The 70,484-nt window shown below is 31.1% G+C and overlaps 9 protein-coding genes and 1 non-coding gene across 11 annotated transcripts in view; 5 read left to right on the top strand and 5 right to left on the bottom strand.

The window, feature by feature from the left end:
• The window catches only part of LOC8274900 (pyruvate kinase 1, cytosolic), a 6,080-nt gene extending 2,562 nt beyond the window's left edge, over positions 1 to 3,518 (top strand). Inside the window, exons 10-16 of the mRNA XM_048369690.1 lie at positions 559 to 703; positions 946 to 1,034; positions 1,751 to 1,846; positions 1,974 to 2,041; positions 2,207 to 2,306; positions 2,672 to 2,731; positions 3,142 to 3,518. Coding sequence (XP_048225647.1) covers positions 559 to 703; positions 946 to 1,034; positions 1,751 to 1,846; positions 1,974 to 2,041; positions 2,207 to 2,306; positions 2,672 to 2,731; positions 3,142 to 3,294 — 711 coding nt within the window. The 3' untranslated portion in view covers positions 3,295 to 3,518. The remainder of the gene's footprint in view (positions 1 to 558; positions 704 to 945; positions 1,035 to 1,750; positions 1,847 to 1,973; positions 2,042 to 2,206; positions 2,307 to 2,671; positions 2,732 to 3,141) is intronic.
• Positions 3,519 to 4,194: 676 nt separating this feature from the next.
• On the top strand, positions 4,195 to 4,267 carry TRNAR-UCU. The gene has a single exon. It is a non-coding gene; the product is annotated as a tRNA-Arg (tRNA).
• A 279-nt stretch (positions 4,268 to 4,546) lies between these two features.
• LOC8274882 lies at positions 4,547 to 6,828 on the bottom strand. The gene has a single exon (XM_002528592.4). It carries the CDS (start codon positions 6,226 to 6,228, stop codon positions 4,729 to 4,731), a length of 1,500 nt encoding a protein of 499 aa, XP_002528638.1. The 5' UTR covers positions 6,229 to 6,828; the 3' UTR covers positions 4,547 to 4,728.
• A 6,332-nt stretch (positions 6,829 to 13,160) lies between these two features.
• LOC8274881 (F-box protein PP2-A15) lies at positions 13,161 to 16,631 on the top strand. Its single transcript, XM_002528591.4, has 3 exons — positions 13,161 to 13,696; positions 13,785 to 13,903; positions 15,907 to 16,631. The coding sequence occupies exons 1-3, from the start codon at positions 13,385 to 13,387 to the stop codon at positions 16,370 to 16,372; spliced, it is 897 nt and encodes a 298-aa protein (XP_002528637.1). The 5' UTR covers positions 13,161 to 13,384; the 3' UTR covers positions 16,373 to 16,631.
• A 9,516-nt stretch (positions 16,632 to 26,147) lies between these two features.
• Positions 26,148 to 28,993, top strand: LOC8274879 (putative homeobox-leucine zipper protein ATHB-51). Of its 2 annotated transcripts, none has more exons than XM_002528589.3 (3): positions 26,148 to 26,650; positions 27,056 to 27,387; positions 27,537 to 28,989. In XM_002528589.3, exons 1-3 carry the CDS (start codon positions 26,557 to 26,559, stop codon positions 27,780 to 27,782), a joined length of 672 nt encoding a protein of 223 aa, XP_002528635.1. In that variant the 5' UTR covers positions 26,148 to 26,556; the 3' UTR covers positions 27,783 to 28,989. The 2 variants fall into 2 exon arrangements, with proteins under 2 accessions (XP_002528635.1, XP_025014801.1); XM_025159033.2 differs by having other exon boundaries at positions 26,648 to 26,744; positions 27,537 to 28,993.
• An 879-nt stretch (positions 28,994 to 29,872) lies between these two features.
• Positions 29,873 to 32,627, bottom strand: LOC8274878 (60S ribosomal protein L24). Its single transcript, XM_015725048.3, has 5 exons — positions 32,475 to 32,627; positions 31,777 to 31,852; positions 31,521 to 31,622; positions 30,534 to 30,682; positions 29,873 to 30,238 (listed from the first exon to the last, which is right to left on the bottom strand). Exons 1-5 carry the CDS (start codon positions 32,483 to 32,485, stop codon positions 30,082 to 30,084), a joined length of 495 nt encoding a protein of 164 aa, XP_015580534.1. The 5' UTR covers positions 32,486 to 32,627; the 3' UTR covers positions 29,873 to 30,081.
• Positions 32,628 to 34,344: 1,717 nt separating this feature from the next.
• On the top strand, positions 34,345 to 39,391 carry LOC8274877 (SRSF protein kinase 1). The gene is made up of 4 exons (XM_002528587.4): positions 34,345 to 34,897; positions 35,832 to 36,800; positions 38,419 to 38,466; positions 38,554 to 39,391. Exons 1-4 carry the CDS (start codon positions 34,676 to 34,678, stop codon positions 38,989 to 38,991), a joined length of 1,677 nt encoding a protein of 558 aa, XP_002528633.2. The 5' UTR covers positions 34,345 to 34,675; the 3' UTR covers positions 38,992 to 39,391.
• A 3,656-nt stretch (positions 39,392 to 43,047) lies between these two features.
• LOC8274876 (sulfite exporter TauE/SafE family protein 4) lies at positions 43,048 to 46,624 on the bottom strand. Its single transcript, XM_015725039.3, has 13 exons — positions 46,476 to 46,624; positions 46,145 to 46,327; positions 45,761 to 45,920; positions 45,341 to 45,541; positions 45,157 to 45,218; positions 45,022 to 45,070; positions 44,847 to 44,902; positions 44,677 to 44,763; positions 44,545 to 44,595; positions 44,163 to 44,402; positions 43,923 to 44,016; positions 43,677 to 43,817; positions 43,048 to 43,568 (listed from the first exon to the last, which is right to left on the bottom strand). The coding sequence occupies exons 2-13, from the start codon at positions 46,292 to 46,294 to the stop codon at positions 43,486 to 43,488; spliced, it is 1,374 nt and encodes a 457-aa protein (XP_015580525.2). The 5' UTR covers positions 46,295 to 46,327; positions 46,476 to 46,624; the 3' UTR covers positions 43,048 to 43,485.
• Positions 46,625 to 62,031: 15,407 nt separating this feature from the next.
• On the bottom strand, positions 62,032 to 63,982 carry LOC8274875 (late embryogenesis abundant protein ECP63). Its single transcript, XM_002528585.4, has 3 exons — positions 63,098 to 63,982; positions 62,808 to 62,908; positions 62,032 to 62,710 (listed from the first exon to the last, which is right to left on the bottom strand). Exons 1-3 carry the CDS (start codon positions 63,893 to 63,895, stop codon positions 62,389 to 62,391), a joined length of 1,221 nt encoding a protein of 406 aa, XP_002528631.2. The 5' UTR covers positions 63,896 to 63,982; the 3' UTR covers positions 62,032 to 62,388.
• A 1,404-nt stretch (positions 63,983 to 65,386) lies between these two features.
• On the bottom strand, positions 65,387 to 69,123 carry LOC8274874 (probable glycosyltransferase At5g03795). The gene is made up of 4 exons (XM_015725042.2): positions 68,559 to 69,123; positions 67,542 to 67,780; positions 66,530 to 66,878; positions 65,387 to 66,228 (listed from the first exon to the last, which is right to left on the bottom strand). The coding sequence occupies exons 1-4, from the start codon at positions 68,964 to 68,966 to the stop codon at positions 65,545 to 65,547; spliced, it is 1,680 nt and encodes a 559-aa protein (XP_015580528.2). The 5' UTR covers positions 68,967 to 69,123; the 3' UTR covers positions 65,387 to 65,544.
• Between the last annotated feature and the right edge of the window lie 1,361 nt (positions 69,124 to 70,484).

The following is a 70,484-nucleotide window of genomic DNA, read 5'->3' as shown; positions in this document are numbered from 1 at the left end:
AGTGCTCTAAACTATATTAGAGAACTAATTACAAGCTGGACAGCATGTGTTGTCTTACCTCAATTGTTGTCTAACCTCTCTTTGAATTATGCAAGCTTCTACCAGCTCCCATTTTCTCAACGGACTAACTAGGATCATTTACCACCATCCGTAGAACTTATGCTATTGGAAGCGATGGTAGGGTTGAAAACCCAGTGACTCTTTAAATTAATCTGACCCAGTAGCTCTTTAGACTACTATGTTTGATTTTATAATTTTTCACAGGATAATCCATTTTTTCTCTTGTAATAGAATAATCGCCAATTTGGGGAAAATATTAAAAAAAAATTCTGGAAGGCTAAAATGAAACTGATTATAATGCATTTTTCTTTAATATCTGCTGTGTATTCTATCATGTGCTATCTATTTTGGGAAATTAGTAGGACGATGAGCATGTTGCAAATGCTAACTTTTTGGGGTTTTGTTGTTGTATGATTACACATTTGTGCTTGGTTAATTGTAGTGCCAAGAAAGTTCGTTAGCTATTGTGTGCAGTTAACTTATTTCTTTGTATTGCAGGTGTTCTTGTTTCAGAAAGCTGCCCTTTACAAGTGTAACATGGCTGGAAAGCCAGCAGTGGTTACTCGTGTTGTCGACAGTATGACTGACAACCTAAGACCAACTCGCGCTGAAGCTACTGATGTTGCCAATGCTGTGTTGGATGGTATGTTATTAGTTATATATTTTTCAATTCTTGTTGAAGTCCATCCTTATATTTATGTATAGCTGATTGCGTCCACTAAGCAAGTGCCATAGGAAGAAATCATTTTTGTTGTGCATGTTGGATTGTGCCCTTGTGTTAATGAGTGCTTTGTGTTCCTTTTCTGTATGCACAGTTCTCATCTGCACTGTTAAAAAAAGTATAACATGTGAAACCTCATTGTTTCCCTTTTGTAACTGGGGCAGGAAGTGATGCAATTCTTCTTGGTGCTGAGACTCTTCGTGGACTGTATCCTGTTGAAACCATTTCTACTGTTGGTAAAATTTGTGCTGAGGTAACTCTTTTTGTTTTTCCTTTGTTCTTTTTGACACCATTGCATTATTACTCATTAATTGGTCTAGTCTCTGAATGAAAACTGAGCTTCTGGCATGCTGGAAATCCATTACTTTCTTTTTGTAAGTTTTATGGTTTAGCTGTTGGTAATTGAGTAATTGGTTTAGTGGAAAGAAAGGAAATTCTTTAAAACTGTTCTTCAATGGATGCTTTTGAGTTTCATAGTCTAGGGTGGTTAATGTACCCCTCTCTACAGAGTGAATTTATTTTCTTATGTATGGGAGTTGCTCCTGGCACTCAGCAGTACGTGAAACTTGGCTGATTTCTAGGCTTGAACAAGTTTTAGATGATTAAATTCATGTGATGGTTATTATTATGTGTTTAAAACTTTAAACTTAACTGGATTGGATTTGGATGTATGGTAGTGCATTCTCTGTTGTACTTAGTCCAGCAAAAGAAATAAAAGATTAAGAAAGGGATTAGCGGACACTTCCATTCTGATGGTGTTACTGGTGTTTCTATCAATACTCTAGGTTTTCAGACTGCCAATGAGCATAATGTTTCCCCTATATGTGTTATAATGGGAAACTTTAGTAAATAAAATCAAGGCAATTGTGAATCAAACAGAGGGACAGCAAATATTTTAGTTTTTAAAGCAGTTGTGCATCATGTTCCATGTCTTGCTCAATTTTTTCTAATCTCTCTTAACCCTTGTAGGCAGAAAAAGTTTTCAACCAAGACATGTATTTCAAGAAAACTGTCAAATATGTTGGAGAGCCAATGACCCACCTGGAATCAATTGCTTCTTCTGCGGTATTATTGCTTTCTCATTCTCATATTTGTCTTTAATCAGATTACTTTGCCTTGAACTCCAGTTTCTGTCGAATCAATTCAATATTCTTTAGTTTTTTTTTCTAAACTAGAGTTAATATTTGCCCAGGTTCGAGCAGCTATTAAGGTCAAGGCCTCTGTCATTATTTGCTTCACTTCATCAGGGAGGGCTGCAAGGTATACTTCTATTCATCCTATTTATCTTTTTGTATGCAAGCGAGTTTAGCCAGATTCAGTTGATTAAAGTTATCATCATCATAATAATAATCATTATGATAGTTTCTATTTCACACGTAACATCCATATTGACTACCCTCTGAAACTTCTAAAATATCTATGCAGATTGATTGCTAAGTACAGGCCAACAATGCCAGTTCTGTCTGTTGTCATTCCTCGGCTTAAGACAAATCAACTGAAATGGAGCTTCAGTGGGGCATTTGAAGTATGCTCTTTAACTCAAATGTCTTGTATTTGCTGAGTTAATTTCCTGTGTATTTGATTATTCATAAATGGTGCACGTCTGTTGAGCTTATTTTAACATCTTGTTCATGAGATTCATAGTGTGAGAAAAGAAGATGATAGTGTTCCATTTTGCTGCATGCTTTTCATGAAATAGCAAAATATCTTTTAAGATTTTACGATAAGAATAACAGCTTGACCATATTATGTTTTTGTAATTACATTTCTATTCTGTTTACCTGTTTCATACTAATATTTCTATTCTGTTTACCTGTTTTTATAAATATCTTCATATCGTGCTCCTGATATTTAAGCTAATGTTTGTATTCTTATCTACATAATGTTCAGGCTAGGCAATCACTTATTGTTAGAGGTCTCTTCCCCATGCTTGCCGATCCACGACATCCTGTAAGTTCATTTATTTATTCTTTTGCAATCGGGACTTGGTTTATGTTATGCCCCTTGTTTGAACATAGAATCATAGTCTTCAAGGTGGTTGTTAATTATTACTCAAATCTAAATGGCTGTTTGTTCTTGGTAAAAAAAAAAAACATATCATCGCCGGTCTGGTGAAAGTCTTGTGTTTTTCGTTGGTATTGCTTAAATGGCATGTGCTTCTAGTTTTTTGGTTATAACTAATTTGTTTTTATTTTTGAAGTACTAAGAGTGTGTAGTGTAGTGGGAATATTCTGCAATCACTTACTGGAGTGAACTGTAACCACAATTATGCATTTGTCATGCCATGAGAGCACGCAGTATTCAGTAACATTTTATCCTGATGAAATTATGAAATCTGGTGTGGTATGTTGGCTTCGCAGGCTGAATCTACAAGTGCAACAAATGAGTCGGTCCTGAAGGTTGCTCTTGATCATGGAAAGTCTTCTGGAGTGATCAAGTCGCACGACAGAGTAGTTGTTTGCCAGAAAGTTGGGGATGCATCCGTGGTTAAAATTATTGAGCTTGAAGATTAAAATTGAGTTCTTCTAAATGTTTTAGGGAATACCTTTTGTCAGATGGCGGTGGAGGATTCTGCCGCCGTAACCTTTTTGAGGTGTCTGGGACTAGCTCCTGATTTGGAATATGTATTAAGAATATAAACTGACAAGTAATTTTTTGTCCGCAACAATGATGAATGCCATGGAAATTATATCCATGATTCCCATTTTCAGTTGGAATTGAAAGTTTTTTTTGAGCTTTTCTGCTGTTCGGTTCAGAAGTTATAATTAATAATAATAATAATAATAAAAATAGTAATTTATTTTATCTTGTTTAACATGGTGAATGCCGTTCATTGAGTTGGAAGTTTTTTGTTAGTTTTAAGTTGACCCTAGACAGCAACATCCATGGGGCTGCTATGCCGTTAACATTTGGCAATCTACACTTTGCTGTTATTATTGCACGCCGATAAATTAAATAAGAAAAAAAAAGTGAGCATCTAATTTATCGTCCAAATTTAAAATCAAGTCCACTATTTTTAAATAAAGTTTTCACGTAATTTCTTTTTCTTTTTTTAACTTCTGAAATAAATACAAAAGAAGGAGCATTATGACTCGTTTGATATTACTATTTTATTATCAGGCTTTATAAATTTTTGAATATAATATTATTTTAGCTTCAACAAAGCTGTTTTCTTCTCTATTTTTGAATTCTGCATGCTTTAAGATCCTTTTTAACTCCCTTCGGAATTGCAATATTGGACGAGTTTCAGATAAAAAAAGAAACTCACTTTCACTTGCTCCCAATAGGCAACTAACTGGAAGGAGGCGTTTGGGTGGCGAGATGAGAGACTTGTGGTAATGAGAAACGACCGTCAAAAGGACATTCACTGTATGGTGTCGCGTGCCATTTTGTGGATACTGATTCAAGCAGTAGCGCCTGTGGCCTAATGGATAAGGCGTCTGACTTCTAATCAGACGATTGTGGGTTCGAGTTCCACCAGGCGTGAACTTCATGTAACCATTTTATTTATCTGGCCCTATTTGTTTCCTCTCTAAGCAGAGTTCGTTCTTTTATTTAGTTCGCAAGGTTTTTTCTTTTTCTTTTTCGGAAGACGACATATCCATTTCATTAATGAAGGAAAAGAATTATTGCATATTGCAAACTTGTCATCATTGAGAAGGATATTGTATCAGATACCTTGACCTAATCCTAATCGTAAATTGATTTAGAGAAATATTACAACATATGTCTTGATCTGATACTAAAATGAAACCCCTTTAGAAATGGTCGCCAAAATTCAAATCTGTTTATTAGTGAAGATATAGAAGTATTACCTACCTTCATTGAGACATTTTAACAGAGGAAAGAAAATAGGATAATTTTTACCTATTAAATTAAAGACAAATACAAAACAAACAGCTTGTTTCATCTACGAAACTACTCGATTTAACCTATTATGTTACAATTCATCCAGTGATGGAAGATGGGTCACCCCTCTTGTTCGAAGAAAGTTGTTGCTGTTGATGGTGATGATGATGTTGCTGTTGTTGCAGATCAAGCAATTCAAGCTCTTTTTGGCGTATCAGAAGTACCATTCTTTCACTCTCCAGCATTCTCCTATCATTATCTAGTTTTGCTTTCTCCATTTCCCTCTCTTTCTTGCTGCTGAACTTCACCCACTTCAGCCTTTGCTTTTCGAGCTCGAATGCTTGGCATTGGTAGCTCAATTGCTGCTCTTCTAACTGCATTGATCTCAGCTTCATCCAGTGCTTCTTCTCCCATGGACTCTTTGCTCCATCTTGGATCACCCCCATCAATTCACTGTTCAGTTGCTGCATCAAAGATGATGATAAAGAATGCACTCCTGTTCTTTGCCTTTTTTGAGCAGGTTTTTCCTCGTGATCCTCTTCGTCCTCATGTCCATGCCTGTTTTGACTCCTCGAAGTGCCTTCTATTGCCTCATCCTCGTCATCCTCGTCTTCGTCTTCATCCTCATCACTCTCATCATAATCCTCTTCATCATCTTCTTCGTTGCGTATTCTTTTGGCCATTTTCGATCCCTCTGCTTCAGTCCTGGAAATAGTAGCAAATTGGGCATTTTCAGTTGAATGAGAGCACCTTTGTTGCTGAAGGTGAGATGCTTGCTGATGTTGAGGATGAGATTGATCTGTGGCTATTTCTGGCGAATGATTTGTACCAGACGCAATCCCATTTGAGCCATGACCACAACTATTATGATAAGCACACATTTCTCTAAAAAACAAGTGCTTAGAATTCAACAATTTTTTCACCTCTTCCTTCATTTTTGGTGACAAATCCATTGTCTCAAGTAAACTTTGATTCTCAACCACCTTGCAAGCTGTTCCTTTGCCAAGTATATCATTAACCCTCTTATATCTCTTATTCAAGTCATTGAATTTGTCCTCACATTGTTGTGGAGATACATAAAACCCTTTCTCCATCATTGCCCTTGAAACTGATTTCCATTTCCCTTTCTTCTGTGATAATCCACCACCTGCCTTCTTCTTGCCAGTACTGGGATCGTTATTCCCTTCAGATCCAGCCTCATCACCGATATAAAACACTGCCATTATAAGAAGCCTAACCATACTGTCAGTCCACTTCATTCTTTGCCATGGAGAGACCTTCCTTTTCCCATCACCTGTGCTATCATCTCCAGTAAAACCAGGCTCATCTTCATCACTAAGTGGTGATTGTGGCTTTGGATTTAAGGAGGAATATGGGTTGTAGGCATGTTTAACAGATTGTTGTGATTGTGGGTTGTGATCAGACTCATGGTTGTGAGCATAAGCTACCATTTGTGGGTGGTGTATTTGATGAGTGTTCTGTGGGTTTTGAGGATTCTGCTGCTGCTGCTGCTGTTGTTGGTGTAGTGGCATTTCTAGTCCTAACAATCCTGATCCCATGCCAGAAAATATCCCACCAGGTAAACCGTTGTGTACCATCAAACCAAAATCTTTCCCTATTCTCCAAATACCAAATGAACCCAAAAAGAAAAAGAGATAGAGAGAGAACGAAAGAAAGGTCTTTGTCTACTTCTCTACAATATAGACTTCCCTATTGGATTCACAGACACTCAAAAAACAAAGAAAACCCAGTTCAGAAAATGCATGATTATATAAGGTTAGCACTTTCATGAGTAGAAGAATATCATTAAGAGGTGCTATCTTGGCGTAAACGAAGTAAAGAAAACATACCCAGTAGATAAACTGAAAGTTAGGACAAAACCCAGAAAATATAATGGTTGAAAACTCCAAGAACTGAAAGATTAAACTTGATGAAACGTACCATCAACGGGGTAAGCCCTGAAAAAGCAAACTCCTTTCTGAATACCAAGAAAAAAAAAAAAAAAAAATAGTATATAATTTGGTGCGTATATTCAGGCTTTACAATGTAGAAAGTTAAGAGAGAGAGAAAGAGGGAGAAAAAAGAAAAGAGTCAAGGGAGTGGTGGCGTTAAAATGGATGAACTGAGAGAGAGAGAGATATAGAAGGACATAAAAAGAGAGTGAGCAGTTGCAGTAGCAGCTGGTTTTTGCGTTAGAGGTTTTTTCTTGTTTTGTTTTGAAAACGTTGGACATAAAAACTGCCCGTGGTTTTGGTTTGTGTACCGCTGCTTTTTTCCTTTTTCAATTTAATGTAATAAAACCCACAGTATTTTTCAAAACAGGGGAGACTCAAACCCACATGCTCTTTTACAAATTTATATACATGTTGATGTATCCAAAATCTGAATTTTTTTTATGTACATATTTAAATTTTTATATATATATTTTTTATTATATATATATATTTTTTAATATATATAATTAAAGTTTATATAATTTTATTAATTTATTAATTAATAAATTATATTTATAATTAAATATTAATTTTAATTTTAAAAAATAATAATATTATTATATTTTAATATTATATTAACTAATAAATAATTTTCAAATCAAATAACACTAATTCTACTTTTAAAAATATATATTTTTATATTTTAATATCATATTAATTAATTAATTAATTAGATTTTCAATTAAATAATAATTTTAGTCTTAAAGATAATATTTTTAATATATTAAAATTAATAAAAATATTATTTATATTATATACTTTTTAAAAAAATATGTGGCCTTTTTATTTTTTTTAAATTTATAATATAGTTATTTTCAGTTTTTTTTACTTGTTAACTATTTTATATTGTTTTATCTAGAAATAATAAAAAAAATCAAAATCAACTAACACTGTAAATTTAAAAAATTTAAAGACTATAAATTTAAGAAAAAAATATAAAAAATATTTTTCGATAGATATAAGATTACTGAAATTTTGAACAAGTCTAAATTTGAGCATTTTTACAAGAAAAATGAGCAGAATTTTCTCTAGAAATATATAATTTAATTATGTCTTGATAACTGCCGGATCATAGGAGAAACTCACAGCATCATAACATAATAAAATATAACAGTGGCACAACTGATTTTTAGAATATAATATATATATATAAATTTAATGACTAAAAAAATAAATTTTGATTTGATATTATTATAGTGTTTATTAATAATAAGTAATATTATACAAAAATAATTTATATATTTTTATTGTGAAATGTTTTTCAAAAAAGTAGATTCTGTAGGCTAGATAAGGAGTCAATTTTAATTTTTACATCCTCAATTAGAAATTAAATCATACTAAAAAGTAATAAAAGGAAGAGTACGAAAAAGTTAAGCTATAAAATTAGTTCTATAATATTTGTTTTGGTATTTTTTCATTACACTTGAACATTGTTGATAATATCTTGAAAATGATTATTTATTTATAAATTAGAGAATAAATAATTAAATCGTAGGTACAAAATGATTTTTTTTTATATCTAAATTAATTACAAAAATTTTATTAATCTTTTGAAAACAATTATTTAATATAAAATTTGTATGTTCCAAAGGGCAACAAAAGAAAAGGTCCATGTGTTGTTAGTGGAATCAAATTATAAAGTCAATGGTTAACTTGTAGATGGGGATCTTAGGACAATTGTTGTAGGGTGGGGCAGAGTTGTCTATCCCCCCAAAAATAACAAAACAAAAAGAAAGTGAATCCTTAAAAATAAGAAGTTTCCGAGGTTTCAAACAAACATTTGGAATTATTATAAACTTAATCTTTAAATATTAAAATAATTACAATGTTAGTATCTAATAATTTAAATTTTATTTTTAAATTAAAAGAATTGTTTTGAACTCATTCACTTCCTTACAAACATGAGGAAAAAAAATTATCATTCAAGTTTAAAATTTCCAAATTAAATTATAGTTAATTATAATCTATAATTAGTTTTTAAAAAATAAAGTAATTAATTAAAATAAACATATGAACACAATAATAAAACCAAAAAAATAATAAGATAATTTTAATAGTTACGAGGCATTTAGTATGTTAGTTATTATACGAGTAGAGGAGAAAAATAAAAATAAAAAACTTAAGATTAATGTTTAATGGGCCGGACAGAATGGGCTAGAAAATAAGAAATGGGCCAAGTTGGTTGATTAACTTGGTTTATATCATTGGGCCTTTCTAAGCAAAACACTGTAGCCAGTAGACAAAAACGCTCAATGAACCAATTTCCTCTTTAGCCCAAGCAAATTCTTCACCGGAAAAATATATATTAGAATTACCGTTATATTCTATCTTTTATTATTTTATTTATTGATGTGAAGAAGTTTAATATAATATAATAATATGTACATAATATAATGAATTAATTTTTATTCAATAGTATACTCAATACATTAAAAAGATAGATCTAATTGTAATTATTCTATATTTATTTTTGTTCATTCTTAAAAAAAAAAAAAAAAAAAACTTTTTATTAGTGTTTCTCTGAGGGAAATGTGTTCCCTAACTTACTATTTAAAGCTGAAAAGTATTAATCATAAAATGGATAAGAAAATGAGAGGTGGCAGAAAAGGGAAAATTCAAAGCGACTGCATATGATATATGTGAAATTTTTATTATTTAATTAATTGGAAGTTCCTTGATTTTTTAAAATATTTTTAAAAATAATTAATTTCCCTTTGCTTGTCCTTTATTCTGGTGACACGTGCACTTAAGAAGAATAATAATAGTAATTAGTATTAACTTAAGTAGATTGTCATGCATGACACCTGGAGAACTCATGGCTTGAGTTTACTATTATGCTATATGCTTAAAGTTAATGAGCCATCTCATTGTATTATTAACTTTCTATAAGAAAATGAACTTTAATCTTTGTATATTTTTACTTAAGGTAAGCCAATTAAGTATGACCAATTTGGTAAAATTTGGCTCCATATAGACTCTAGTTTCAATGTACATTTACGAGAATTGGAGATCATGTGAATTTTTTTTAATTTATTATCAACTAAATTGATAAGAATAATTATTTTTATAACAAGACATGTAAGTAAGATTATTTTTTAATGTAATTTATAATTTATTAGAATTCTACTAAATGAGTAATATATTTTAATTTATTGAGATAAAAATAAATTCAAATAAAATAAATAAATAAATTTAGTATTATATTTTGTTTGACTTATTATTGTTATATAATAATAAATATATAAGTGTAGTATTTGAACAAATTATTGATATTTATGTGAGAGTTTAGGGTACTGACACAACAATGTGGCAGTAATATGTGTTTCTTTAATTTTTTTTATTTTTATTTATTGGGTCTTTTTGGTGTTAGAAGGCTGTGATTTTATGTGTTTTTATTCATGATTTTATTATTTCTTTTTAATAATGAAAGCAAACTAAAGCTATCAGACATTTTAGTTTCTCTATCAGAATAAAATATGTTATAGTTTGAAATTTTTTTGCTTTAAATTATTTCTTTTCTTTGAATTTAAGAAATTATAACTTATTAATTTTTAAAAAGTTGACAAATGTAAAATTAAACTTCGATTTGATTTAAATGTGAAAGACATATAATATAAATATAAGAATATATTTTTATAAAATTTAAAAGTAATTTTATTTAATGAGCATATATTTTATTATTATGATATAAAAAGTAAATTTTTTTAAATTTTTTTAAATTAAATATAACCTCGACGTGTATATTATCTCGGCCCTATTGTTAAAAGAAAAAATACAAAGTTAAACAACATACTACAAGATTAATATGCCCAACTAATAGAATGAAACTGAGAATATGCCAAATATGATATTCATATGCTTATTGGTAGACCATTTAGATAACTAAAATTTTAAAAATGCTTAGCTTTTGGCAAGAAACGTTTTACAATAAAAATAAAAAAGAGAAGAGAATTTCTTATGTCTCTTAAATGTTAAAATGTAAATGAAAATATTGATATAAGTTATAAATATGTAGAATTATATATATTACAAAAATTAAGATATGTTTACATTAATTAATTAAATGATTAAATATTAATTATTTATGTAATTTGGCATAATATATAACTCGTTCCTTGCATTTTTTATTATATTAATTTTGTTGAATTATAATAAAATTAACTACTATCTCATTCCGTGTTAATCAAAGAACTAAATTGATGATTTAATATTAAACTTTGATTATTAAATTTATTATCAAATATTATTTGTCTAAGAGTATCAAATTATAGTAAAATCTTATTTTTAGTGTCTAGTTAAATTAATAAATTTTATTTGTTTATATCTTTTATTTCTTTTAATATAATCTAATTCTAAAAATATAAACATATTAAAAATATTTATTTTTTATTTAATATTATTAAACTACTATATAGTTTAATTTTAAATTGTTAAATAAAATAAAAAGTTGCAAGTTATAATTTTAATAGACACTAAAATAAATTATATTAAAAATAAAAAATTTACTTGTTTTAATCTCATTTGAATAGCTGATAAAAAATCTTATTTTTAACATACATGATTAACATGATCTCTTTATTGATAATGAATTTATCAATTTGGTGTGTCTATATTATTTTACTAGATTAAAACATGATTTTTTAAATTTAATTTTTACTTTTTGTATAATTTAACTATAGTATATATAATAAAAAAATAAAAAAATGATATTTTTAACTAGAAATGTTTATTTTATATTAATAACTAAAATTAAATTATATAGTAAATTAATAATATTATTGTAAATATAAATACTTTTAAAATGTTTAAATTGCTTGAATTAAATTGTATTAAAAATAAAAAATTACAACAAGAAAAAAATATTAAATTTATTATTTTAATTAGACACTAAAACTAACTTATGCTAAAATAAAATTTTACTCTAATTTGATAATGAAATTAATTTTAAATAAATTTGATAAAGTTTAAAGATTAAAATTATAATTTTAAATTATCAATTTAGTTCTTTGACTAACACGGAAGGTGATAATAGTTAGTTTTATTAAAAATAAAAAAAATTAATATAATAAAAAAATATAGAGTCTGCTCATATATTAAATAAAATTATAAAAAGTAAATAATATTTAAATTTAATTACTGAAAATAATATATGCAATGTTATTCATGTTAAGTAATATTTTATTCTATGCATATGCACCGCATGAACCCATATATATTATAAATTTATAACTACATTATCGTAGCTAGCTTGGAAAACAAATATATAATATGATATCTAAAAGGGCAACAACCCAAGATCCGGTTTAGATTTTCTTAATAGTCAATTCAACCAACCACTTTATAATATAATCAGCTAGAAATTATGTTGGGTTCAATTTCAAAGTGATGAAGAAAATTCTCAACTTATTTTCTCCCTATTTATCTATAAGTCTTAATAGCTTATTCACAAATTAATATTTTGAAAAGTAATTTTATATGAATAATTTTATCTACACGCTCGTAAAACAATTTATTTTCATATCAAAATTAATATATATTTTTTAAATTGAATCAAATAAGTTTATCAATTATATGTTATATTTATTAATTATTTTATTAATAAAATATTTGAGACTTAGTTGAAATGGTAAGAACGGTTGCGAGATGAAAGTCTTGAGTTCAAGTCCCAAATATAAAGAGATAACTATCCCTATTATCTCTAATAAATAAATAAAAAATTATTAATGACATACTATTTTTATTAAAAGAATATTTTATAGTATTAATTAATGAATATAATTAGTGTTTCCAATAGGTCAAAATAACATGTGATTGGTCCTTCGAGTTTCACATGTTAGCCGAAAATCAACGTGGGACTTGATATTTGTCATTCTTTAAGGGAGAAGGAATCAACAACTACTCCACAAAACAAAATAAAAGACATATGATGTTAGTAATAATTGGATAAACACTTAATCTCATTGATTTCCTTTTCCCTTCACAAAAATATTCCAACACTTTCAATCTCCTCATATTATAATTTACCTATTGGATCATTTTGATTATTGACTCTAATAAATTATCTTTACTATTATTGTATTATAAATTATTAAACTTTTATTTAATATATATTTTATACTAATGCATGTCTTTAAAAGTTATTGTTTATTTTTATTTTATATTATTGAAGTCATGTGCTTTTAATTTTAATTTTATTCTATTAAATATTTATTTATTTATTTAGAGTTAGTGTATTTTTATTTTTACTTTATAAAAAATTATAATAAAAAAATAAGAACTTTACAAATTAAAATTGAAAAGTCGAAAGCTAAAAAATGTATTTTTTTTCAATTATGGTATGATTTTCTCGAGTTATGAGACAGTTCTTTTACATTAAATTTAAAAATTTAACAATAAATGTTAAACCATCGTTCCAAATTGTACATTCAGACATAAAATTAATATAAAATAAATAAATAAGTATTAATGTAAAATATTAGATAAGGAGGGCAGGATTGAAGGCAAGAATATAAAAGAAAGAATATAATTCCATAGTTTTGGCCTTTGGGGCCCACCACACCCTAATTTACTGCTCTTTCTCCCTTCTCGCCCTGAAATTTTCTTCTTCCCTTTCCTCCAAATTAAAAAAAAATGAAGCACACTAAACATATATTCGTCTGCTTCTCCACTTTCTCACCAACCGAACACTCCTAAGAAACTTTATAAACTACACAATATATCATTAAACCGGAACGTTCGGCGTCGGCGTCGGAGGAGGGCGATGGGAGCGTCCCTATCGAGCTTAACGGAAGGTACAAACGGCGCGGCAAACGGTCCAGGGTTAGGAGATATACCAGAAAGTTGTGTGGCTTGTGTATTTACATATTTAACCCCGCCGGAAATTTGCAATTTAGCTCGATTAAACAGAGCCTTTCGGGGCGCTGCTTCTTCTGATTCCGTCTGGGACAAGAAATTGCCACGTAATTATCAAGATCTGCTTGATTTTTTGCCTCCTGAGCGGTATCATAATTTGTCTAAAAAAGACATCTTTGCGCTTTTATCTAGGCCTGTACCTTTTGACGATGGAAATAAGGTTGTTTATTGTCTGGATGAATGTTTGTTTTGTAGGGTGGTATTTGAATTAGCTCTTTCTTAGGGTTTTGGTTGTTCTGTTTATGCAGGAAGCGTGGTTAGATAGGGTCACGGGAAGGATATGTATGTCAATTTCAGCTAAGGGGATGGCAATTACTGGCATTGAGGATCGGAGATATTGGAATTGGGTTCCCACTGAAGAATCTAGGTTTCTGTTTCTCTTGTTTTAATTTTTTTTTAATCTTACTTTTGATTGTTATTTATGTTTAATTTAATATAGTATGAATGCTTTGGTGAAAGTAATGAAGTGGCATAGTTGCATTAATTAATTATTTGATAAATTGAATTCTCTGAAAATGCTATGGTCCTGTGATATATAAGGAAGATTGATTAGTGTTGCCGAATAGAATAGATGCTGTTGGTTCTCGCATTGGCATTATCACTTGATACTTGATAGTGATCAGAGAGTTGTTTATTTTATTATATTTTCCTGGTGATGTTTCTGGTTCATAGCGGGTTACTGTTGGTTTTAGTACTGTTTAGCCTTTGGTCAAGGATAATTTGGATATAACTAAAATTTGTTATTGGTATATTATAGGAGAAACAATTGGATATTATAGTTTATTGGCAATGCTGAAAAAGTTTAAAAAATTTTTGGTTTAACCATCAAATCATTTGGTTAATGGATATAGTATCTTTAGTTGTGGCCTCTATTACTGTACAATTCTCCAGGCAGAGATCATTATGCATATTTATGCTATTCTCACGAAATAATCAAATTTAGAGTCAATGTGGAACCCTCTACATTTTCTAATTGCTGTTGAATTGACTAACAAGCCCCACTCCTCTACAAATAGAAGTTATTAGTTCTTTTGAGTTGGGAATGTCCAAATTTACTGCTTTCTTTACTTGCCAATTATAGAAAACTACCAGTTTTTCGCTTTACTGTTGGAAATTCATCAGGCCTTACTCATAGCACATCCAGTGGATGTTGTTAATGAAATTGACAGAATTTCTCGAACTGTGTCTTAAAAAAGGGGCAAAAGAGGGTTATTGAACGTAGACCAAAAATGGTCATAAAATACGGGGTCTGGACATGCTTTTTGAACTGACTCCGATGCAGGGTTTGTAGTTTAATTTACCCATGCCAGTGGCTGGAAGAGGCAAGGATCTTTTGCTTATTTAACTTGCAAATCTGGTCTTCTGATAAACTACATTCAGCTTTCTGTTGAAGTGGTATTTTGTCGAAAACATTCACATTATCATGTATTAAGTCAGATAAAGCTTTTTGTTGAGAAACTCTTCTTTTCCCTGCATGTTTTAGGAAAACTTTTGCAATGCATAGTGATAGGAGGTGTGGGAGGATATTGCAATCCATAACTAAGTACATCCGTGCATGTATCTGAAGAAGTATCTGCTTGAGACCCATTTCTGAGATTTCTGAAGGGCTGCATATATTCCTCACAACTCTGTTCTAATCAGTGTATGTCCCCAATTAAAAAAAGTAAATACCAAGATCCATGGTCCAATCTTATCACTGAATGCTTCACCTGCACTAACTGAGCTCTTTGTGCCTTCAAGGCATCATCAGTGCTACTTTATTCCCGTTTGGAGGGGGTTAGAAATCCTGCTAGCTAACCATGTCTTTTGAATGTGCTTGTAACAAGAAGAGCTTCACATCCAACAGCTTCTGTGTTCTGTGAACTATCATCATAACTGGGTTATATCCGAGAACAAAATGATCCCTGAACATGTGTTTGTTACTTGCACGAAACCCAAGTGGACCAAGTTGCCAGGTCAAAAGGCAAGGAACAGCTCCTGTGGGGGACAACAAGTCCAAACCTGAAGACTGCAACCCACAAGTTCCTATTATTCTTTGGGGAAAAGTCTCCTTAAACCTCCTCTACTGAAATCTAGGCGCATTCTCCTTGCAAAGTTGTAGTACTGCAGAACCTCTGAGAAATCTCTACCTCATCTTATGAACTTTCTGCTTTGGGGATTATACTATCTTTTGTTATTTTTTCTGATCAAAGATTTAAAAAGTTTATGTGAATGACTGGTTGTCAGGGCAATATCTGTATTTCTTGGAAACTTTCTTATCCTAGTCATGGTCTATTATGAAGTTCTTTGACCTTCTGAATTTCTACAGTATTTTCAGAATTTATGATGCTCTCATGGACCTTGCAGTAAATATTCTGTGTCATATTGCAGATTCCATGTTGTGGCCTATTTGCAGCAAATATGGTGGTTCGAAGTAGATGGGGTTGTAAAGTTTCCTTTTCCTGCTGATATCTATACTCTGTCCTTCAGGCTTCACCTTGGAAGATTCTCCAAGAGGTTGGGACGTCGTGTGAGCAGTTTTGAGCACACCCATGGTTGGGATATAAAACCGGTGCGATTTGAGTTGACTACTTCTGATGGTCAGCAAGCATTATCTGAATGTTGTTTAGATGAGACTGAACAGGATGAAGCAAATGGCAACCACAAACGCGGATGCTGGATAGAGTACAAGGTGGGTGAATTTGTTGTCACCAATTCAGAACCTGCCACTGAGGTCAGATTTTCCATGAAACAGATTGATTGTACACATTCCAAAGGAGGGCTTTGTGTAGATTCAGTTTTTATCATACCCAGTGATCTCAGAGAGCGTAAACGAAGAGGAGGAGTTCTGAAGTAGCCGGAAAAATGAAGGTGATGTTGTTTAGTATTGTCAATGATCCCAGAGGTTTCTAGTTGGGTTTTTATCATACAGCTTATACTTATGTAGGTATTTCATGTTTTAGAGGATATCATCATATTTTGTTTTTGATTTAGGGTATAATGTGTCCTCCTCCATCGTAATCTAATTTTGCTGCTGTATTAGATCCAGTTTTGTTTCAGTTTACACCTTCGCAGATAGAATTAGCAGAAAGAAAAAAAATGCTTAAATTTGTCTCCTTGCTCTTGCTGATGGCTTTCTGATAAGCATCACGTTAATTAGTTTGATGCAAATGATGTCACATAGTGTTTTGGAATTTATAAAATTTATGGAATTTATTTATAAATCTAAAATTTACAATTCATGGAATTTATTTGTGAATTTAAAATTTGCATTCTTTAAATAGAGTAGGATTAATATTTTTTTTTTAATTTTATCATTTTTAATTTATTTTTTATTTTTTAAATGAAATAAATTCTGTTATGGACTTTAACTAAATATAGTATAAAATACGATTATTTGTTTTTATACACTTTGACTCTCTTTTTAAGTTATTTTTCCTTTTCTTTTATATTTTACCGTAAATTATTTTATTAAAAGTTCAATGGGACGAAATCTTATGAAGAAAAGAAGAAAGCAATCAACAAGGATAAAAAATTACAAAACCTCACTAAAGTACAATCTGATAAAATACCGTCAATTTAGACATTCATCCACATGTTCTCTACTAATGGCAATAGAGAAGCCACACCAGGCCATAATGCGAATATCATTTCCAGCAATCCTGCTTCCAGACCTGAATTATGATCATTTAATAGCCTTAAAGCAATCACTGTCCGTTCCACCATTATGCTTCTGTAAGTCCATTCCCAGCCAGCAACAACCGGCCCTCATAGCCGTTAGTTCACCACCCACTAGCACTGAGCAACACCTATTCGGAGTATTCGACTGATGCTACTAAACTTGAACCCTTGTCATTCCGAATAATAAACAAGCTCAACAGCAAACACCCAACTGTGTTCCGGGAAACAGGCATCGAAATTTAGCTTAATTAAGCCCGAAAGAGGCTTGGATCAACAGAAAATTAAACTGCCATTACACACTGTTGCATTTTGCTTAGCCAAATTCACAGCTTGGTGATACTCGTTCAAATAGCATTCGACCTAGGGTTGTCAAAATAGGTAGTGACACATAAACCCATTACAATCCGTTCAGTTACTATTTAACTAAGCGTGTTATATATTTTTGGTTATGTTATCGCACATAACTAATTAATTTTTATTACTATTTTAGTAAATATATTATATATGTTATATGATGTTATACAAATTAAATCGTGTTATACGTGTTACTGCACACAATCAATTAAATAAATGTGTTATATGTATTGTATATTATATTTGTATAATTCATCTAAATTTTATATCGTATGATTAAAAATGTATTGACACAATTAATAAATACATTATATTTATGTTCACTTTAATCGGTCGACGTGAACACGAGCTACTAATCCGTCTTGATACCTCTAATTCGACCCACCTCGTGAGAGTGCATGAGATATCATATGGCCATGCAAAAATTTGTTCCATTGGTTTCCATGATGCCCGAAACACAAACTACCTCATAAACAATTTAATTTGTGTTATATAGCATGAATTCTCCCAATTTATACATGTGGTTCTTCGCTTTCTTCGTGATAGCTAAAAGTCAATTCTATTTTTTTCTCTACGAATTAAATTTTAAAATTTAATTTTTTTAATAATTTTATCTAATTATTTTAAAATTTTAAGAAAAATATCTATTCTAATTTATTTTAGAAAAATCTTTTTAATAATAACTTTTGAAATTTCACGCTAATAAAAATAATGTAAAAAATCAATAATACTTATTTTAAAAATAATTATTATAAATCAGAAAAAATAGATTGTCATAGACTTATCTTATATATGTACATCCTTTCACATCGTTACATCTAAATACAATAATTTTTATTGACTCACTATTTTTTATGTTAATAAAAAGAATTGAATTGCCACATTATTTTTTATTATAAAATTTTAAAATAATTAAATAAAACTGTTAAAAGTGTAAAATTCAAGAATCCAATTAGTAATTAAGTTTTTCTCCAAAGAAATTTCATCATTTGTTTGGTTGCAATTTTTCTTTTAGTTATTTTGGAAGTTTTCTCCCTTTATTTTCACAAAATAATGTAATAGGATTTGAGACAAACATCGATATCGATAGTTGTTTAAAATTGTTTAATATATAGATAGGAGACATGCAAAAATAATTTACTTAATAGTAATTTTTAATTAATTTTGATTCTTGAGGAATTTATTTTAGTCATTATAAATTTTATTTTTAAAGCTAAGCCATATTTATTAGTTAATTTATATATGAGTTATCAATATTGTTCAGGAGGTTCTTTAAAAAGAAACAATAAATATATTTATTTGGACATTTAAGATATAGATGAGAAAAGTAGTTTCTAATAATTACCCATTACATATATCACACGAGTAATATTGTAATAAATTGGGAAGATTACACGTTTAGTGTTTTGACTTTTTTGATTTTTCTATTTTAATGTTTAAATTATTATTTTTTAATTCAGTATTTAAATTTGCTAAAAATATTTAATATAGTATCTATAACCAGTTTTACAGGTTAAAATGCTTATATAATTTATTTTTAATTATAAATTGACTTAAATATCTTCTTTTAAAATAAATTAAATATTTTCTTTCATTTTTTTCTTTTTCTTTTCTCTTCTATCCATTTTTAGCACTTTTTTAAAAAATATATATTTTCAAGGAATTAAAAAAGTAGTAAAATTTTCATTTATTTAAATTAAAAATTAAAAAGATAAATACTATTTTCTTATTTTTTTGCATTCACCTTAAAAATCTTTTTATCTCATAACAATAAGAGGAGAGAGAGAAAGTATTAAGTTTTCTTTAAGAAAGATAACTTTAAGAAATAAAAATGATGGGTAAAATTTCTTTTTTAAAGAATGCATAAAGAATTCTCTTTAGTACTAAAAAGATATTTAAAATAGAAAAAAGACCAAGAAAAAAAAAAGAAAAAAATAGAAAAAGTTGTAAATAATAATGAATAAGGATATTTAGGTTATTTTATGTGTAAATTGAGTTAAATTATTATTTGTTAACCTGTAAAACCTACAAGATGTATTATAATATACATATATTAGCAGGTTCAGACACTTAATTGAACAAAAAAATAATTCAAATATTGGAATAGGAAAAATTAAAAATTTAAAACACTAAATTTATAATTATTTATAATAAATAAATCAAGTTAGAAAAAAGCATGTTAGATTAAACAAAATAGAAAAACTAATGGATTGAATAATATACATTAAACATAGACAATAAGAAGAAAACAAGTCAAGGAACAAGGATGATCATATCAAGGAACATATATCTGTGACAATTTAACTTGTAAGAGTGGTGATCCTGTAGATTATTGCATGCAATGTGAAGGCAATTTGGCTTGTTGTCGCCTGATGCTTGAGCCCATTGTACTTTAGTTTAGTAAAGATTGGTTAATGGCTCTCTATGTTTACTGTCCTGCAATTTGGGAATGCACATATTGTGTTAGGCTGATCAGTAATTCAGAACTGTAATTAAGTAATTGCACGCAACTGGATATGCTTGTTGTAAAACCACATATTAAATTCTTGGTCGGCTTTTCAAATGCAATGTTATGGGCCTAACTTAATTGCTTACCATTGCTTATCAATGTTAAGTAAACTTCTTTCTGGCTGTTGCTGTTTGACAAGCTTGTCAAGTACCCAACAGCCACTGTCTTTGTAAAAATATACCTGTAATTTCCCAGTATATTATTCTTTTTCATCCTGCATTCCCTTTTGATAAGTTTTAGTTAGAGCTTTCTGGATTATATTTTCTGTTTCCAAGAGTTCTGCTAAGTAATATGTTTATGATTAATTCATACGATCTTAGCTTTAATATATAGGGAAGGCTGATTAAATTGTCAAGAACAAGTAACCGATTAGCCCAGAAATGGCAGGATTTGTTTCTGTAGTTTTAGTTTTAGCAGAAAGAGTGTGAGTGATTAGTTCCTATCATTTTAAGCCACCTAGCAACTACCCATAGCTGTACTGTACTAGACTTTCAACTATTAGACAACTGGTTGTTTTTATTTAGTTCTCTTCTTAGATTGCATCTTTTTTTAATCTGCATGATTCACTTTACACAGGATAAATGTCTAAGCACCTGGAGGCTTTGATCTTTTTAAGGATTCTTTACATTCCCTCTCACAAATGTAAAGCAGGTTGTTTTTTTTTATAAAGTGATTTTCTTTTAAGCTTTGTATCATTGCCACAAGAAATGTACTGAACTAAGATTATTTGTTATTATTGACCAAAAAAACTGCATGCTGCTGAGGCTCCCTTTGGTTTTAGCAAGCTAACCAAATGGGAGCCTGAGTAGTTCGTGACAATTATTATTATTTTTTGTTCTTCAAGTCTTGCTAGCCCTTTTCCCTGTTCTCCATTTCTATTTTGAAGGGAAACCTAAATAATATATGCTTTTGCTTCTGCCTACCATTAAATGGCTCCTCTTATGTACTGTTTTTATTGTATTTTGGGTAATATATTTTCTTTGAACAGCTGTTTCGGTAACTGTTTGATTCATGTGATATGATCAGATGGTCCATTTATTCTTAGAATTCCAGAAAACTTAAAAACTGGATTCTAGCTTGAGACTGGTAGACACTGGTCCACCATATCCGGCGCCGCCCATGTACAGAACTTAATAGTTATATCCTCTACTGCAGGAATCTTTGGTGAAAATGGCTTCTGCTTAAGCTGAAAGTGGCGTGTGAAAGTTTCTTTATTATTAAATCTACACTGCAATATATATGAGCCTTGATTCTTGAATCTTGATTGATCTTTACCAGGATCAAGTTATAAAAAAAAAAAAGAAAAAAGAAAAGGAAAGAGAAAAGTCAAGTCTCCTAAACCCATATTTTCTTTTGGACCACTGAAAGCTGGAAGCTGATTTTAAATAGGATAGCCCCTTCTCTATGTTGTCTGTGTTGTTTTTTTTTTTTTCCTTCTGGATTGTGGCATAAGGTTTTTTCAATTTAAAAGTATCTCAGCTTAGTAAGGACCACTCATAGCTTGACATGTTCTATGTCCTAGACCTTATCTTTTAGGTCTGCCCTTAAATTTCTTGTGTCTGTCTCTGTTTCTCTCTCTCTTTTCTGTATTGGCTGTTTTAGGCAGTGAATTGCTTGTCTGCTGGCTGGTCGATAATGCCTGTGTTAGTTGTTCTAACCAGTTCAGAGAAATCTATGCCTCAGATTTATGGCTTGGATTGTATGCCAAAAGCTGAACTTTTTAATTGATTGTATGTGGGGAAAATATGGAAAAGACTGCTGTTAATGCAACAAAAATTTAAAAGAATAATCATTGCAACTAAATTTAGCTCTTTTTTTTTTTTAATTATTTTTTTAAAAGAGAGAATTATTATCAACAGTTTATATATCTGTTTTCTGAATCTTTAGTTGTTTATTTTTGTTACCAAAAAACCCTTTTCCAATCTTGAAATTTGAAAGATTCAATTAAAAAACACCAGAGGTAAATTTTGATGCTTGTTTAGCCATTTGAGACTGACAGATTCATGCGCCATTTTACAATGATTAAAAGAAATGGTCTTTTTTTTTTCTTTAATTATATATATATTATAGATACATGTAGCCATGAGATGGTCCAAAAAATTAAATTTGATAGGGAATTAATTGGATGGTCCATGCTAATATTTATGCTGATTACTTAGCATACATATAGCATATACTTCTCAATTGAAGGATTTTCCAACTCTATTCTGCTAGGGCCTAAAAGATAGATGATTTTGGGTTAATGAATTCATTTTTTTATGTCCTTGGTCTGTTCAAAGGTCAAATTCACTTTTATCAGCACAAATTTTCTGTTAAGATACTATTTCTCTTCTTCTTTGTTCTTTTCCTAAAAAAAATAATAATTTATTTATTGATATTAGGTGTCATGGTTCATAGGGTTTTAGCCCAGGTCTTGATCTGGGCTTGGAAAACACTATGAGAATTCACCAAAGGGTTAGGTTTTGTATGTGGGCTTAAACTGATTTAGGTCAATTGTATGCTTTCTCTAATAAGAGTTGAGAATTATTATTAATATTGATGGTGGGTGTGGTGGTAGAAGCAGTAGCTAAAGCTGAAGCTGAAGGCTAGGCCAGTGGCAAAAATTCATAAATCCCAAGACACAGTTCAAAGGCTTGAGAATTCTCTCTTTTCAGAATATGTTTCAAGTTTATTACCTCATTATTATTGTTTTATTTGAGAAAATTATCATTATTATTGCCCTCTAAAATAAAGTAATGCTATAAGATAAGTACTCCTTTAATAGGATATAACTGCCACCTTGTCCATGCATTAGCTTTCCTTTTTTCCCATTGATTAACTGAAAAGGTATTTCCTATAAATAATAAGAACTTCTGGTATTCTGATGTACTTAAAGATGAACTCTTGTTCAATCTGATGGAACCTTTTCTTTATTCTAATTTTTTAAAATTTGCATTTTGGATATATATATATTTCATTAGTAAATGATAATCAAGAAAAATGAATCTCATTTATATTTATAAGCTCAATTAATATATACATAATTATTTCACTTAATTCTGTCTGAAAAAAAGAGTGAAGGGGGACAAACTAATAAATTTGTTTGTCAGAATAATACTCTGCATACTTAAATTATTCCTTTTATTTTTTAACATCAAGAGATTCATTTGAATTGATATAATTTATATATATGATATTTAACCTCAGAAACTCTCTTGGATTGCAATGAAAATTGACAGTAGGATCTCTCTATATTGAATAGTAGAAATTCAATGAATTGATGCTTAATTATATATCCCTGCCCAGTTTTTTTTATTTTTTGTTTTATTTTTGAAAGAAGCTTTCAGTGCCTTTGTATCAGATATTACAGGTTAATGATCAAAAACCTTACATCCACTTGCTTTGCTGAGATTTTTCATTTACTTAAACACTATTGATAACCTCTGCACCAATGTGGCAGAGGGTAAATGTTAATCCCAAGAATTTTCAGCTTTATTCTTACAAGTTGTTTAAATTGTTTTATCTAGGATTCAATTCTTCTTGTGTTTAAGAAAATTCAACCTATTATTTCTTTTCAGAATCTCAATCATTACATTATTAATAAATTGTAACTAGCTGCTGCCTAAACATTTAAAAATTAATATCACAAACCTGTCTTTTAATATAATATAATAAAATTAAAATATTTATACACAAGAGTTTATAAATAAAATAAAAAAAATCACTGAAATAGTGTTTTATCACTCATAATAACGTTTTAAATTCTTTTAAATTAATAGATAAAAAAATAAGAGTATTTGTAAAAAAATGAAAATTATTAAAAGGATTCTTCTCATATAAAAGGATTCAAATCTGTTTATCTATATAAATTCATAGAAATCATTACAGTATCAGTTCCTTTGACTGGAAATAAATTGATTTATAAATGAATAGAAATATTAAAGTATTTCAAAAATCAAGTTCATTAAAAGAAAAAATAAAAATTGAAAACCCTAAGCCTTTTGTGTCTTGCACTGCATGAAAAAGTTCTGCTACTATTTCTTCCATTTGAAGCAAAGAATATATCTCTGCATACTGTAATGGCACTTCGAATTCCATGTCTTGGAATCTAAATATGTCTCCACTTACATGCGAAAGAATTTCAAGGCACATCCAGGATTCTTCACCCATTATATATAACATGTTTATTTATTATAAATTTCTTATAATATATAAAAACTAATAATATATGTAACAACTTATATATTTAGTAAACAATGGGTTTATTACCCCCTTCAACCACTTCAGTTTTTATTATAGTAAATAATTTTAATTAGTCAGTAAAATAACAGTTCATATAATGATTCATTCAGCATCAATTGTTTTCTTAAGATAAATTGAAGCACGATGCATTTGTCATAATAAGTGTATATCTAATTAATCTTTTACAAGTATTGAATGTTTTAACAACTAAGTTCAGTCATATTATGCATACCATATGAGAGTACATGCATGGGGCAAAAATATTTGGAGTATATTTATATTGAGTATGTAAACGAGGCAAGGTTTCCATGGATGTAGCTATTAAATATGAGATGTAGTTATCAACAATTCAGAATCACTTTTAATTAATGCAAAATACAATGAAAGAAGATGCAATTTTTCAATTTCAAAGAGAAAAAGGGGAAAATATATATGAAAGAGGCAGTGACCTTTGTCTGTCTCATCTCTTTCGCTCATTCTATGCCTTAAATTCTCATAATTAATTACTTTCTTAGGCTCTTCCTCCTCCTTCTCTATCATTATGAAGAAGAAAAGAAAAGGGTAATGATCTCCATTAATTATAGTACTGCTCTCTGCTCTCTTTCTCTCGTATCTTTCTATCTCTAGTCTCTGCTTAACTAGTGCAGACTCTTTCTTACTCTTAGACCTGACCCCACTTCCACTAGCATTTTAGCAAAGCCAATCTCATATGGAAAATAGCAGAGAGATATATACGTAGAGAAAGAGAATTAACTGAAGGTGGTTTTTGTGGGGTGTAAAAGAATAGGGTATACTTAGCAAATTACTCTCTTCTTGTTGTTTTTCTTTTTTAACAGTTCTGGAAAAAGAAATTGAGCCTTTTGTGATAGAATCCGATAAATGAGATTTTGAGAAAGTGTTTACATGATTTTCTATTATCCGAAGAAATGATTCGTCGTGCCACCGTCTTTTGTTCCTTATATGTTCCTAAGTATATTTTTTCCTATAAACCAAATTACTAGGATTTCAAGTATGAGTGTTGCTGTCAATTCCCCCAACAACTAAACTAACCTAGGGTTATCTTAGTTAGTTTAATATAGAAAATGAGATTGTTAATTTAATCTCATTATCAAAGTTTACATCTTAAATTCAGTTATGAAAATACGTGTTCCCTTATGAACACATACTTTCAGTTGGTCTCAGAAATAAACTTACTACGTCCTATATTACGTAGAATTCTTATTCAATGAACGTATTGAACATATTCTTACTATTCCTATTTCAAGAGTTTTAATGTTGATGCATGTCGAATGCTCGAACTTAAGTCTTTAGTGTATATATATATATATATATATATATATATATGCATTATCTTAATTTTAGTGACGTGTATAATTCAATATGAGTAAATACTATGTTCATATACTAAACCGAGTAATATATATTTATAAATTCTATAATTAAATAAGTGTTATTCATTCAATATTAAAATATAAAAAATTCAATATACATGTTACTATTGCAATTTATTTAAAATAGAGCATAATCATTCAATATTCAAACAATCTTAAACTCACTTTTGCCAAATAAAAAAAAGTGCATGCTATAGTTTATGTAATAAGAGAATTTGCTCATCTCCATTTTATATTTTTTTTTATTAACTAACTGAATAAAGAAATGAAATGAATATATATGGTGATACTGAAAAAGAAGATATACAAATGAAAATGTAAAAATACATAAATCCTTGGATGGAGAGAGTAAGAGAAAGAATCAAAGGTCCACATCTGGTCCCAAGTAAGTCCAGAGCAGAGCTTCTAACAAAACTGACACTATTATACCTTCCCTTTCTCACGCGTCGTCCTGACTTCTCCCCCTCTTCTCTTCCCCCACACCATACCTATTACTGCTCCTTTCCAGCGACCGACAGCCCCTCTCTCTCTCTACATCACAAACATATTAACCTTTGTTGCACCCCAAAAGTGAAGTATACAGAACCTTACAAACATTTTCACTCTTGTATTTTATTTTTTTTTGTTTTTAAAATGTATTTTTACTTTCTTGCACCCTAAAAGACAGAAAACATACATATCAAACACCTTACAGCACACTTAACTCTCTTGGCCACGCTTCTTCTGCTTCTACTTACTGTCTCTCTTTCTTTCTTTCTATTTGTGGTCCATGTATTGACCAACTTCCATATATATCCTACACTGATCAATCTTATTTTGGTTTCATTTGAGGGAAAATTAGAAGAGACAAAGAGTGTGTCCGAACAAACAAAAAAAAAAACACATATGGATTGGCATGGCAACTTAAGGACCTTTGTCTCTCGACCGGAGACTTCCTTTAACTTCCTTTACAACTATAACTATGACCAGTATAATCCAGGTGAACTACCCACTTCAGTTTTTGCTTTCTTTCTTTTTTTTTTTTTTTTTTTTTGACTTTTCCATTTGCATGGATACTCCAAAGGCGCTTCCAGGTATCGCTAGTTAGTTTGTTATACTATTGTTCATTACTCTGCTCTATCGACTTCAAGTTGAAGGAGTCCCACCTTCTTTGATTTCTTGAAGAAGTGTATGTTATTGAGCTGCTAAGATGGGATTCTCATTTTACCAATGAGTTTTTACTCAGTGGTATTGGAATCATGTCCTCTTCAGGGCTGTGAATTTTTGAATTGCAACCCCGTACAAACAAAAAGAAAAGGAATAATCATGTACTTGTTTGCTTTAGACAGGTAGAAATCCATAAACCTACTCTCATTAACAAGTTATGATATATTTTTCTTCTTAGGAATGGATGTGAAGCATGCAGCGATAGCAGAGACACCACACGGGCTGATTCCGACTATGGACAAGATTAGCTTCGGAAGTCAAGAGAAGAAGAAAAGATTGACAAGTGATCAGTTAGAGTCACTAGAGAGGAGCTTCCAAGAAGAGATTAAGCTGGACCCTGATAGGAAAATGAAGCTGTCTCGCGAGCTAGGGCTGCAGCCTAGGCAGATTGCTGTTTGGTTCCAAAATAGACGTGCTAGGTGGAAAGCTAAGCAGCTTGAACGCTTATATGATTCACTCAAAGAAGAGTTTGATGTTGTCTCTAAAGAGAAACAGAATCTTCAAGAAGAGGTTAGTGCAACTTCAAAACCTCCTCTACCCATTAACCTGCTGATTCAATTCTTTTCTTTTTCTTCTGCTTATAATGATTAAGTATTATAAGTTCTTATATACTAATTCAATCACTGGGTTATAAGTTATTTATGTTTGTACATATACAGGTTATGAAACTGAAAGCTATTCTAAGGCAGGAGAAAGCCACCAGGAATCAAGTGTCAACAGGCTACACAGAGATCTCTGGTGAAGAGACAGTAGAAAGCACATCAGTTGCAATTCGTAGCTCAGGTGGCAAGCCACGAGGAGGAAGTAGTCATCATCAGATTGCAGAGTGCAACTATCTTCTCAATGTTGATGAATATAATCCAGTATCATCACCTTACTGGGCTGTTATTCCATCTTATCCCTGATTAGCAGACTTTCGTTCTTGTTGTTGATGTCGTTTGTAGAGCTATTGAGTAGTATGCTAGAGTTGGTTTTAGAGTAGTACTTCACGTTTACAATATATGCCAAATTTTAGCATTAGTGAACATGGCTCTTGTCTAAATTATCTACATATATTAGAATATAATAATCGGGTTCCCTTTTGATAATATATAGGAAAGGACATTTTGAAATCTTATATACTTTCTGCATGTATATGGCTAAATGAGCTCCAACTGCTAGGTAAAACTTGTGGATTCTTCATAATAAACACTTAACTATTAGATAATTCACATATATTTGAATATTTTGTTACTAATATTATGATGTAATACTATAGTGTATAAGTAGAAATATACATATTTATCACTGGTTATGTGTTAAATTCCTCGATGAATGACACACATAAATAATTACGTGTATTAAACTACTACTAGATGAATGATCCATATAAATCATTACGGGTCAATCACCTATGCTAAAGTAGAAAAATCTTCATATATATATAAATAGTTAGAGTGGTTAGAAATTACCACTTTTCCTATTCTTTTACTTATATATAGTACAAATTTAAAGTCCTGATCAACTGCATTACCATTCAAGATGAAGTCTGATATGAAATTTATCACAGGAATCGACAGATTCATCTATAAGATGATGCACGCGCAAGGACAGGAGAGAGAAAGAGAGAAAAAGAGAAAGAACTGATACTGTTTGCATGGGTGAAAGCAGCTGTAGATTTAGATGTAGGATTTAAAAGTTTAGTACAAAAAAAAAGTATATAAAGGAGAAAAAGAAAAGGCTTATTGGTAATGCAGAAGAATACGGCCGTCCTTACATTCTATCAGGAAAAGTTTATCCATGAACTCACAACACATGTTTGCACCTCTTACATTAGTTGCTGTTCCCAAACCACAGTAATTGGAGAAGATGAAAACGACACAACACAAGATGTCTAAGGTGCATTCACAAAAGACCCGACGAAACCAATGCCAATTTAGGATCCGTTTGTTTGGCGCAAAATATTTAGTAGAAAAATACATTTATTTTCTGTTATTTGATACTACAAAACAATTATTCTTTGATAATTGACATGCTTAAAAAAATATTATTTTCTTTCTATAAGAGAGCTTATCGAGATTTTATATTTTTAATATATAATATATAATTCCATAAGAAAATATCATGTTCATTAGTTACTGGAGGTGACAGTCAATAGTTGATGTATTAATTACTATATATTGAATTAGTTTTCATGTAAATTTATTCAAGTATGTAAAACTTCAAAAAATAAAGAAAATATAGTCTTGATTAGGATGATGTATGTCTTATTTATAGACTAAATTAATAGATTGTAAATATTTCATTTTTTTTTTTAATTATTAGTCATTTTTCTTAAAGTTGAATTAGTTCAGAAAATATTGTTCTCGACCAATGTTCATTATATACCAAAAATAGAAAATACTGGATACTCTCGTGAAGCAAAGTGTCTCGAGAGGATTTGAAATGCATTTGGTGGGTTCAGAGGCACTCTGGTGCAAGTAACTGCTCGTGTATACGCCAGGCACAGAAAGGATTTCTTCCCGAGTCCTGAAAAGTGACCCACTATTTTCAATAAGAAAAATATAAGTGTTGAAGACTTCAGGGGGAATTAATTGATAAACTGAAAAAGAAGCGTCATTTAGGAATCAATGAAATGGCATAGCAATGTATTTATAGCATTGCAGAAAATCAAACGGATGTTAGTGGCATTAGGCTGTGGAGAAGACACGACGCTTCAGGTTTTTAGAAGATTACACTGGGCGTTAAGAAAGAGAACTAAGGAGCATATGTTCCTATCAGATTCCATGATCAGCCTTGCTTCTCAAGGATCATAATTATATACATTAATAGGCAAATCAATCCTCAAATTGAATGTGTTGGTAGAATTAGTGTGGAGTGCAAACGACTTGATGACTAAGACATCCTGCATCGGCTTAGGTAAACGTCATCTCTGCCATATACAGAAAAACATGCCATTACCCTTGGTCCATACACATTGTAATTGGGTGTGGCTCCAGATATGGAAACAACAGAATTAGATCCAGAAGTAGCTAAAATTGCTAGATTTCAAAACTCAGGTGCATCATATGGAAAAAAGAACCAACGACGGAAACACTGCACTGCTGGCCAATATGCTGGAAAACCAAAGAAATACAACCATCCTACAACTCCAACTTGCAAAAAAATAAATATAAGGTTGAACTAGCCTGTCAAATAGCAAAGAACAGGGCAGTGATCACAAGCTCAGCGCTTTCCACCACCACCACCAAGCTTGGGACCCTTTGATGCGCCACTCTTAGGTACATTAGCTTTACCACCTGCCTTCTGTGTCTTGGCCATCACTTCTGCCTTCTTTGCCTTCTTTGCATCTTTGGTTTTCTTGATCCTTTCCTTAATTTCACTACATTACAGTTTACAACATACAGCACACAACCTAACATCAGCAATTTATGCAATTATAACGAATCACATTAAACCAAATATTCAATTCTGGGGCCACAACATAGACAATTTTGTTCCATACTCGCAGCATTATTATCTAACACATATGCCACATGCAGGCTCAGCTCAAGGGATACACATGGCACTTGAAATATTGCGGACCTCATTTTTATAAATTCTAACATTTTATGTACAAGTTATGCAGGGCATACAGCAAAAGTTAGCCAGTAGTAAAAAATAAGAGATATACACACCGGAGAGCAGCTTCCCTTGCAGCGTCACGAACTTCAGGCTTCTCAGTTCTTCTCTTTTGGATAACCTCCAAGGTGGCACCCACAATGGACCTAGAGTAAGGCTTTTTGGTGGTACGTCTCCTCTTCTTTACAGCCTCTTGTGCAATATCCTGTATCAGGACAAAGCATTGTCAATTTAAACAAAAATCCATAAAGAGAGCTAGGGGTGCAGATTGGTTACCAAACCAACTACAAAAAATCTATAATTTTTAACAATTTACCCATCCTTCTTGTAAATTAATTTTATAGCCTTACTTTAACCAAGACTTTTAAGCATCCTAAAGTTAATTGGTATAGTTTTTTAATAAACTATTTTCCATAACAATCATCTTACAATTAAAACCAAACAGGCTAAATACATTAAGAAAATAAGAGACTAACAAAACAAATGAATTTCTTCTTTTAATATGTTGGAGGTGAGGAAAATCTTTAAGAAATAATATACCTTTAAGAGATAATTATGCAAATATATTTATACATCTTACTATCTTTGGGTTGGTTTGGTTATTAATCCTCTCAAACAAACCAGAAATGAAAACTTGGTTCTTTTATTTGAAGCTAAACCAACCATATATGTCTACAAACAATTATTTTTGGTTTGGTTAGGACAGTTTATAGTTCTTGTTATACAGCTTCAAATAGAAGACATGAGAGCAAAGTAAACATGAAAGTATAATTTATTAAACTATATTACGGGCACAAGATCTCAAACAGGAGAAATTATGATGCAGTCGTATATTATAAGAAAACTGTCTTATTTATCAGATAGCAAAGTCCCCAATGCATATACCCAATTTCTTTTCATATCCAACCATCTACATGTTTGACCATTTACTGAAAAAGCCCCATCTTTCTTGCCAAACAAGAGAAAGAGACAATTGATATAAACCACAACTATATTTCCTTAACTTACAAAGTCAATTATGAGTAATATCATATTAACTTTACCTTCTTATGTTGCTTCCTATACATGGCTGTCCATGTAAGCTTTGATGGCTTCAACCGATTGTGGAAGTACCTCTTGCATTTTGAATTAGCAAATAGGAACACCTGAACAAACAGGAAAAGAAATAAAAGAACATAAAGTTATCATAAGACAATGGCATTAACTATATAATCAAGAGGAAAAGAATGTCGCCAAACACAAGACAAAAGAAAATTAACTGGATCAGCAATTAAGCATAAGAACACAGTTGAAGAATACCTGAGAATCAGAACGAATAAATCTGATGCCTTTACCGGGGTAAATCTTGGCCCCACTGAAACGACAAAGCTCGGTCCTGATGTGGGAAAAGAAAGTATATAAGTGAATGACAATACAATACCTTGAAAATTATCATGGCAGATAAATATATAATTTTTTAAGAGAAACAACAAGTACAAAGCATAGTCAAACCTAAACTAACAAAATAATGAAACCCTTTTACCTTTTTCTACCTAATTAGAACTGCAGGACAGGCATGTATGATTCTAAGTGAAATTTCATCTATAATTTTCTCAATTTCACAAAAGAAATTACTAATTTTCTCTTCATGAATAAAGATTCCAATTTGATGATTCCAAGTAGAGAGTTTTTAACATTAATTTACTAATTAAACAATCTGCTAAATGTTAAAAAAACTTTCGCTTAAAAAAATCAATAACCATGTATCTCACTTACATCTAATGAAAAAAGAAATGAACTTTTTCTTTTTCCTTGGTTTAACATATGAGTACATTGAACCCTAGCCTAACACTCAAAATAACTCTCACCAAGCTGCCAAAAATAAATAACATTTGATAAAGAGATATAAGGCATTTGATTAGGCATTTACTGATTTTTGAAGATGGATTAAGTTCTGATGAATATTTCATGCAAATACAAAGACACGTATTTCAGTGAGAATGAATAAGAGAAAGTACTTGAGAACCATGGCTGCCTGATCCTGCTGCTGTTGTTGCTGCTGTTGCTGAGTAAACCCTAGAAAGCTATAAAATCTATATATCCCTCGTAAGCACGGTAGTTCAGCACATGCTATGACTTTCTTACCCTTCTCTCAAAGCACTTATTTACAGTTTTGTCATTTTTATACTTTTTCTTTTGTTATAAATATATTGGAACCAAAGCCCAACTCATATTTACTTGGGAGATCAATCGGCCCAATTCAGCTCATTTAACATTGACTCGCGCCGCTAGTTTAATGGTGCAAACAAATAAAATTAAAACTAAATAAAGTTAAAATACACTCCTAAACTTTGATGGAATCAATAGGCTGTTTTGACTTCTTTTTTTATATTATTTTTAATTCAACTTAGTCCTCTTTCAAGATAGTGAATTATACTTTATATTAAAAAAAATGAATTCAATGAAAAGTAGTAACAATAATCAATTTTTAAAGCTAAAATTTTACAAACAAGTAATTAGTTATTAATAATAATATTAAAAATTATAAATTTTTAATAAATAGATAATAATTATTATTTTATTTTATTTTTAAGAATTAGTGGCTCTCTCATTTAAAGTAAATTAAATTTTAAAATATTAAAATTTAAGTTAAGATAGTTAAAAATATCAAAATGACCAAGTCGGTCTCCTCTGTAAATTTTACGAGCTAATTTGAATCTTGCTCTAAATATAAATGTCTTTCAAATTTTAATTTATTCTTATTTAGGGTTCAGAATAATAATTTTTAGGAAAGATGATATCTGTAAAAGATTTTTTATATTTAATTGATTATATAACATGTATAATAGACTTCAATATAATGCCACTATATATTTTATTTATTGTAAGTTGGACTGAAAAATCAAAATAATTATTGTTTTATACACATATGGAAAGAAATTTGAATTTGGGAACTCTATAATTTTCATTAGAAAAGTTGCTAAGATCAATTTTTGATCACTGTTAACACTTAGTAATTTACTAGACGTCTAAAACATGTATGATATTTTTAATTATTTGATTGATATATTAATTAATTTGTATATTATTATTATAATAATTATTTTATCTGTAGAATTATTTATTATTATATTTATATTAATTTATTAAATAAAATTATATTATAATTTTTATAATAATAATTTTCATGCATAACGCCCACAACGAGCAATATTAATTTACTAGATGTTTATTTCTATTATTTTATCATAAATATTTATAATTTTAAAATTTTATTTAGAAAAGATTGTGTATATAAAATATAACTAGTCCTAGATTAAATACATATAATGACAATAAAGACTGAATAATTGGTAATATGTCATATAAAGTATAAGATCCTTATTAATTTATTGATGAATATATTAACTATATTTATATAGCTAATATTAAAGATATAATTAATTGTTTCTTATGATTAAAAATTAATATTTAATATATTTTAGTAAAAATATAAATATAAAAATATAAGATTACATGTCAATATAATATTTATATGTATGAAATAAATACATTTATCAAATTCCTTTTTTTATGTCTTAAAATTCTCTTTATAAGCATTTATATTATATATAGTGAGTCATCATTTAAATTTTATTAATTTAGATAAAATTCACTAAAATAAAATCGTTTTAATATTATTTCAAACATATATTAACTTTAAACAAAAGATTTTATTTATTCAAACAATATCTTAAAATATTTATTTTTTTAGAAGAAATTCGAAGTGGAGAAAAGAAGACACATACTAACCCATCATCATTTGTAGATGAGAATGATTGACGACACCTCACCACACCATTTTATAAAAGCAAGAAAAAAAAAATCAATATACAAATATCCATATCTATTACATACATCCGAATCCAAGAAAACCCGACCCGTAATCAAGAAGCTAGAGTTGGAAGCCCAATACCAACACCAGAGAGAGAGAGAGAGAGAGAGAGAGAGAGAGAGACTGTAAAACAAAATAAACATACAAACATAAAACGAGAAATTTCTCATCTTTCCCGGTACAATTTTCTAATCCCCGCAACTGAGAATTGAAGACACAGAATCAAGAGATCCATTTCTTTTAACTCTACAAAACCCTAAATTAGCTCAATTTGGGAAGAAACAAGAGGTAAAAAAGACTTGACTTTCTAACCTGAAGATTTGAAGAAACAGTGAGAAAGAAGAAATGGATGAGAAGAAGCAAGTGGCGGTGGTAGAAGAGGAGGATCGGAGCAGTGAGAGCGGAGATTATACGTCGGAGGATGAAGGAACGGAGGATTACCGCCGCGGTGGTTACCACGCTGTGCGAATTGGTGATTCTTTCAAAAACGGCCGTTACGTTGTTCAGAGTAAACTCGGTTGGGGCCATTTCTCTACCGTCTGGCTCGCTTGGGACACTCTGAAACCCGTAAGATTTTTTTTTAATTTTTTTTAAAGAACTATTTTGGAGGTCGATCTTGTTTTTTTTTTATGTCGTTTTGGTGATTTTACTATGCATTTTGGCGTTTAAAATGGTTTTTCTTCTTTTTTTTTTTTTCTAAAAAAATTGCTTGAGCTAATTTGTAATTTCAGTATAGGGCTTACTGTTAACACACATTGTCTTTTGTTGATGTGGAATTAGCTAGAGAAGTTAGATAATGATATGATGCCTAATTATTACTCTCCATATTTAGTTTAGATTACTCTGAAAAATTTAGCTAAGTGAGTATTTCTGTTGTATGTTGGTTTGATACATTGTTTGGAGATAGTGTTGATTTTGTATAAGTATTGTTGCCTTTTTTTTTTTTTTCTTTTATAATTACGACCCACCAGTTCCTCAAGCGTGCTTGTCTTTGTAGTGTACACCGTTTCATGGTAGATTATATGTCTTTTGCATCAATTTATGTGGAAAACTCACTTGTTTTGCGGTTTAGCTTCGAAAGTTTGGTGTTCTTGTTATCATAGCGGTGACTGAGTGTTCCATTTTTGGTTTTCTAAATGCTTCTTCAGCTATGGCCATTGAAGTTTCTTAAACATGTGTGAAAAAGTAGAAGTTTTAAAAGGAAGTTAGACTGTTTAAGCTTTTTATTTTTAATTTGAAATTCAATTAGATTTGGCTTTATGCTTTTATGTTTGGGAAACAGAAAAAACTGCCAAAAATGAACTGAGATATATGATTTTCATTGCATTTTGTGCTTTGTCCCAGTAATTAGGTGAGAATTCACTGAGTGCTTCACATGCTATCGATATTTTAGTTATTCTATGAAAATGCCTGCACTTTTGATCAGCTGTTTAGCCAGGCAGAGTCAAATGAGCTTCTATGTTATCTGATGAAGGTGCTGTTTACTTGCTGAGTAATGCAGCAATTTGTAGCTTTGAAGGTACAAAAAAGTGCCCAACACTATACTGAAGCTGCCATGGATGAGATTACCATCTTGCAACAGATTGCTGATGGAGACCCTGATGATAAAAAATGTGTTGTAAAGCTTTTGGATCATTTTAAGCATTCGGGTCCCAATGGACAGCATGTTTGTATGGTTTTTGAGTATTTAGGGGATAATCTTTTAACCCTAATCAAGTATAGTGATTATCGTGGAATGCCCATTAATAAGGTTAAAGAGATCTGTTTTCACATTTTAGTGGGTTTGGATTATTTGCATAGACAGCTTTCCATTATACACACTGATCTGAAGCCAGAGAATATATTATTATTATCAATGATAGACCCAATAAAAGATCCAAGAAAATCCGGAGCTCCGCTTATTCTTCCAAGTAGTAAAGATAAAACTGCTTTAGAATCTGGAATTGTAAGACTAAATGGAGATTTGACTAGGAATCAGAAGAAAAAAATAAGAAGAAAGGCCAAGCGAGCAGCTCAGGGGTGTGTAGAAAAGGAAGCTTCTGCTGAAGTTGATGCAGATCCTGAAACATCTGTTGCAGAAGAGTTATCTGCTAATGCTAAAACAAATGTGGGTTCTGCTGAAGATCAGCCTGCTAATTTTGACAATACAAGCAGACCATTTGATGCTGACGGAACAAAAGGAGGGTTAGATAATCAGGGTAATAAAAGGGGAAGTCGCTCCACAAGGCAGAAGCTATTGGCTTCAGTTGACTTGAACTGCAAATTGGTGGACTTTGGAAATGCATGTTGGACGTACAAACAATTTACAAATGATATACAGACAAGACAGTACCGCTGTCCGGAGGTGATCCTTGGATCTAAATACTCTACATCAGCTGATCTTTGGTCTTTTGCTTGCATTTGTTTTGAGCTTGCAACTGGTGACGTGCTTTTTGATCCCCATAGTGGTGATAACTTTGACAGGGATGAGGTAAGATATGCTATAGAACTATTATTGTTCATGATGGCTGCTTGATGTTTTCTTCTTCTGCTGCTGCTTTTATACTTGTTTTTCATCCCCATGCTTAACTCAGTTAAATTTTCAAATTGTGAAAATGTATACTTGAGTAGCTATGAAGAAGAAATAGTATCAAACCCATCATTAGAAGAATAGATTCTATTATGAAAATTAGTTCAATTACACCATTTTTGAACTATGGATTAGCCACAACTGAATTGAATCTCAGCAAAAAGAGCAAAAGCATCATAAGTTCATCATAAAAAGCTAATGATAATAATTTTTATGTAAAATGTAATAGCACCATCAGCCTAAAACTAAAATCAAAGTGATATTGATATTTGGTGTCACATATTTACAAGATACAAGTGTCATCAAATAAGTAAATAGCATTGAAAATATAATTGCAGTGTAGATAAAATTAATATTTTAATATAAGATATGTTTCTATTATCATAACCTTTTTTCTTATGTAATTATGACATTATGTTTCAAAAATTCGCAAATGAAATAAACAGAGTCTACTATAAAATATAAGGTTCATAGTTTGTATTCAAGATTTACCTAGTGAGATACAACTGATTAATTTAAGAGCAAAAAATTAGAAAATAAAACAAGGTAACTTGCCTTGTTTCCATTGTTGTTGAACTCTTGTGGGACTACTAATTAGAGAGATAGTTCTATTTGGAAATAACCATCCCAATTTTAAGCTTGTTCAGTAATTGTTCTTTTTCATCAACGAAGTAGTTATTTTCTTAAAAAAGAAATCATGTTAGATAGTCATGCAGGGAAATTTTAGTTGTCTTCATGATGTTCATCTTTATTGATAATGTCTTTTGCCATTTTTAATTGTTTAATGTTATTTAACTTGGTTTCCTAAGCAGAACTATGATGTCAATAAACTTCATTATGCTGTTGCTTTATTTTTATGTCTTTTTCCTGCTGAACCAAATTTCATTCTTAGATATCTATAAGTAAAAGCTACTAATTCACCATGGTTAGGCATCTTAAAATTGCGGTTTTGGTATGAATTTAATTCATAAATAAAGGTTGGTCAAAAGTAATTTCTATTGCTACTAAATCTGTCTGTTCTTTTCTTTTTTCTCCTTGTTATCTAACCCCCTGTTTGAAAAGTCTAAACTTATTAGACATATATTTAATTAAATTCTATTTAGTTACGTTTCATGTTTGAATAGTCCATTAATGCTAGAATTAAATACTTTTAACTTTTGAAACAAGGATTTTGAAAGAAATGTGGTCATATCAAAATTGACATGATTTTGCAAGAAATCAATTCAATTGAATTCGTACACATGATTTATTTAAAACAAGGCCTAAATACAAAAAATGAGGAGTTAATTTTGGAAGAATGTTTTGTGTTTCTTCTTTATATTTAAATATTTAATTTAATGCTGTTTTCTTTTGCTTCAAGTTTGAAATGAGTGCTTGTGAGCCCTGGAGCATATGAATGGAAATATGTTGCAATTTCTAACTCAGGGTCAACTGATATCTTTTATTAAGTTGAATTTTTTTATGTGATTCTGCTCTGGCATAATGGTTATAGGTTTATATTCTTTTTTCTGTGTGTCAGGACCACTTAGCCTTGATGATGGAGCTTCTTGGAATGATGCCTCGCAAGGTGAGATTCAGTTCATTTCCTCTGTCTAATAAGTTGACATCAAAAGACATTTACATCTAACTTCAAGATATTGGCTATGATTCTCAGATAGCCTTAGGTGGCCGCTATTCTCGGGATTTCTTTAATAGATATGGTGATCTGAGGCACATACGCAGATTGCGTTTCTGGCCCTTGAATAAGGTTCTCATGGAGAAATATGAGTTCAGTGAGAAGGATGCAAATGACATGACTGATTTTTTGGTCCCTATCCTTGATTTTGTCCCTGAGAAACGGCCAACGGCAGCTCAGTGCCTTCTTCATCCATGGATCAGTTCAGGCCCTCGTTCTCTAGAGCCATCTATGCCATCTCATCAAAATGAAGCCTCGGAAGGTGTAAATTCCGAGAAGAAGAGGGAGAAGGATGAGAGGGAGGCAATGGAAAAGGGAATGGGAAATATTGCAATTAATGCAGATTCCAAATTGGTTAAAGATTCCCCGTCTAGTAGTAAACTCTCCAAGGCAGCCACAACTAGCTCATCTAAGTAGGACTCAGGACCGAATATAGCAGTTTGCCCCTTATCATTATCCACATCCAGTTTTCTGCAACAGCAGCTGGCATTCTTGCTTGCAAGTCATGATTACTTTGGGCTGGGCTCAATTTCAGTATACTTTTGGATTGGCATGGTATGGAACGATATTGTGTGGTTCTGATGTGGAGCATTATAAACAAAAATGGATACTTTGTGAGGCTTCATGTTCGAGCACAATTATTGGAGTGTACACGTTCCATATGCGGACAAAATTGGTCATAAACGGAAACATATGCTATGAACTGTCTGTTTGTGAAGATTGTTCATTTTTATGTGATTCATGTACTGAATGACATCCTTGATTCTGGAACCATAGATACGATACTTAAATTCTACACATTTTTTTCTTTGAGCAAGACCGGTGTTCTTTCCATTTCATATTTGGTATGGTGACTAGTCCCATTACAATTTATTCAGTTGGATCATAAATTTCCTCGTTGCCCATATAGTCGTGTGATGTTCTCTATACTTGCCCCAGGTGCTTTGGAGGCTGATAGATGAGGAAAGTACCTGTTTGATTAGAATGTGGGATAAGAAGTGGGTTCAGAATTGTGGTGCGGCTATTCTATTAAGGTTTGGTAGATTTTACCTGCCTTATTTGATTTATCAATCTTGCTTTTCTCGAAATTATGGCCATATATGTAAATTATATTTAAGAATTGTAAGTCTTAGGATTAGCAAGTTCTTCCCCTTGCCCAGTGCCTGTGCTAGTGCCAGGTAGGGGACATCTCTTGCTGGGGAGCAATCAAGCATCCTCTCGTATGCAATTCAAGCTGATTTTCTTGCTACTTTCGCCTTGTAGGATCAGGCATGCCTTGGGATGCTTCTAGAGTGTGTCATCCACAGAACTGTGCAACTTCTGGTCTGTTATTTTTTTCTGATTAATGAAAACAGACATGGTTCGCATGATGTTTTCCTGGACCCTTAAGATGTCTGTTTGATTGTTTTATGTGTAATAATTGTGTAGTCTGTATGTCAAGTTAGGAATCTCTCTTTCAATATGTCGGCTGACGTAATTGAAAACCTGATAAGTCTACTAATTCTTCTATTAAACATTCTTTGTTAGCACAATAATTGAGGTCTGTTTCGTCCAATAATAATATGAAATATTATTGAGTCCATTTCATGGTCCATTATAATCATTAGAAAAGTCCCATTTTAATCATAGGAGTCGACATAGAGCTTGATTTGGGTACTGGGCAGTTCTTTGTTGCTATATAGACTATGCATGTGCAATTTAGATAATGGATAGATAAAATATTAAAATCTCTTATTTTTACTGGTCGATTTTTACAAGCAGCTTCTCCTGAGAATTTATGTGTCCCATATTAGATTGTCAATATGGATTGTTAATGTTTTTGCTTTTAAATCATGGTCTTAGGATGGAACATCATTTTCTGCTCTGAACATGAAAGCTACTTTCTAATTAGTGAGTTTTATGACCATTGCATCACCATTATTGGAAGCTTTCTAATCATGAATTGGTTCTTTTTTATTGGATAAGATTGTTTAATACTTCCTTTCTTAGACTATCACTGAGCTATGCCTTTTTCTTTTATCATTTTTTGTGTTTGTTATCGGTTCTAGTTCTATTAATTTTTTATTAACAGATGCTATCGTGTCAAACTCCTACTAATCTTTCATTAGCAGATGTTATTATACCATGCATTCAACATTAATTAACAATAAATTATGTTGTCTTACACCATCATCAACCTACACTTATGTTTCAGTCCAATGACAGGTTCTAAATTAAATTGAAAGGGGAACTAGAAAAACTTTAACAATTATTTATTTATTTATTTATAAGGCTTTCGCAATCTACTTGTAGTGGGATTACAATATTTTTATCAAATTGTAATGGCCCTATTTATTTAATTATTAAATATACATCCAACATATGAGAAAATAGGTAGTGGGTTCTATTTAATAAATTTGGATTCTACTTGAATTATTGATGGCCCCATGAAATTCAATATCGTTTGGCAAACGCAACGCAAACTAAATAACTAGAAAAAGAAGTCTTATTATTTCGTCTCCAGTTCTTGGGTATTTTTATTTTTAATATATTTAACTTCTGAAAAAAAAAAAAAAGAGAATAAATAAAGCATGTTATTATATATATAAAAAATACTATTAAAAGATTAAGCTATATATTTGTTTAAGTATATTAAATTTTTTATCTAATAACGTGTTTTGTTTTTTTGTTTTTTTAATTCGTCGAGTCCCCCATGTGTAGGATCTCTTAGGAAGGTTCCTAGAAGCTGTCTTTTTGAAATGAATGTGTCAAAACTCAAAAGAACATAATATAAAACGACAAAGAGGTTACTATAGTTGCTGAATCTAAATATTTGTTTTCCATACTGTTGCGTGCGAATGCATCTAAAAGCCCCTCTGGCCCCTCTTCTCCTCCATGTGAGGCTGAAGCAGAACCGTGCCAGATGCCCCAGGCATGTTCCCAACAATTGATTACATCTTCATAATTCATATCATTATCCTGATTTACTTGGAAATGTCCATTGAAATTCTATCTCACTTGAATTTTTTATTTCAGATTCGTTCTATTTAAACAAAATAGCCAAAACGTATATTTATATTTATGTATGGCCAAACAAGTGTTGCACTAGCTAGTGCCACATGTCTAGTGTCCATTTTAGGATATTTATCTACTCTACAACCCAGCATTTATTTGGAAGAAGACTGGCATTCTCTATCAACAGTATATGCATAGATTTTAGTGTGAACAATTGGAGATACATACATACACATCTCTCCCCCTTTCCATTTACAGAGATTTTAAAACAGAGGGATGCGAGATAACGTTAAAAATGAAGAGAGCAAAAAAGAACCAACAAATTTGATTGTGATGGACAAATTTTTTGTATACTCCATTAGGGTACTGTCTGTGCGTTGCCAATACTGACTATGAGTAACTTAGCAAGTAAGGGTACGAATAGAATTTAATGGAAGGATGTTTTAACTATTTCTGTTATGCGTGTCACTGCTGTAGCTTCACACATTAGAGATAGTTTTATCTAAAATTCAATCGGACAAGAAGATAAGAAGCAGTTTTTTATTAGATTTTTAGAATTTTAAAGCATTTTTTTATTTTTTTGCTGAAAATTTAAAATTAAATGTAATGGGTTTGAAGGAAATCGCGGAATTAATTAAGGGGTAAAATCATGAGTCGTATAGAGCCAAAACAGACCACTTGTGATGGAATCTGAATCTAAGTGGTTATATTCCAATTGAAATCAGCAACTGAATTCATTCTTGGCCTCTATTCTTTGACAAAGAAACAAAAGGTGATTATCAAAAGGTTAAAAGATCCATCTTCTACTTCTAGAACTTGCTTCTGTCCTGCCTGTGAATGAAAACTGATTAGAAAAATATTATTATCCACCAAAACTACTGATTTTGACCCTGTTTTTCTACAGCTTAAGTTTTTAAAATCTAGCATTATAATTCCTTATATATAACCAACCAAAGCTCATTGCCATTTTGGAATCTCTCCTACTAAATCCTTTTAAATGGAAAACTATTTTGTTACCTCCGTAATGTCAGGTGCCACATACATCAAACCGCAGTCTTTGCCACGAAGTAATTGTCAGAGAAATGTGAGACCCAAGTTTTCACAACCCCTTCTTCCCCACCCCTTGTTTTAGTCACCTTAGCATCTTCCATGACTGGTTTTGGCTTGTTAAGGTGACCAGCATGATGATTCATAATTACCAGATCAAAATCTTGATTATTATTGGTTAGATCATGGACTTCAAATCTTTGCATTAACCAGGATCAAACCCCTCAAAATCATGATAAGCGATTTGAGAATCCTGAAAAGAATCAATAATTTCAGTGAGAATGTCCCCTCTCAATTGCTGGTGCTGAATTGTTGTTGGGATTTTCTTCTTTCTTTTCAGTTTTGTGTTTATTTACTTGAAAGGTTAAAACAAAGAGGACCCTGCTCGAAAAGTTTTGAATTAAACACAGAAGAACTGGAAATTGCTGTAAATGTAGCAAAGTAACAGACTGTTTATGTAATTGAAGGTGTCAGCCAGCAGCTAACACTCATAAAAGCGATACACAAATACAGAGAGTAATGAGGAAAGCCATCTAGAATTATGGTGTCAGCCAGTAGCTAACACACATCAAAATAATATAGCAATACAAATTTAGAAAAGTAATAAAGGAATCCTGGAGTTGATGTGTGTGTCAGCCAGTAGCCAACACTCATCAAACTGATACAAAAACACAATCAGACACCCTCCTGTTTATTGCAATGGCAATTTTGTTGAAGTTGGTCAACTAGATATTGGCCAACAATTCCATTGCCGTTTTTTCCTTTCTTCCTTTTTGCACAAAGAATCATCACTTTTCGCTTGCTAAATTCCTTTACGTTCATCTTTGTTCTAGCTTCTTTTTCTACTTGGAAAAGTAGCATTGCCAACAATCATTGACTGCTGCAGAAACCTAAGAATCCCATAAACTCATGGTTGTTTATCATTCTTATACTCTTCTCAGTGCCAACCACTCCTGCAAAATATCCCAGGAAACAGAAATGAATTTATCAGTCTCTGTCACTAATCATAATACAGATACATTTACTTGATCAAGAAAATGACAGAGGATTGAGTACTGTACCCATGGTTATGGCACTAGCAAATATGACACCAGACAGTATGAACACAATAAGTGATCCTCTTTTTAGAATGGTAATGAGCTTCCTTACAAAAAACTGTCCCCAGAAGCCAGCTAGTACTGACACTCCTGTGAGGTACAAGGCTACAAAACAATTTAATGTCAAGAAACTATCAGATATGGACACAGATGGCAATTTGTCATTCACATGATAAAGCAAGCCAATGAGGTAAAGAGGTCAAAAGTTACCGTAAGGCATAGGGAATCTTTTAAGCAGATAGAACTCCACCACAGACAAGGATGATGAGAACATCATTACAAATGTTGCTGTTGCACTGGCAACCTATGAGCAATTAAGATAATCTGACATTAATTCTAATAGCACAAGATTTCAAATAAAGGGTGCATGATAGGCTACCATACCAATTATAGTGATACTTTTAAGTTAGACATAGGAACTAATAGAGTAAAAGAGAAAACTCATCAAACCTGTGGGATTACACCAATCTCAAGGAGTAGTGGACCAAGAATGAATCCTCCACCAGATCCAAGAAGACCGCCAACTGTTCCTCCTAAGATTCCACAGAGTGCACAGAAAGAAATGTGCATAGGAGTCCATGCAATAGAAGCTTCACAAATTGATTCTGTGTTTCCTGTGCTAATTCTCTTCTTGTGTTCTTTGTATAATTTGACTGCTTCATAGCCAAATACCGCAAGAGCTACAGGAAACTGGAGGAACAGAATAGGACCCACATGATTTGTATAGCAACAAAAAAGAATCAAAACTGATACAATAATTCAGCAAGAAAACAGAAACGAACACTGTCAAAGCATCAAAACAGTGAATATTTCATTATGCTGATTATATTACCTGTAAACAGAACAGCACCCAATACCATTTGCTGCAAGTTGCCACATCATTCTGCCAAAACCAATATATAATAAGCCCATAGATTCATGAAGATGAAAACACTTTAGAAATCCAGATAAAGTAAAGACTCACCTTGATAACCTGGAGGAGAAGGAAAACAGACCAAACAAATAGCAGCACAAAAAGCCTTTTCCACCTAAGGTTGAAGCAGACTATTTGCTGCAGGATTAAAGGAAATTAATTATTATTGTTAACATTAGAGAAGATGGTAAAAATTGGAACCAAAGGTAGAACTTACTTACCATTTCTGATTTCTCTTCTTTAGGAACCAAAGGCTCATACTCTGTGTCAATTAGAACTACATGCCAGAAAAAATAAAGAAAAAACAATTAAACTAAACCATTGTTCAAGTTTCTATAATTAGCAGCAACAGTTCATAGTGTTTTTCAAAATGAGTTATCTGTCAATGAATCTTACGTTCGCCACGTGAATTAACCACAGCTTCTTGCTGCTTAGCCAATTCTTTCTGCAATTTCAAGATTTAACTAAGATTAGATATATAAACAAGAAACTAGTTCTAATAAACTTGTTTATATTAGGAAAAATAATCACCTTCAAGATTGTCTCTTCCTTCCACATTTCAACTCCCTTAAAGAAAGACCTGGAAGAGGTACCTGGTTTCAAAATTTAATCAAGAGAAAGGGACAAATACTTAGTTATTGAGATAACAAATTAATGGTAGACTTCTTCAATAAATTAGAAGAAAGAAAGAAAAGTTGAAAAGAAGAATATGTACCTATAAAAAGTATAATGATAAGGACAGTGATTAACCAGTAAGGAAAGACAACACTCAAAGCAACACCAACGGTGATGCCAAGCATAAGCATTGGCTGGAAAAGAAGAGCCAAATCATAATCTAAAATTGGCACTTCTTTTGTTGGATGTGGCACTCTTAGATTATACCAAACTGATGATGCTGATGCACCCATGATCATACCTGCACACATTCCAAAGAAAATAAAAACACAAGGGAAAGTTAACTTTTTTAGAAAAGAAAAGTAACAGACACTTTCTAATAAAAACATAAAGTTAGTATTAGAATCTACAACTTTTTAGATCCCCTTTTCAACTTTTGGCTTTCTAGCATATACTTCTAGATTCGTCAAGGAAATAATCATATGACCAATATAATAAATCTGATCGAGTTCACACATACATTTAGAAATAGCAGCAGCAGACTTGGTATCGAACCCAACAATCAAAGTAAGCATAGGAACAAAAATTCCTCCCCCTCCAACTCCACCAACAGTTCCACATGCTGAACCCAGGAATCCAATGACTGTAGCCAACACTATTCTCCAGCTAAACTCCAATTCCTGCAACAACGCCAATTCAAAAGAGTTAACAAGAACCAATAAAAAAAATCCAAACTTTTATAAATATTCACGCTACATTCACCTAATAAGCCATAAAAAAAAAACCCAAACTTTTATATGTCACATACTCATAGTAAGACCATAAAAAGTACAATCTCTTCCATGTTATTACATAAACATTACCAAGAAAAAACAAAAAAAATATAGAAAGTAAAGAAACATACTGGCCAAACTCTTTCAGTAGTGGAGATGTAATGAGAACTCAAAAGAGTAGAGTTTTTAACATATGGGTGGTGGTCGAAGAGGAAAACTGCCGAGAGAACCGCCGCAGAGAAAGCCAACGACAAATACAACACCAATCCTCTTGTGGCCATGTGACGGCGGAGATGGGTTTATAATTTGCTTAGCTGTAAAGCAAAATTAACAGAATCAAACAAGAGCAGCAAGAAACAAGAATACTATTGTGTAAAAGTCTATATTTATAAAGAACAAAGTTGGTTTCTGTTTAAAGAAGAAGCAAGAATGGTAACGTAATTAATGATAAATAAAACTGACCCAATAACGAAAAAGAATAATTAAAAGAAGAAACGCTGTTCTTCAAGAAAAAACACACAGAATAGATGGAAGAATGAGGTGTCGTTTTTATATATGGCAGAGAGATGGTGGCCTCAGGAACACTGAATTGTATCACGGATGACTCTCTTACACACGATTCCTATTGCTTCGCGGACATGTGGCTCTATCCTAGTGGTGCATAAAATAAACAAATACATAAATTCACAGAAGAAAACAAATACATATATATATATATATATAAGGTTTTAATGATTTTGTCTATACGTAATTACGATTTTTTATATTCATTATAATAATTGCTATTACATAGCAATAAAATCCTTTAAAAAAAAAATTCATTGGAGATGTTAATGCCAGCAATCTATATCTATACTGCAAAAGTACAAAGGAGGGAAAATGTTTAAATTAATTAAAGTATTTCTAGAATTAATTCAGTAATTAGTTAAATATTAACCTGATTCTATTATAATTTTAATATATAATTTAATTTAATTTAATACATTTCTAATTAATTCTATTAGAAGTATTCAATAATTATTGATTTTATCCCAATTTTGTTATGATTTTATATTTAATTAATTTAGTTTAGTATATTTCTAATTTTATTAGTAATTGATAAATTATAATATCACTTTATATATAAATATATATATTGAACCTTATTTCACTTATTTATAGGATTAATCTATTTACGTATTACTTTTCCTGCATAAAACTGCAATGAACAATTTATATAATGCAAAAAGTAATTAGTGTGAAAAAAGAAAAAGAATAAGAAAAGAATCTCCCTTGATTCCTTATTACATGTAATGGTATCCTTGATATATATTTTGATATCCTTTTTTTATCTATTCCACGTTAATTATTATATAATTACATTTCTATGAATCAATTATTATTATAATTTAAAATGTAAATGTCTTAGATTAAGATATAATGTAATTAATTTACTAGTTAATTCTTTTAATCTAATAATTAATTAGCATGACAACAAAACCTCATCTTAAATGAATAATGGGTAAAAATTTAAGAAGAGCTATTAAGTAAATTTGTTGCAAAAGTTGGGATGTTAATGTCCAAGCAAATTCCGAAAGATAGGGACATGTGCCCATCAAAGCCACACTTTCTTTTACACTTATATAATTGGAATATTCAATTTTCTTTATTTGCAACACCAAATTCCTATATACCCATTATAATCAAGGTAGATAAAAGTTCTATTTATTTTGTATTATGTAAATTTCTATTAAAATTATTCAGTTATAAAATTATAATATCTAAAAAATTAGTTAATTGATGATTAAATATCATAAGAGAAAATATTTATATAAAAGCACGTTTAGAAAATAAATTTAATTGACTAAAATATTTTTGCTAATTTTATGCTAATTCTATAGGTAACTAATTTAATTTTTTTAATTCTAATAGAATTAATTAGTGATTAATTTCCTAATTTTAATAGAATTACTTAGTAATTAATCTCCTAATTTTAATAGAACTAATATAATTCAATTCTAATCCTATAATAATTTCATATACATTATTAATCCTGTAAGAAATTGATAAATTATAATATATATATACCTATAATAGAGTTCAAATAATTCAATATAAATATTTATAAAAATTAAAAATAAAAATTATAGAAAAATATATTGATACTTTCAATTTTTTTATTGACAATATTAATTCATGTGTTCTTATTATTATGATACTTTCTCAGTATGATTATTTACTATTTAATATTATATTATAAATAAATTTATTGAATAATATATATTATAATTTTTATATAATAATTTATGATATATATGTAGATATATAAAAGTATTAAAGATTTATTTACTTTTTGAGAGTTAATTTTACCAGTGAAGTTTGAATTTTTGATAGGTCCAAATTATATATAAATGTTTAGAGTATTTCAAAGGTTTGATAATATAATTTCTATATATAATATGGTGAGAATATGTGTTTTTAACTCACTTAAGCTTAATTGTTTATTTTCAGGTAATATTAACTAACAAAGAAAGATATGGAGCTAAATACTTAAAAAGAAACTTAATTGGATATTTTCTGTCAAGACTCAAGATTAAGATGCATAGACAGTTATTTGTAAGGCCTCGCTAAAAATTACAAGGCCCAAGGGATATTTTAGTCATTTTGTATAATTATTAGAATTTATATTAAACGTTATTTATTGGATAATACTTGGTGGAGATAAGAATACATATATTTTTATCTATCAGATAAACTTATATTAGTATACTTATCTTTAGGGAGACTTACTTAGAGGATTAATTTTCTCTATATATATCTCTACAGACCTAGTTCTAGGAGGAGAGAATTTCTCCCATTTGCTCTCTATATCTATCCACCATTATTTTCTCTACAGTTCTTCCGTAAACACTTTAGTTTAGTTTTCATTAGTCTTTGTAAAATTTAAGGAGTTTTTCAAAAATTAGAGAGTGAGGATCAACTATCTTTCTACTTGAAGAAATTCTGGATCTAAAGGGAGTTTTTACTTTATTGTTTTATATCTTTCTATTTAATAGCATGATCATTGAGTTAAATATGTTAGACTAGTTTGCATAAATATTTTATATGAATCTTATTATTTATTTATTTATTTAATGAATGATTACTTTAATTTTATATCTTTATTAGTTTCAGTTATTGTTATTGGTTAACCATCATATTAATTTAGTAATAGTAATTGTTATGAACATATTTAAGTTGAATGTATTAGAGACACCAATTTTACTTTAATATATATTTGTAGAATAAACTTTAGTTGCATCATTAGTTTAAATAACTAAAGAAAAAGACACATCACCATCTCATTCATTAGATTTAGGCTTAAAGTAGATTACTAAGTAAAAGACTATACTAAATATTATCTTTAGCATATAGTTTTAAATTATAATCATTTGCATTGCATATTTATTTATTGTTTAATTACTTTACTTCATAAATATTATTCTCTCAAAAATATTGATTTAGAGTATTTAGATTTATTTTTATTACCCTCGCTATAGATACATCAATTTTGATACAAATTTCCTAAATAGTCTTACCTTATCACTAAATTAAAGCACCGTGTATTTTCAATAATTTTTTATTTGTCGACTAGTAAGCTAATGATTATAAAAAGTAGTGGGAGTAAAATTGAAAATAATAAGATGTGAGTTGGAAATATAAATGAGAGTAATGTTGAATTTAGACAGACAATCAGACATATTATAATAAAGATTGTAAGAATTTCTCATTTTTTGTGGTACGTATGGATGTACAAGTCGTTCAAGAAAACTCATGCTACTGCAATTTGAATTGAATACGTTCACTTGGAAAACAACAAAGAATTTCTGAAAAAAAATTAAATAAGTTTTCAATTTACGACGAATATAAAAAAATAAATTATTTTTATTATGTAATCGGCAGTTGCTATAAATATATATAAAAAGATATTTTTATTATTAAAATCAAATCATTTTCCAAAGAAACAAAAAGAATCACACTCATAAATCATGTCAACCACATGTTGTGTAGGGCCTCTCGGAAATAAATGTATTATCTGTTTTCTTTTCTTTTTTATTTACGTTATTTTTCTTAGTTGAATATATGGGTGATGAAAAGAACCAATCGAATTCAACACCGACGTAAAATGGGTCACTGGTTTCATTTTCTTATAAAAAAAAATAATAATTTCGGTTTCTGGTTATAATATTATTTATAAAACTGACTTAATAATTCGCTTAATTAGACTCTGATTATTGCTATTGAAAAACAAAAACAAAACAGTTGAGTTAATATATCAGAATTCGAATACTTCTTTTTAAGAAAAAAAAAATATGATGTCATAATATGCATTGGAATTTAGATCTAAATTTATCCTATATGGAAGAAATTTGTTTTTATCTAATTATAAGCTCTCTCTCTCTCTCTTTCTCTATATATATATATATATTCTTGAATTATTATTTTTTATGACGTAATGATTCTCTAAGTCTTAACTTGGAAACTAAATAATTGACTACATTTGAAGTTGAAAATCAAAGTGGTATTATTAAAAAGAGTCGAAATATATATTTTACTTTTCTCATATTTTATTTTATTTTATTTAACAGCTTCTTCCATTTTCTTTTTAAATAGATAATGCGTTGGAAGTAACAAAATATGTGATAGTTCTTGTATGAAAAATTTCCCTATAATAAAACAAATTAATTCATTAATATTATAAATTATTAATCAAAATTCGAGTTCTCTTGGGGTCCCAGGCCCCGTTCTTTGGTGACTACTCACAACTATGGGAATGCTACCAATAATGCTGCGCTTCCTTTTCACTCGTTGGCTGCGTTTATGAGTTGCCAGTTTTTTCGTACTCCAAACAAGCAAATCAATGGACATGCAATGTGTTTTTTTTTTAGTGTAATATCAATATTTTCGAGTGGTGTTATTTAATAAAATATTCTTTAAAAATAATTTATAATAATTTAATATACGATAATTATAGTTATATTGGAATCAATTAAATTTATGACTATGTGTTAGGTTTTTTGTTGCGGAAGTTAGAAATATAAATGATAAAATAGAGAAATAAATAAACACAATTGATTTACGTGGTTCGGCGTAATCTTACATCCACGGCAAAGAGAGAAGTAAAATCTACTAATTAAAGTGAGGAGTACAAATAGAGAATAACACTCAAAACCCAAAACCCAATTACACTCAAGTGTGTAACTCTCAAAATATACTAGTAAAATAAGTCTAAGGACTAAAAGAGACTTTTACTAGTACCTAAAAGAAAGACCTCACTCAAGTGTTTCCCATTTGCTATTTTGCTCCATATCTTCTTCGTGTTTTTCTTCACTAATTGCTAGTGTATATATAGCAAACTAAACTTGATAACCAAGTATGAATACATGGCCAAGATTAGCCCTTGCTCTCCAAGTCAAAATGAGTGGCTAAGATAAGTCCTTGCTCTCCAAGCAAATAATTGTGGACTTGGGCTATGACACAATATGGACTTGACACAAATTCAAGATAACCATAACAATTCTCCACCTTAACTTGAATTTCTCCTCAACATATAAACTTTACTTTACTTTCTCCAAATAAGCCCTTTAGGGCTACTCAATAAAAAATACCAATTAAGTCCAAGAAATGCTTGAACTTGCTCACTGGAAGAGATTTAGTTAACATGTCAGTCAAATTGTCTATTGTACCGATTTTCGTAACAATAATATTACCCTCTGAGATAATATCACGAACATAGTGGTAATTCACATCAATGTGCTTTGTTCTCTTGTGAAACATCTGATCTTTAGTCAAGTGAATAACACTTTCACTATCACAATGGACGACAATCACCTTTGTATCCGAACTGAGCTCAACAAGTAAACCTCTTAGCCAAATGGCTTCTTTAATAGCCTCAACAACTGCCATGTATTAAGCTTCTGTAGTGGATAAAGCTACTATAGATTGCAAAGTAGCTTTCCAACTAATGGCGACCTTAATATACATATCACCGATCTTCGTCGAACCAGCGGATAATGTGAACACATAACCAAATGTGCTTGCTCCTTCCAAACTCCAAGTTAAAATTAGAGGCACCTTGCAAATATCTCAAAATCTATTTTACACATCAAGGGTGTTCTTTACGAGTTTTGACATATATACTGACCAGCGTGCGTGCAACGTGTCATGTGCAGTACACACACTGCTAGCAACGATGATGATATGCCACATTTTGAGTAAGGAAACATGTGTACATATACTCAGTATCTTCCTTCGACTGTGGTGACATTGCAGTAGAAAGTCTAAAATGAGCAGCGAGTGAAGTACTTACAGGCTTAGCATTTTTCATCCCGAAATGCTTCAGAACTCTCTCAACAAAACTCTTTTGAGTCAAGTAGAGTTTTCCTGTAGTTCTGTTTCTTTGAATCTCCATGCCTAAAATCTTTTTAGCCACTCCCAAATCTTTCATCCCAAATTCACCATTTAGCTCTAATTTCAAATTATTGATCTCACACATATCTTTAGCTGCAATAAGCATATCATCAACATAGACCAATAAGTATACAAATGAGCCATCTGCAGACCTTTTGAAGTACACACAACTATCGTACTGGCTCCTGAGATAGCTGTGATCGATCATAAAGGAATCAAACCGCTTGTACCATTGTCAAGGAGACTGCTTCAAACCATATAAAGATTTCTTCAACAAACAAACATGGTCTTCCTTACCTTTAATTTCAAAATCATCAGGTTGTTGCATATAAATTGTTTCCTCAAGTTCACCATGTAAGAAAGCAGTTTTAACATCCAATTGCTCGAGCTTTAAATTATGCATAGCAACCAAAGCAAGCAAAACACGAATAGAGCTATGTTTAACAACAGGTGAAAAAACATCATTGAAATCAACTCCATGTACTTGACTATAGCCCTTTGCAACTAATCGTGCTTTGTACTTAGCATTTTCAACACCTGGAATGCCATCTTTCCTTTAAAAGACCCATTTGCAGCCAATAATTTTCTTATCTTTAGGCGGCTTGACCAAGTTCCAAGTTTTATTCTTGTGAAGAGACTCCACCTCTTCTTGCATAACAACTACTTGGCAAAAACGGTGATGGCCCGAAATGATGGATCACCAATTCCATCAGTTTCTTCTGCCACTACTAGTGCATAAGTAACATAATCATTAAGCCGCACAGATTTAGTTCTCATTCTCATACCCCTATTTTTGGCAATTGAATAGTCTTCCACTTCCGGTGACTCGTCTGCCTCATATGAAATAGGTAGTTGAACTAGATCTGGTTATGGAACATTTTGTGGAGCATTTGTATTCTCCACCTTAACTTTCACCTGCTTGCTTATATTCTCTATCCCCGTAGAAGGTTTAGAAGACTCTTTTTCCTGGTGAAGCATAAATGATTCATTAAACACAACATCCCTACTGATTATAGACTTAGGTGACTTTGGATTAGGGTACCAAACCTTGTATCCCTTTACGACAGCAGGATAGCCAATGAATATACCCTTTTTGGATCTAGGCTCCCACTTGCCGTCATTGACATGAACATAGACAGGACATCCAAATATCCTCAACTCAGAATAATCAGCAGGATGACCAGAATCATACCTCTTCCGGAGTCTTACAATTAATTGAAGCATTAGGAGAACAATTCACCAAGTAGCACGTTGTCGAAGCTGCTTCTGCCCAAAAATCATTTGATAGCTCAGAATTGGATAACGTGCAACGAACCTTTTCCATCAAGGTTCTATTCATCCTCTTGGCTAGGCCATTCTGTTGAGGAGTGCCTCTGATTGTAAGGTGTCTAACAATACCTTCATTCTTGCGAAATTTATTGAAATCGCCATCACAAAACTCCAAACCATTATCAGTGCGAAGGCGTTTAATCTTCTTTTTAGTTTGTTTTTCCACTAAAGCCTTCCACTGCTTGAAAGTGACAAACACATCACTCTTATGCTTTAGAAAGTAAACCCATACCTTCCTGGAGTAGTCGTCAATAAAGGTTAGCATGTATCGAGCACCACCTTTAGAAAGAACTTGTGCTGGTCCCTAAAGATCCGAATGGATGTAATCAAGAGTACCTTTAGTTCTATGAACCCCTGAGCTAAAACTGATCCTCTTTTGCTTTCCAAAGAGACATTGTTCATAAAACTCTAACTTGGATGTACTCTGATCAGAAAGAAGTCCTTTCTTGCTCAGCATTATCAAACCTTTCTCACTCATATGTCCCAGCCTCATGTGCCATAATCTGGTGACATCTGAATCTGATATGGAGGATGATACAACAGTTGTGCCTATAACAGTAGATCCTTACAACACGTACAATCTTCCAATCTGATGAGCTTTCATCATAACTAAGGCACCTTTCACAACCTTCAAAACACCATCACCGCCAATAAATTTACAACCACCAATATCTAAAGTGGATAAAGAAATAAGGTTTTTTGACATATCAGGAACATGTCGCACTTCAGTCAAAGTTCTAACTACACCGTCATGCATTCTTATTTTGACTGAACCAATATCAACAACGTTGCACGTTTGATCATTTCCCATCAAGACAACTCCACTATTAACTGGTTCATAAGTGGAGAACCAATCTTTGTTAAGAAAAATATTAAATGAGCAACTAGAATCTAAAATCCACCCTTTCATGGACATAGCTGTGTTGTCAGTGACAGTGAAAACATCATATTGAACCTCATCCTCAACAATGTTGGCTTCAGCGGGTTTCTCCGGAATATTATGATACTTTTGCTTATTTTTCAACTTAAAGCAATTAACTTTAATGTGCCCTTTCTTCTTGCAGTAATTACAAGTTAAATTTCTGTATCTGGATTTGGATCTAGACTTTGGATGACTACTGCTAGTAGGCTCTCTATTATAGGATCTTCCTCGAACAATAAGTCCATCAGTTCCTCGAACAATAAGTCCATCAGCAAGACTATCTTTGCTACTACCAATAAGCTCATTATCCATGAGTTCTTTTGAAAAAAATTGACGCTTATACCTCTTCAACTATCAATGTTTGCTTGCTGAAAATTAAAGTGTCACGAAAGTGCTTATAGGATGGAGGCAAAGAACGAAGCAACATAAGGGCTTGATCCTCTTCTTCATACTTGGTTTCCAAATTTTCCAAATCCATCAAGATGGATGTGAAATCATCAAGATGTGATTTCAGAGGTGTACCTTCTACCATATAGAGCATATGCATATGGTGCTTCACAACAAGCTTGCTGGTGAGGTTTTTTGTCATGAAAAGCGATTCAAGCTTTTCCCATAAATCTGCTGCAGTCTTCTCATGTATGACTTCTCGCAGAACCTCATTTCACAAGCATAACTGAATGGCAGCTAGGGCTTTTTCATCTAACCCCTGCTTTTGTTCTTTTGTCATCGTGGCTGGTAACTTATCCTTTCCATGAAGTGCTTTCTGCAAGCCATTTTATATTAAGAGCGCACACATCTTAACTTGCCAAAGGGCAAAACTTATGCTGCGATCATATTTCTCGATGTCAAATTTTGTTGACCCCATAATAATTCTCGAATAAATATGATATCAGCTCTGATACCAGTTTGTTAGGTTTTTTTATTGTGGAAGTTGGAAATATAAATGACAAAATAGAGAAATAAATAAACACAACTGATTTACGTGGTTCGGCGTAAGCCTACATCCATGGGCGAAAGAGAAGTAAAATCTACTAATTAAAATGAGGAGTACAAATGGAGAATAACACTCAAAACCCAAAATCCAATTACACCCAAGTGTGTAACTCTCAAAATGTACTAGTAAAATAAGTCTAAGGACTAAAAGAGACTTTTACTAGTACCTAAAAGAAAGACCTCACTCAAGTGTTTCTCATTTGCTATTTTGCTCCATATCTTCTTCGTGTTTTTCTTCACTAATTGCTAGTGTATATATAGCAAACTAAATTTGATTACCAAGTATGAATACATGGCCAAGATTAGCCCTTGCTCTCCAAGTCAAAATGAGTGGCTACGATAAGTCCTTGCTCTCCAAGCAAATAATTGTGGACTTGAGCTATGATATAATATGGGCTTAACACAAATTCAAGATAACCATAACACTATGAATAGATTATAATTTAATTGAAGTTTGAGTACTATAAATTTTATCTTCACTTAATACTGAATTATGTTCGATAAAATAATAGTAACTAGAGATAAAAAAAATGTTAACACTATATAAATAAGATAAAAAAATGTTAATACTATATAAATAAAATTGATGAGATAAAATAATAATAATATAATAAAATAATATAATATATTAACATATATTTTTAAAAATATATATATACAAATTTTACTATGTAAAGAAATATTTTATTAAAACCAGACTTAAAAAATTTATAATTTATTGGGATGTAGAACTTTTTTTTTTTATAACTGGTCCAAATTGGGACTGATATCTTTTATAATTATATAAGGGTCATTCCTATTTAGTATATCACTATAGAGAGGTCTTAGTGTAGTTTAATGTTTTAATTGTATAATTAATAACTCTTATTGAGATTTTTCTAGCTCAATCCTGTAAAACAACAATTGCTGAGTAGAGATTGACGGATCCACTCCAAGAATCAAGTTTGCTAGAGAAAGAGAAATAAAAATAATGAAATTAGGGTTAGAATGAATAGATTAGGGTTTACCATATTCATCATGTTTGTTATATAAGAGAGCAATAATGATTTCTTGGAAATTTATCTTCCTGTTGATTGATTCTTCTTTATTTTCTTATTGACTCTTTTATTGTACTCGAAGCGTCCATTAGTTATTGTACTTTTCCATTAAATTGGGTCATAAGTGACTCGATAAGTCTTTTAATTTAAATAGTAGCAATTGTTCCTTCCATAATTTGTAGTGACGGTGACACGTATACTGTAAGGGCTCATTGGATATTCTAAGCTAATATCTTGTCATCATATGTGATCAATCTTTGTCTCTTTAAGAAATCCATCGATCTATATGAATACTGATACCTACATTATCAGTTCGAGAGAAATAAACATATTATTAATAATATTTTTGTAATTAAATATATATATTTTTTAAAAGCATGATAAATAAGAAAGTACTATAATGATTGTGATCAAATTAATATAAAAAATTAGATTAAATAATGTATATTACTTTTTTTGTCATTTTCTCCGGCAACCTAAATTTGACACATGTTAATCTACCACTATATATTAATACCACCAGAGAAAATACCTCAGGTAGAGACGCTTATATATAGATTGCTCACACGTGTTTCACGATAAAAGTATTGTATCATAGCAATAGAAAATCATTTAATATTCCGATTGGATCAAAGCATATATATATATATATATATATATATATATATATCTATATTGATTCTCTCCCTATATTATATAGTGGTCACCACTAATTAGGAGGTGAATTACGTCTTTGATAAAAAGAAAAGAAAAAAAAAGGTAAATTACCGTTAGAAAATTAGTTTTACATTCCAACTTAATTACTATATTTAAAAAAAAAATCATATTTATTCTTAGAATTAAAGAAAAAAATTATAAAAATATTACCCTTAGCAATACTAAAAAAAATTTAGAAAAAAACTATTTGTTCTATTCTCACTAATTAACGACTTCTCTTTCTTCTTATATTCTATTGTTATGTTTTGTTATTTTAAAGCTTGAAATTGAGTCATATACTATTTTTTGGGAAGACCCAAATTTTACAATTCTCGTTGGGTTTCCACCTCTTTATTTTCCAAGTTGTTGGGTCGATTGAAATCCAAGCTATTGATTGTAAAAGTATTAATAATCTGACTTATCCTTATTTGTGATTCTAATTGCTTCAAAAGTGTTACAGAACAAGTTACTTTGTTGTTGCTACTTCGATTTCCTTTTAGTAAAGATGTTTTCTGGGTCAAGTTTTAAGAGATTGTTTGATTCATGTTTCAATGATTTACCTTACATTTTATTTGGTTAATACAATTTGCATAATTGATTTATAAATTCAAAGTTTATTTATTTTGAATGAAGTGAAAATTAATTTTAGAGTCTTATATATTTAAATTTATACGGAATTAATTATAATTAGACTAAATTATATAAAAATATGTAGAATTTTTAAATAAATTTCATATTAGTTTGTCAATGTATTTCATAACATCAAAATATTTTCTTCAACTTTATCATTTCTATTTTACTTTCTCTCATGTATTTTTTTTTTTTTCAAATGAGATAAATTTTTTAATAAATTTCAATCAAGCATAATTTTAATGATTTTAGGAAAGTTGTAAAAGTGCTATTGTCTCAATCATGTTTCAAAAGGTAATGGGTGTAGTATTGTATTTTTAAGAACTAAACAATTACCTCATGTATTTTTATAAATTTTTAAAAGGGAGGCGAAAGTGGAAGAAAGAGGTTTTTATAATTCACTTAAGAAATTAAAGTAAATCACCATGGGTTCTTAAGTGTTATGGTAGATCTCAAACTTACAATTTATCTCTTTTAGATGACAAAATAATATACTTGGCCTTTTAAACTTTTTGAGAGTAATCATTTGGCCTAAACTAATTTTTTTGGACTATAAAAATCTCATTTTTTTTGTTACTAGAAACGCATGTAAACCAAATATTATGACATGAAATTTAACTTGTAAAATATAACCGAATACAAACGTGATCTCTTGAACTTTTATAGGATAGTCACTTGGCTATTTCACACTATGGCTATTTGAACATGAACTTTAGCCAAATAGCCAGTAGTCCATACTAAACTAGCCAACCGAACTTTTAGAACTCCTAAATCCATCATCGGTCCAACTGAAGAACTGTCTCGTAAATCTCTAACGGCGAACTAGGACCATGTATTTAAATGTAGGCGATTATATGATGCATTTATTATGTTAAATGCAATTTTTTTAAAAAAAGATGTTGTAACTTGAAGAGTAGATATACTCAAAATGACAACAAAATTTTATAATTATTATAAAAAAAGTGAGTGTTTATTGAAAATGAAAAGTATAGAATAATTTTAGAGATTTAAGATTTTAAAAAGCATTGTTTTGCTTTCTTAGCTTATTTTCTAGTATTCTTTTAACACATTAATAAAGTCAATTAAAGTGTTTGTTTTATACGTGTTCTTAAAAATAATAAAATAAAATTTATATAATTAGTTTAAATAGCTACAATAATCAAACAAAAATTCAAACAGCCAAGTGACTATCATCATAAAGTTTAAGAGGCTACGAATGATATGCTTTATACGATTTCAAAAAACTAGTTAAGATGGCTGTAAAAATATAGAAAAATTTAAATAACCAAGTGGCTATGTATAAAAAGTTTGAAGAAATCACGTATGCATTCAGCTCATTTGAATTGTGATCGGTTATCTTTTATACTTTAAATTCTCCTTATTCTAATACTAATATTAATAACTAAAAGTTATATCCATAAATTTACTTTAACGGTAGTTATATATTAACCCGAGTCACTCTTACTCTTACTCTTCTTATTTGTAATTTAAAAATATTTAATAAATTATATAAGAGGAAACTAATATATATATATATTAATGGAAGGTACTTCTGGTTCCTTGAATACCAACTTAATTCCAAAGGAAGTGGCAATGGCGGGAAGTAGTACTTACTGCCCACATCAATAAATCCATAATTGTTGGACACAAAAACAATTGAAAGTTCCAAATTGTATTATCAAGGTAACATGCAAACTGATCTTTAACGTTGACATTGTGGGTCATCTAACAGTTAGGACATGTGCTATAATTTTCTAAGTACATTTATTTTATGAAATAAATATTAAGGATAAAAAAAAAAAAAAGAACCTACCTGTTATCTTTTGATAAATTATCAATTAGTAAAACTAAATATATTTTTATATTCTAATTGTTATTATCATGACACTGATGTGATCTTTCTTTCAATAACGTCAAATATTATGTAATAACTTGAGAATATCATTAATCATATGCTCTATTTTATTAATAAAACAAATAATCTAATATTAGTAATAATTAAACATCATGATTGAAAGGAAAAAATAAAATAAAAACTTGTGGCTGAGGTGCCCTTTCATATTTACATTTATGAAGGCCAGCCAGCATTCGTCTTCTCCTAATTATGTAATGATTAAGATATTGACAGTGAAGAGAAAGAGAAGCATCTCTAAATTAATATTTATACCACGTTGGGCATATGACTTATTTAACACAGTTCTTAAATGGAAAATATATCAATCTTCCTATTTCAATTAACCCACCGTTAGTAACTTCAAAAGTATTCAACAATATTTCTAACACATTAACAATGCTTCTTCTTCCTTCTTAATTTACTCGCTTATATTATTATAAACAATTTATTATATAGTTTAACTTAGTTTAAAACGTTTCAAATAAAGTTTAATTTCACATGACTTAATTGAAAATAAAAAATAATAAAAACTTTTATTTAAAAAATACTTTCGACTTGAGCTCAGCAACATCAGAATCAATTAATATTAATATAAAGTTCGAGTTATCATTTTTATATGAACCAAAGTCCATCAATTACATTTGGTGGCGAAAGGAGCCTAAAACACACCTTGATTTAATATAAAATTTTATAAACTATTATTAACTGAGAAGCTTTTGTTCATTTTATTTACTCTTCTTTTGAATTATTATATAATTATTGCTTCTAAATTTTTTAAATTATACTTACACTTTTCTTAATTTATTAAATTTATTTATTTTAATATATATACATATACATATATATATTTATTTATTTATTTCTAACATAAATTTTCTATATTTTAACCAAATAAATTTAAATTAATATTATATTAAATATATATTTTAAAATTTATCTTTTATATATTTATCAAAACTAAAAGTTTACTCACTTATTATACACCCATCATAATTATTTTAATTATAAATAATAATAGATTAAATATCTAATATTTTTATTAATTCTTTATATTTTACAATTTGATTATATAAATTAAATTTATACATAAAACTAAATAAATCTTGATATTCTGACTAATTAAAATATCCTAAAATAATAACAAATTAAATATTCTCAACATTTTTATTAGTTTTTACATTTTGAAATCTCAATAATATAAAAATAAAATTATACAATCATATACATAAATTTATATTAAAATATAATAACACATGATAAAAAATCCTTTTAAACTAAATATCTTTCATTCATTTCTATATTTAAAATCTATAAAATATCATCAAATTAATATCCATTAACTTTTTCAAATAAATATTTAATTATTTAAACCTACAAATTTATTCAAATAAATATTATATTAATATTATTATGTAAAATTAATAAATATAAATTTTCAAAACATAGATTAAATAATTAAATATTTAAAAGCCAATTTTTTTTGAAATAACATTTAATATAAAATCAATAAAAATACTTTAAAACAATATACGTAGAAATCTTAAAAATACTTGAAGAAATCTCAAAAAAAGAAAAACTAAATTCAAACCAAATTCAAACAAACAAATTTTGAGACTTCAAACAAGATCTAAAATTAAAAAATTTATATAATATAAATTTATAATTAAAAAAATTGAAAACTGAAATATAAAAAAAAAACGTAAAAAAATTTAAACAAATCATACGAATTACAGAACGAACCGAATCCAAAAAAAACTGAAACCGAATCTAAAGGAACTAGACCAATGAATCCAAATGCACCGAACCGAAACTGATCGAGGACCTAATCCAAACGGGAACTAGACCAACGAATCCAAATGCACCGAACCGAAACTGATCGTTCATGTTCATCTCGTTTTACACTCAAAACTCAGATTGTTTTACACCCAGTAACTAGAGTTTGCTCACAGATCGTCTTATACTCTCTTTATTGCACATGCTTATTTCACCCATCTTTAGTATTAAAAATTTATTACATTCTGGTCCTCACTTGTCAATACACCTGAGATTTTGCCCAAGAAACAAAAGAACACGCACCATAGACGAAAATTTCGCTTCAAATTTAGATACTATAGATCTTCATTTACTAGAAAACCTCAGTAGAGGCCAATTTTTCATCCTCCATTTGCATTAGACATCAAAAAGCCCAACCCAACTTTTTCTAGAAAACCCAAAACCAACCAACCATAAGCTGATTACAAAATCAAGAGGCTAACAGGCTTGCTGAAGTGTCCAAAAGCTTTGTATAGTTTGGATATTAGTTATTATCAAAGACACCAGCAAAAAACCAAAGCAAAAACTCCACACAAGCAACACATGCAAAAGCCCAAGACAACATAAGAAGATAAGAAAGTGTAGGAATTATTAACGTTCAAGTCCACCGTAGGTTGTGTCAGCTTTGATCACTTATTGTCTAGGTGGTGGATCTTTACCGCCAGCAACACCCTCCTCATCTAGACGTCCAACGTCATTGAAAGTTTGGCCACTCATTTGATCCGCTGCTTTCAGAGCGGCGGCAACCGCTCCTGGCGTTGTATCTTCATCAACCATCACTACCTCCTCCTGCACTGCCCCTTTGTCCAGACCCCCTCTTCCTGTGCTTCCATGCACACGAGCTGCACGTGTCTCATTTACAACATCGTGTGGCTGTTGAAGCTTCCCTTTAATGGACTCTTTGATGCTTCCTAGCCCTGCGTTGCCAAAGATTGTGTCCCTAGCTCTAGTTCCCCTAACAGAGGAAAAACACCAAGAACAAGAAAATGGTTACAGAGAAACTACTAACTTTAATAGCTAGAAATAGAAGAGACGAGTATTTTTCACTTTACCTTTCAGCTTCAATGTCCTTGTCCTTATTGTATTCTTCACCTTCCATCTTTAACTCCTCCATCTTTCGTCTCGCTTCCTCCTCAGCTTCACTTAATTTCTCCTATACATCCGCGTAAAAGAATGCAATGATGTAGCGATATGCACTATACATATAGTAACTTGGAACAAGAATTAATCAACTTATAACCACAAAACAAATAAAAATAAATGAGAAAGATCAAATATTGGGACACTCTAAATGCATCTTTCAAGTACTGAGACACTCTAAATGGATCTTTTAAGTACTAACCTTGCCTGCTTCTTTAGTCTCTACTGTTTTATCTTTAGCCTCTTCTTTCTTAGTGGAGAAAAGGTCCATAGCTCTTCTTGCAGCACCTTTAGCAGATTCGGTAAGTTCACCAAGTCTACTAGTAGCAGTATCTTTTCCCTCTTTAGCTTTCTCAGCAGTATAATCTTTAGCTTCCTTTGCTTTCTCTGCTGCCTCATTAGCCTTCTCAGCAGAATAATCCTTGGTCTCTTTAGCCTTCTCTGCTGTTTTATCCTTCATCTCCTTGGCCTTCTCCGCCGCATAATTCTTATATTCTTCTCCCTTCTCCTTCGCAGATTCAGTAGTATCTTGTGCCTTCTCAGCTGTACGATCCTTGTACTCCCCTAACTTCTCCTTCGTCGCATCTTTGGTTTCTTTCGTCTTATCTGCATACTCTCCTGCCTTCTGCTTAGCACTTTCTTTCGTTTCATCTAACTTTCTTGCAGCAGCATCTTTAGTCTCTTTCGCCTTCTCACTAGTATAATCTTTATTCTCTCCCGCCTGCTCCGCGGCCGTGTATGCACTTTCTTTTGTTTTCTCGGCAGATTCTTGGCTCTTACCTACAACAGCTTCCTTAGCATGTTCGTAAGTATCAGCAACTTTCTTCAGCACAGACCCAATAACGCCTGGCCTTTCTTCTTGCTGCTCCGCATAGTGACCAGCGGTCCCCATCTTACCCCTTTCTTCATACTCTCTTTGTCTATTAGCATCACTCAAATCACGCGCTGCTTGCCGTGCCTCCGCCTCCGCTCTCTCTTCCTTCTCCTGCGTCGATGCCATCGTCTCGCTAACAATTCAACTGCAAAGGTCGTTATGATAAATTTCAGCTCTTTGGACTATTCAATGTAGTTAGAGCAGGAGAGTGCAATGGATGCATGTGTATGTATATAGGTCAGGTAGTTCTTGAGTACTGGGCCTGCTATACGACACGTGGAGAATAAGATAGTTCCTTTAGGGCGCCACGTGGTGGACATGCTAATGAAGAGGAGACACGGCATGTGTGTATACATGAGCTGTCGGATATGGGGATTTGGGTTCGAACTCTTATGTTGCGATTGTCCCACACGTGTTCTGCCATGTGGGACGAGCTTAGTTCTATCGGTGAGTCAGCGGCTGGTACAGTGTGAAATGTCGAGTAAATAGTCCATGAACGTATTCAGTTCATGAAGGCCTTTAAATTGCATAACTTAGTGTAATTAAAAATAATAATAATAATAGAGGAAGGGGAAAGGAGAAAGAAAAATAACCTTTTTCTTTTTTTTTTTAAGTATTTTTATTTTCATAGCAATTAGCCACTTATGCCTGCAGATTAAACTTGAAAATTTGGATTGTGCCCAAAAAACCCATGTCTGAAATATATATTAGGCAATAATGCTCTGCGAGGGAGGCCAGATTCAGCAGTGAGTTCATTTGGTTCAACACTAAGCTCTTGGTGGTCCAGGTTTGTATCTCTCTCTTATAATAAGGATAGTCCATCTTCAAATTTAAAAGAAAAGAAATTGAACTCTTTGAAATAATGCGAACAAGGTTATTCGCTTAATTTTTTTAATTGATTAAAATCAACAATTCTTTTTCTTTTTTCAATTGAATAAAATTAGCTCAATTTGTTATTGACTTATTTTTTAATTATTACATTCAAAATTTGATAATTTAATATACATCAATATTCTAAGTCTATAATAGGCAATTTTAATAAACTCTTATAGGGAATCAATTTTCTCTTCAATACATCGTAAGCCTAATTAACCATTGAACTCACAAAACAAAAACAAAATTCATGCTTCGAGGTCCACTGCACTTAAGGGAATAGACACGAGGCACAATTCGGGATGTATTTGAACATTGAAGAGACGCAAGTGGTATATTGGTTTCCTAGATTATTGCTCATTTTTTTCTCCTGTGAAAAAACATTCAATCTACCATTTGATCTATTACAATTCTTACCTACTAAAGCTATATAGCAATGGGAAGAGTAAATAACCCTGTTTTTAAGTTTGTTCAATGATCCTCTTTATCAGGATCCCCTGCCTATCTTCCTGAATGTAACTATCACTGTTTTACTTCATGCCCAAGAGATTTCTAACGGAAAATTTGATCAGATCCATATGATCAGTCAGTCAGTCTTGCATTATGCTACAATCTTGACAAACATTACATTACAAGACAGATTTGCCAAAGTATACAAAATTATTATTCTCTGCATGATTTCCTAAGCTTACACAAATATTTATCTAACATTTTGAGCACTATAAACTGAGACAGCAACAGGCATCCAGAGAACTACATCAACTTCCGCAATTTCACCATGTCCCATGTCAAATATGATACATAAACGCACTTACTTACAGATGATTGCCTCATATATGATCAAACAGAAAGAATTCATTAAAATCTAGTTACCTAATAATATCCATTCCGTTTTCGATCGATCAGCTGGTGATGGATAATTGATCATCATGGATTTTGACATTGAGTCTTCTGAGCCATATTGAATGAAGAATCATGTGAAAAACATCATACCGCTTTGGCGGAGAGTTAACCTCAAAATGCCTCCTTACTTGCAATACTCTTCTTTGCATTCTGATATACTGCCTTGAAGATATGCTTGTCAATATTCTCTTCAAGTTAGGGATATCGCTCACCGGAACCTCAACAGAGAATGACTTCCAATTCAAGACGTCGCTAAAAGGCGGGACATAGTGGTCCGAGATCAGCACCGGCACGCACCCTGTATACAACGCCTCCACAACTCTTGGACTTGCAACTTCATAGCCACTTGGACAAAGGCAGAACTTGCTTTTTCTCATCATCTCATAGTAGGATACGCCTTTAGGAAGGTATCGATGAACCTTCATATCGTTGTCTTTGTTTTCCCAGTGCTCGAGAAGGATAGGCCTTATAGGGCCATGAAGCCCTCCAGCAAAGAAGGCCAATATTGATCGTTTTGATGGAGATGGTCCACCAATAAAGCCCTTTGTTGTACCGGTTTGGAGATTAATTTCTGGAAAGGATACATCCTTGATGGGATTGAATCTTTCTGATGTGTTCGCATTGCACAGTGCACGAATCGAGTTCTTTGCAAGATCAGGAAGGGAAAATGAAGTTTCCGGCCCCTGCCAAAAAAATAAATTAGGTTCAAATGTTTGTGCTTCCAGTATAATTAATATCCAATTTTATAGCAACCAATTTATTTGCTTTCCCATGCATCAAATCAGGTAAAATTATGCTGTAACAGTCCAAATGACGCCAGCTCAGCTTGCTGTTGCTAGTGGTGCTTGAAGCTTGTAAGGACGACCCTGACAAGCTTAAGAAACCATACACTAAACTTGGGATTCCTAGCTTTGTCCTATTTGATCATATTGATACAGACCTAAAACAGTTTGAAATTAAATATTAATGCAAATGGACACTTACCCAATCATGGCAAGAAAGCATGAAATGGTCAGCTCCAAGGCTTCGGTTCCAGTAGGGGTATTTCCCAGCAACAAGATTAACATAGTCTCTTACAGTCCTCTTTATGGGACCAAAATCATGCGAATCACGCACATAGACAAACTGGACCATCATTGCCACACTGAAGGGAAGGAAATAAACATGTGCCTTTTCAGGATCTTTTGTTCGGAACTGGTCATCAATCTCCATTCTGTGAATAAAATTTCCTTCCATGGAGTATATACTCTTGCAAGGGCCATTGTGAAATACTGGAGGTTCCCCTTCTTCATAGACAAAGACTTTGAACTGTTTTTCCATTTCCAAGTAACTCCTGCATGATGCATAGAAACAGCAGCGGTTAGGAGTAGGCTGTAGGCACAGATGTGTAGAACTTTCTTGTTGCAACACATAATTTCCCCATTTGGGGCTTCCCTATTAAAGATGACATTGCCCAGCCGCCTAATCGGGTATGCCCCATCCCTTTCAGCTCTTTTAGGCGGAATCAGACCATTTGATTTTTAGTATTGGGATAGATAGAATGGTACTGATGAATTTCATACCAAAAAGCTTATTTATGCATCTCCAAATATATCATGTTGAAAAAAGGGAACAACACATAAGTTTAGCCCGATGGTAGGTGTATATCTCATTATTACCCAAGTTTTATTAAACGTTTGCTTCCCACGCCTCTTCATAGTGCCTCCACAATTTTGTTTTATTTAGTTTAGTTTTGGTTTTGATAAGCCAAAAATTGGTGCTACTGAGAATTTACTGAACCCCATTATCAATATATAAAACCGTAAAGTAGGAGGCAGGACTCGAAACTAGGAATTTCTCAGGCATTTAAGAATACTATTAGTACTACTACATTCTTTTGGGTGAAAGATTTATAAAGAAAGAAAGAATCACAATTGTCCTAGTCCTATGATTCTTAATGGGGACGGACACATAAAAGAAAACACACAGTTCAAGAAATTAGTAGCAATAAAATCACCTGTGGAAGACTTTGGAGTTCCAGTACATAGGGCCGATAGGAACATATTCAGGATCCTCTGTTTGATTTTCATTTTTAGCCTCTTTTATTGCAGCACGAGCATTTTGGAGACCGGCTTCAAGCCTTTCTAAGTTGGTAAATGCTTTTTGATGTGTTGTTTTGATGGAGCTATCATTGGGCCAGGCAGCAATACTACTTCTGTTACTTGAGATTTGCTTGTCATTTTCTCCAGTTGCATTCTGGATAAATTAATTTACAGTAAGCCTCAGTTACTACAAGGCAAAAAATGGAACCACTTCTTTTTTTCTCTCTCTTTATTTAAATAGTTGTATCTCCACTAATTAATTATCATCTTTAGTATCTGTCAACAACATAATAAATCGTGTAGTAAAAGCTCATTAAGACCCTTAATTACTTCTTACATGCATTAATCACCAACAAAACAAGGGGAGAAAATAAGAGCAATTTGACCACTGTATTGCGCCATAACACAAACTTAAACTAAGCACATTCATATCCCTGTTGCTCAAATAAAAATAAACAAATCATATGTTTCTTAGGACTTGGATGTCTTCAAGCTAACGGACAACCCTTTGACCTCTCTGCCTTGTTGCCAACGCACAGTTTTTTTTTTTTTTTTTTGGTTTTACCAAGACCCAGAAATAATAACTTTGCCTATAATTACCCAAAAAAATCAATATGAAGAAAAACAAAAGAAGCTTTAGTGGAATGGTTTTTGACACTGTAATAGATATCAGAACCTCTATGACAGAGCCAAAGCCTCTATGATCTAAACGTCTAAACCCATTTTACAGGTTTAAAGAAAAAGAAATAGATTTTGCCCCAAAAAAAAAAAGATTAAAGAAAGAAATAAATATTATACCGTTGAGATTAAGGATTCTATAATTCCAAGCAGAATCAGCCAAATCTCCAAAAGTATTTTTCAGAAAACCGTAGTAATAATGCAAAAATGGTTTTAAGAAATAGATAAAAGAAAAAAAAAAAAAAAAGACTTACAAGTTGTTGAATGTCTATAGCCTGAACATCAAGTGTAGCTGGAGAAGAAGCCTCATTAGAAATAAGGACCTTCCTATCTGCTGTATCCACAGCCGCCTCTGCCTCCTCCATAACTACCACCGCTGGATGCAAATCCTGAACTCGTACTACCCTTTCACTCTGCAGTTTTGCATGTGAAACTACTGGCAAAGAACTATTTAAAGAAGCACCATACTTAACAAGCCAAGAATGTGTAGATAAGAACTCTAAATTAGTAGAAAATTTAGGACCCAATACAGCAATAAACCCAGAAACAACTATCAACGGTACCATAAACAGCAACAGCTTCATTGATGATGTTGGAAATCTCCATGCATGATACCCTTTTCTTGACCCATAGCAGCAATGATCTTCATCATTGATCCCCATCTTTCTTTCTAGCTTTGGTTACCAAATCAAAACCAACTAGATAGCTATACGATTCTTTCTTTAATTTTACATGTAGTTTTGTAATTTTTTTTTCTTCTCTTTCTTCTACTCTTGACCTTTTGTAAAGAACAGAAATAGTTGAACAATTGGTAAGCAATGGTTGCACTCTTGTGCCAGGCGTCCTTTTTATGAGCTCTTTGTCTTGGGTCTTTCTCATGCAACTTTTCTTATTTCCAAATTTGCCCTTCCCTATTCACCGACCACCTTCCTATTAAGGGAAAAATAATAAATAACTTAATTGCCTGCTCTCAGCTTGCTTTACACTCCCAAATTAGGGTTTTACACGTATAGTTTTTTGCAGGGTGTGTGTGTCTGGATGGTAGAGAGAATGTAGTGGTCTTATACATGATAGTTAAGAGAGTAATCTCCAAGTTTTAAGTGATTCTTTGCTTGATTTTGCTGCCTGTAGAAATTGGGAAACAACATGGTTTCCTTAGTTGAAATGACTATATTTACCTTCTCTGTTTAATTTGCTCAGATTTCACCATTAATTCTCTTTGGTTTCTCTATTAAAGTTAATTAAGGAACACAGATGATCTTGGCCTTTAATATTGTTGGTACGATCATTTAATTTGATATCCCTTTTTTGTCTTGCGTTATAAGTTTTTTTTTTTTTTTTCATTTAAATATATGGATCGTGTAGTTTTTTATTTTGTTTAAAAAGCCATAAATTTACATTAATTATATAGAATTATAGTAATATCAATCCGACCACTTCTTAATTAATTAATCTCTTATGAGTTAATTAAATAATAATTTTATTGCTATGTCATTCAGCTACTTAAAAGAAAAACTCCGGTAAAATGTCAAAATTGTATTCCCATATCATGATCCATTTATTCTGAAAATCTGGCTTTTAGGGATGCTATGGAATGCGCAGCTCATTCTTATTTTCAAAGGAAATTCCCTTAATATTATTCAACATGTGAAACAACATAGAAAAAATCTCGTCTAATTAAATCGATAACTAAAATATATTTATTAATATTATATAAAATACTTATACATATTTATATATAAAATATAGATAAACAATATATACGAATTTCTTTTATCTCCAATACATTCTGTAAATATCAAACTAACACAGCTAATTTTTGGTTGTTAATATATTCTCGTTGTAATTCTATTTTGTAATTTTATTTTTGAATAAAAAATAAAAATCTAGCTTGAAATATATATAATTTTAATTATTCCTTAAATTCAAAACCTTTTAAATAATTTCACGTACAATTAATTAAGATAAAATTGAAGTTCATTAAAAATAAATTATTAAAATAGTAGGCTATTAAATTGGGAAGCTTGTTTGGTGTTTACCATAAGTATATCTCCTCATTAAATAAGACACCTCTATCATGTAGTAGTCTAATGTAGCAAAGGACAAAACATAGAAAACTGAAGCCAATCAATCTTATTCCCAATTTTCTCCTACGGTTTAATGGTGTTATGTATGTGCTA

Source organism: Ricinus communis, chromosome 10 (genome assembly GCF_019578655.1).
Source record: "Ricinus communis isolate WT05 ecotype wild-type chromosome 10, ASM1957865v1, whole genome shotgun sequence".
NCBI lineage: Eukaryota > Viridiplantae > Streptophyta > Magnoliopsida > Malpighiales > Euphorbiaceae > Ricinus > Ricinus communis.
This window is presented reverse-complemented; position numbering and strand designations above follow the sequence as displayed.

Excerpts from the sequence above, each read along its gene's own strand:
- LOC8274881 (XM_002528591.4), top strand. The coding sequence starts at position 13,385 with ATGGGAGCGTCCCTATCGAGCTTAACGGAAGGTACAAACGGCGCGGCA. Across the intron at positions 13,697-13,784 it reads CTTTTGACGATGGAAATAAG|GAAGCGTGGTTAGATAGGGT; the intron begins GTTGTTTATTGT and ends CTGTTTATGCAG. Across the intron at positions 13,904-15,906 it reads GTTCCCACTGAAGAATCTAG|ATTCCATGTTGTGGCCTATT; the intron begins GTTTCTGTTTCT and ends GTCATATTGCAG.
- LOC8274878 (XM_015725048.3), bottom strand. Across the intron at positions 31,623-31,776 it reads TTATTCGTTCTGATTCTCAG|GTGTTCCTATTTGCTAATTC; the intron begins GTATTCTTCAAC and ends CTGTTTGTTCAG. Across the intron at positions 30,683-31,520 it reads ATAGGAAGCAACATAAGAAG|GATATTGCACAAGAGGCTGT; the intron begins GTAAAGTTAATA and ends GTCCTGATACAG.
- LOC8274876 (XM_015725039.3), bottom strand. The coding sequence starts at position 46,294 with ATGGCCACAAGAGGATTGGTGTTGTATTTGTCGTTGGCTTTCTCTGCG. Across the intron at positions 45,219-45,340 it reads TATCATTATACTTTTTATAG|GTACCTCTTCCAGGTCTTTC; the intron begins GTACATATTCTT and ends TTTTGAAACCAG. Across the intron at positions 44,764-44,846 it reads AAGAAGAGAAATCAGAAATG|CAAATAGTCTGCTTCAACCT; the intron begins GTAAGTAAGTTC and ends TTAATCCTGCAG.
- LOC8274879 (XM_002528589.3), top strand. The coding sequence starts at position 26,557 with ATGGATTGGCATGGCAACTTAAGGACCTTTGTCTCTCGACCGGAGACT. Across the intron at positions 26,651-27,055 it reads CTATGACCAGTATAATCCAG|GAATGGATGTGAAGCATGCA; the intron begins GTGAACTACCCA and ends TTTTCTTCTTAG. Across the intron at positions 27,388-27,536 it reads AACAGAATCTTCAAGAAGAG|GTTATGAAACTGAAAGCTAT; the intron begins GTTAGTGCAACT and ends GTACATATACAG.
- LOC8274874 (XM_015725042.2), bottom strand. The coding sequence starts at position 68,966 with ATGGGGATCAATGATGAAGATCATTGCTGCTATGGGTCAAGAAAAGGG. Across the intron at positions 66,879-67,541 it reads AACTCCAAAGTCTTCCACAG|GAGTTACTTGGAAATGGAAA; the intron begins GTGATTTTATTG and ends TGCATCATGCAG. Across the intron at positions 66,229-66,529 it reads TGCTTTCTTGCCATGATTGG|GGGCCGGAAACTTCATTTTC; the intron begins GTAAGTGTCCAT and ends TTTTTTTGGCAG.
- LOC8274877 (XM_002528587.4), top strand. The coding sequence starts at position 34,676 with ATGGATGAGAAGAAGCAAGTGGCGGTGGTAGAAGAGGAGGATCGGAGC. Across the intron at positions 34,898-35,831 it reads CTTGGGACACTCTGAAACCC|CAATTTGTAGCTTTGAAGGT; the intron begins GTAAGATTTTTT and ends TGAGTAATGCAG. Across the intron at positions 36,801-38,418 it reads ATAACTTTGACAGGGATGAG|GACCACTTAGCCTTGATGAT; the intron begins GTAAGATATGCT and ends TCTGTGTGTCAG.
- LOC8274875 (XM_002528585.4), bottom strand. The coding sequence starts at position 63,895 with ATGGCATCGACGCAGGAGAAGGAAGAGAGAGCGGAGGCGGAGGCACGG. Across the intron at positions 62,909-63,097 it reads AGACTAAAGAAGCAGGCAAG|GAGAAATTAAGTGAAGCTGA; the intron begins GTTAGTACTTAA and ends GCGGATGTATAG. Across the intron at positions 62,711-62,807 it reads AAGGACATTGAAGCTGAAAG|GGGAACTAGAGCTAGGGACA; the intron begins GTAAAGTGAAAA and ends TTCCTCTGTTAG.
- LOC8274882 (XM_002528592.4), bottom strand. The coding sequence starts at position 6,228 with ATGGTACACAACGGTTTACCTGGTGGGATATTTTCTGGCATGGGATCA.